The sequence below is a fragment of the Schistocerca serialis genome, chromosome 2, assembly GCF_023864345.2.
Source record: "Schistocerca serialis cubense isolate TAMUIC-IGC-003099 chromosome 2, iqSchSeri2.2, whole genome shotgun sequence".
NCBI lineage: Eukaryota > Metazoa > Arthropoda > Insecta > Orthoptera > Acrididae > Schistocerca > Schistocerca serialis.
The window spans coordinates 161,711,779-161,783,867 of record NC_064639.1 but is presented as its reverse complement, the minus strand read 5'-3'; positions in this window follow the sequence as shown (position 1 = coordinate 161,783,867).

The following is a 72,089-nucleotide window of genomic DNA, read 5'->3' as shown; positions in this document are numbered from 1 at the left end:
CACCCCTCTTTATGTCAATTTTCGCCTCCTCCTCTTTCTGTGCACGTACTCCTCCCGTCCTCTATGTGCGCATCTCCTCCATTTCCCTCTTATCTGTCCATCTACTTCCCCCTTCTCTTTCCACGTTATGGCTTCCAACCCAAAGTAATCCTGTGGTTCCTACCGCCACAGCATTTCTTCCCAAATTGTATAAGTAATATGTGTACCAAATTTGGTTGACATCATTCCATGGGTATAGGGTGAGCTTTTCACCATGGCTTTGCCCGCATAGGTACACGCCAACTACATTTCACGTGCATTTTTCACTCGTATTTCTACACTTATTTCACTTGTACCTCCCCCGATTTTGGCCCTGCAATTTCATTTTCGCACAACTCAATGTTAAAGACGTCGTATCTCCTGAACTACATGCTGTACAACGGTATATTTTTGTAGGTACATTCAGCTACATATGTGCATATTGTCTTTGAATTGTGCTGCCAGTAGAGTTGGGAATAAAGAAGTAATAAGTTTAAATGACTTGCATGATCCAGCACATTTTCACGCCTCTCAGTATTTATTACATCATATTTCCTAAAATACGTGCCGTACAATGATTTTGCTTCTACATTTCTTGGTATATGAGAACACTTTCAGCATAATACTTTGTAATAAATTGAAGGGTCATAATTATTTTAAGCCATAGTGGCTATGTTTGTGAACCGTGACTGTGTGGAATAATTATTTATTTCAAGTTTCTGCTACCAGTCACTTTTTATTTTATGACATTTGATTGACATTACACTATTACACATTATATTTTGTCACTGATTGCTCACGTAATTACGTGAACAATCAGTGACAAACAACAGCTCCGCCATTACACCAGTGATACAAGTGAAGCAGCAAGATGATGAAATTGTAAGTGATCAACTGTCATATAAAACCCTTTCACACTATTTTCGTAACATATAACTGATGCAAATCTATCAGCATCCTATACAGGCTGTGATATACATAGTCAACTACAAAGAAGAAAAGCAACAGAAGACGACACTGATTTCGATTTCTAGCCATACACTACCCCCTCCTCCTCCCCCCCCCCCCCCCCAAATGCCACACCAGCAGCTACAGTAAAAAACAGTGGACAAAGTGTTCTAGATTAATCCAGTTTAAGACCGTTTATTTTTAAGTAATATTTCTTTATGTATGTATGTATAAACGCCTGAAGATGAACAGAACATGTTCGAAACGCGTTGCATTGTGTTAGATTAAGCATAAACTAAAAAGTGACTGGTAGCAGAAACTTGAAATAAATAGTTAAAGCGTTATGCTTCATGTAGCAGTTTTACTGCCTGAACATCGAAAATTCAACAAACGATAAAAGCTTTTCATTTTTTTATTTTTTTATTTTTCATTTTGCGGGGGTTGTCAGCGAGAAAAGTTTCATAATGTTTTGGAATTCGGTGTAATATTACCTGCTAGTCACTAAGCGCTCACATTCTAAAATACTTGATGAATAAGGTATGGATTTTCACCCATTGTAACTTCACTACATTCTCACCCGCATCGTTTTGATAGGTAGGTGCTTTTTGTTCGCACAGCGATTCTTTGCAGACATTAATCAATATGTGTATCAAGTTTGGTTGAAATCGGTCCATTGGTTTAGGGGGAGATGTGGAACATTTATACAAACACACTGATGAGCCAAAGCATTATAACCAACTGGTTAATAGCTGGAACGAAATACACCACCGATTCAGCGTGACAGGTATACGACAGTATGTTGGTAGGTTTGTGGACGTATGCAGCGTTAGAAATCTACTTACATTCTTGTAAATAACGGGCGGTAATAGCGAACCAGATGGGTTCCATACGATTCACGTCAGCCGAATTTGGTCGCCGAAAAATCAACGTGAGTTCCCTACAATGCCCCTCAAATCGCTTTAGCACGGCTCTGGTTCAGAGACATAACTCTATACTGCTGAAAGACGACATCGCCGTCGGGGAAGACATAAAGCATCAAGCGATGCAGGTTGGTCGAAGTTGTCAGCGAGTCTTCGATTATTACCACACGTCCCACATAAGTGCAGGAGAATGTCTCCCGTTGCATAATACCGCTCCATCGAGCCTGCGTCCGAGGAATGCTGCACGTTTCGTACTGCCGTTCATCTCTCTGACGGTGTCTGTGGAGACAACCAGCGACCTAGTGCAGTAAAAATGTGATTCACCCGAAGTGCCGGCACGGTTCCACTAATCGACGGTCGAATCCCGATGGTTCCGTGTCCACTGCAGTCGTAACTGACGATGTCGTTGTGTCAACGTGTGAACACGTAGAGATGGTCTGCTGCGGAGCTCCACGTCCAACAACGTACGATGAACGGTGTGCTCCAAAACAACTGTGCATGCACCATCATTGTGCTCGATCGGCAGACATGCCAAAGATCACCATCTATCTTACTTTAGAGACGAGACTAGACAAGCCTCCGAAGTCCGAACCCCACGTTCTGTGAAGAGTCGAGGAAGTCTAACCCTTTTGGAACCTAGTGGTGGTATCACTGTCCTACATTTTTCCGTAGATGCTAAGAACAGTAGCGAGTGAACACTCGACCGGATTCGCCGTTTTCTAGACTCTCGTTCACAGGCTCTGCTTAATAATAATCTGCCCTTCATAAAAGTCTCTTTTCTCAATGGATTTCCCATCTGCAGCCCATATCTTCACTAGGGTGTTCCCCAGCACGTGTCTGCACCGCGTACGTGCTTTTTTTCCCGCGTCACGTGCCTGCCCTACCACCAGACAGCATCCAAAACGCGGACGGCGGTGGTCATAATTTTGGTCATTTTGGCTGATCTGTGTATACATACGTACGGACACCCTTTTTTTAGAATAATATTTGTATACGGAATTGTGTTACTTAAAGTCAGATTACTGAGGTATGCAAGCCGACATTCTCATGAAGTTTTTCTTATTCACTCTTACAGTCGGTTGAATTAGAATTGCGTTAGTTTGGCATACATTTCGACGGAACATCATCATCATTATCTGCATCAGCCAATTCAATCATTAAATGACGTGGCCTCTTCAGGTAGGCTTTCAGCAGTCCTCTACAAGTGGAAGCGCCTTGGGCAGTTCTCTACCAGGTGCTACCAACGATCTTCTTGATATCTGTGTCCCATCTGTCCTGTGGTCTTCCTCTAGGCCTCCGATGCTCTCTCTGACTCCACTCCAGTACAGGCTACGTGAATCTGCTGTCTTTTCTTCTCGCGACGTGGCCAGCCCTCTTCTATTTCTAGGGGCCTACTGTCTGTAAGATGTCCCTTATCTTCGTCACAGACCGGATGTCATCTGCCCTTTACCTATCCTTTCCATGTCTTTCTGTGCTGTCCTAAGTTTCTCTTTGTAAATGAGTTCAGTGTCCATGTCTCGCAACCATACGTCAGCACAGGAAGAATGCATTGATCAAATACTGCTTTCTTCAGATTTACTGGCATTTTTGATCTGAATACTGTTGAATTCCTCCCAAATGCTTGCCAGCCAAGCTTGATGCGCCGATAGATTTCTAGCCTTACATTTCCCTTCATATTTATCATCTGGCCAAGGCAGATATATTCGCTGACCTCTTCTGATGTACTACCCCTGACTTCCACATTCCCACCTGGGATCCATTTACTTCATTGCGATGAACGACTGTAGCAAAGAAAAATTCTATCTACAGCACGTCACTTGCAGTACTGTCAAGAAAGCCATAATGCGGATTAGATCAGCATCTGCTGGACATGATGGTATCACTATCCAGATGGTAAAACTTATTATTGACCAACTACTGCCCTCTATAATAGACATTTTCAACGATTCATTAATCACAAGTGTTTTCCCTGAGGCCTGGAAACTGCGACAAATTAAGCCACTGCCTAAAAAGGACATCGCCACAGCACCCTCTGACTACCGCCCCATCTGCCTTCTTCCTGCACTATCAAAGGCCTTAGAATATATAGTTCATGACCAGCTCACCAACTACCTAACTACTAACAACCTACTAGACGAATACCAATCAGGTTTCCGTAAACATCGAAGCACAACATCCGCTCTGATAAAGGTGACAGATGACCTGAAACCATCTCGTGGTCGTGCGGTAGCGTTCTCGCTTCCCACGCCCGGGTTCCCGGGTTCGATTCCCGGCGGGGTCAGGGATTTTCTCTGCCTCGTGATGGCTGGGTGTTGTGTGCTGTCCTTAGGTTAGTTAGGTTTAAGTAGTTCTAAGTTCTAGGGGACTTATGACCACAGCAGTTGAGTCCCATAGTGCTCAGAGCCATTTGAACCATTTGACCTGAAACTTGCCATGGACAGACAAGAAGCGACTATCGTTTGCTTCTTAGATTTCAGCAAAGCATTTGATACTGTCGACTTCGACATCTTACTAGCCAAACTTAGCGGTCTAAATTTCTCACCAAGCGCAGTGCAATGGTTTCGCTCATACATGACGACTCGTCAGCAACGCGTCCTGTCTGGGAATATAAAATCACAATGGCGGCAGGTAGTGTCAGTCGTTCCCCAAGGCTCATTATTAGATCCTATACTCTTCTCTCTTTATGTCAATGATGTGTCATCGGTCCTGACCTATTGCAAATACCATATGTATGCAAATGACCTTCAGTTGTATCTAAGTGCGAAACCAAGCAATCTCAAGAAAGCTGTGGAAAATTTCAATACTGACCTCGATGCACTGTCAAAATGGGCACAGGACGTAGGTCTAAAACTAAACCCATCTAAAACCCAAGCGGTACTTGTTGGTCACTATAAGCTCATTAGCCCAAAACATCGGGAATCCGTACCACCTCTTATCCTAAATGGAACAAATACTAACTTCTCTCCCTCAGCAAAGAGTTTGGGAGTAATAATAGATGAAAATCTAAATTGGACAGAGCACGTAACTGCAGTATGCAAAAAAGCATCAGCATCCCTTCAGGTCCTACAAAAATATAAAAAACTCTTCCCTTCCGATCTGAAAAAGAAATTAGTACAAACGCTTATACTCCCAATCATTGACTACAGCGATATTATCCTACAAGGCCTCTCTCAGGAAAATTCCCGACGTCTAGAACTGGTCACGAATGCCTGCGTCCGATATATCTGTGACGTTCGACTTTTTGATCACATTTCACTAGCATATGCAAAATTGTCCTGGCTGCGTGCAGAGAAACGCAGAGATTTCCATACACCCTGTCTCATCTACTGCCTTATAAATCTACACTGTCCCTCATATCTCTCCTCGTCTCTAACACTCATGTCGGAACAACATGACAGAAACACACGTTCCCATCATAATAAAATCCTCTCCGTTCCACTGCATCGCTCAGTCACCTTCTCCAAGTCCTTTACAGTAGCGGGAACCCGACTCTGGAATAACCTCCCTCGATATGTTAGAGAACTTAAAAACATGACCGGCTTCAAAAAACAGTTAATGACGTATCTACTTAAGCAACAGTAATGCCTTCCTCTGTACATGAGTGCACTTCACCTCATTAGTTCCCTCTTTCCCCCTCCTTAAACCTCCCTTACCCAAAACTCGCTATACTAGTAAACATCTACTTTACACACCAAGATATTAATGTACATCTGCACAAACCTTCATTACTATTGCCGATATTTCTCATTTTTGTCATTATTATTTGATTTTTTTTTACTGTTATTATTATTGCTTTCACCATAATCTGTATGTATAGCACCTGATGTAAAAATACTGCCAGCATTTACTTTATTAGGTCTTAGTCATGTTTATCATTATTATTTGATTTTTTGTTTTACTCTTATTATTATTATTGCTTTTATCATAATCTGTATGTATAGCAACTGTTGTAAAAATACTTCCGCATTTACTTTATTAGGTCTTAGTCACTACTCTTTATTCGTATTGTCACTAGAGTAAGCTAATTTTCTCATTTAAACTATGTTCATGATGTAACTCTGATGTGTGAAATGCTGCATGTGTGGAACACTGGTCCGATGTAAGAGAGGGCCTGATGGCTCTAATCTGATCAGGTTAAATAAATAAATAAATAAATAAATAAAGTAAATAAACTTGTTGGACATTACTTTTGTTTTGGAAACGTTCATGTTCAAGCCAACCCACTGACATTCCGATGTAAGATTTGTAACTACGTTTTGGAGCTTTGCGAAGTCATTGGCCAGTAAGGCAATATCATCAGTAAATCTCAAGTTGGTAGAACTTCTTCCATTAATTCTCTTTCTCTTCCCATCACAGCTTTGACATAGCTATTTTCAGTACAGCAGAGAACAGTTTTGAGGAGATGGGGTCGCCATGCTTGACACCCCTCATGATGCCGAGTTCTTGAGTTGATTCGCCGATATTAACATAAGTTGAAGAAGTCTGATACATATCGCTAAGCACTTAAGTGTACCCTGCCCCCACTCCTTGCTCACTCAAAGTTTGGAAGAAGCTGTATGGCTAACGGAGTCAAACGTCTTTTCAAAATCAACAAAGGCAATGCAGAGAGGCAGTTAGTATTCATTAGCTCTGCTTATCACTTCACTAACGGTCAGAATGGGATCAATAGTGCTTAAATTGCTTCGGCATCCTGCTTGTTCTATAGGTTGGGCTGTGTGTAGGGTGGAACAAATTCGATTTAACGGGGTCTTTGTTAAAATTTTGTGCCAAAAGAGAGCAAGCTGATAGGATGATAGTTTTTGAAATTGTGAATACTTCCTTTCTTGTGTATCAATATAATCTCTGCCTTATTCCACGATGGTGGGGTTCAAACATAGTGCAGGTAGGAAGCAAATACTTTTGCCAAGTGATTTATTGTTAGCTCTCCTGTTAGTTTCAGGATGTCAACACTGAGCTCATCATCACCCGGCACTGTTTCCTTCTTAATGCTATCCAGAGCACACTTGACTTCCGATGGGAGTATATCTGGAACACTAGGTACATCATTATATATAGATATACTCAAATTTTCCCTTGGTTTGCTATACAAATTGCTATTCATTTCTGCCCAGCACGAGAAAATACCAAAACATTATGTTGATGAAATAATGCATTCAGCATGTAATTCTAATAGAAGGTCATACATTACCACAGTCTGTCGATTTCCCTTCTGTTGCATGACCCATTCACCCCGCTCATCAGCTCCTATGCTCGAGCCAAAAGTTTGTCCCTATTTCACTCCCGAAAAGCTACATAGGTTATGAATAACGGGCGACCTCGATGCGCGTGCTGACCGCCTCTTGTCCACGTTCATCAGATACTGGCTAAGTGGACAGATGTTTCCGCTGAAGCGGTAATTTTAGGTATTTCCTGTTGGCTAGTCTTAACTTTATGTTCATATCTAGTATTTGACTAATAACACAAAACTTTACTAGAACACAAAACTGAGAAACATGAACGAAACACGTAACTTTAAATAATAAAAGACTTCATATCAGAAGCTTCCTCTACATTCAACTATAAAACATTTAACAAATCCCTCAATGGGAAAGATAATTTAAGTTTTTAATTGTTAAATAAATTTTTAAAGTCAGACACGATAGTTTTTTCAAATGTAGTAAACTATAAGAGAATCACCTTTAACAAAAATTTTTAACATAAAAAGATGCACTTTGAAGGGGAGGGGCCCCTGGGTCTTCTTTCTCTGCTAGGCAACCACCCCATCTACAAAACTTTTTTAATCCACCCCTGCTGGTACCAATATACCGACTTTATTTTCGTTTTTGGGTTTTGGCACTGTTTCACTATCTTTTTTTCTGACAAAAAGGTGTGCGTTGTATCCACGTCACCTTTTACGATTATTAGCTCTTCAACTGAAACAGGTAAACATACATCCACTGATCTTAAATGCTGTTTATCAATTTATTCACTATATACAATCGACTTTATTGGTATTAATACATGTGAAACAGATTGTCTGATAAGTATGAATACCATTTTTATGTTTCCAATGTGGCAGGTTTGGGAACAGCGAACAGATAAGTAAGGCATTAAATTTACCGATTGCCTTTGTAGCAATCGTCTTCAGAACCGGTTATGTGTTTAGCTAACATTTCTGCAATAAATCACCAAATACCGTAGGTACACTTTCCACAGTAATCTACTGTACAACACGAGGAACTGGACGAGAGCCCTCTCAGAGCAATTCCAGTTCCTATGCTCAACATCAGGCTAACACTGCGCACAGTAGGGTTCGCGCGTGATTAAATCAGTTCGGCATGCGGTGACGCTCTCTCTCTCGAGAGATACTGGCGAATTCATCGCTAGCATACTACGTGCACAGAGGCAGAGTGATCGGCAGAAATCGATTATAAAGCGCACACTTCTCAATGGCGTATCGCCGATAGTCTCCGCACAGGAATTGACAAAAGCAAAGACATGCATTTAATGGTGTACAAAAGATCTTTAAGGGCTATCTACCTATTGCGATGCACAGGTAAAGGCATGTATTACAATCACAGTGAATGTTACAGGGTAGAAATCGTTCGTAAACGTTAGCAGCGTCATACACGATTATGATATGCAATGCGCGTAGATCAAACTTTTGACAGTTCTTATACAAAAGCATTAAGACGGACTGTGTACAGTGATGGATGAACACAGCTATTACCAACCCGTGTTTGCTGAGACGTGCATGCAGCTGAACTAAATCTCCACAGCAAGCGCAACTATAAATCTGGGACTACCAGACCAACGTGCTACATCCAGTCAGAAGCAACACTGTTACACACTGTCGTGTCAGAAATTACCAGGTTAAAATTTTAACGTGTATGTATGTGGGCGCTATAGAAAGTATTCGAATGACTTTAAACATACCAAGCTGGTTGCCTTCATGTACCAAAATAACATCTAAGTGATAGTATGTAAAGCGACAAACATTCCATTGCGACTATGGTTAGTCGTGATATAACATTTTAAATGAAGTCTGGCAGAAGAAATGTTGTTCCTAAGAATTTGATAAGTCACATCCTCCCTACGTTCACATCATTAAATACCGGAACTGCATCACGAGTTGCATTTCTGAAAACCGTAGCAAATGAAAATGTGGTTTTAGAGCATAGTTTCCATTTGAGCGATTTAGACTCATTTGGACTCTGAGTTATGCACTGAACACACTTTTTTTAGGAACTCAGGATCGTCCAGAAACCTGTAAGTGGGACTGATAGATTCCAAGATACAGTTTAGAAGCCTCGCTTTGTGAATGTCAGGGTTGTTGCCCCTCTGAGCCTAAATGTATCTACATCAGCTAATGTGGACGTATGATGAATGCGATGCTCCTCTGTTTTTTCCGTGTGCTGTTTCTCACGTCTTGCATTCACTAACGCCTACAGCGCAGTTTATACAGTTTTCTATACAGTCTTCGTGGCATTACTGAATGAGAAAGAATCTAACGCTTTTGTACATCTTCGTCAGTGGCACAAGGCAAAACAAGTATTGTTTCTTCAGAAACAAAGCAGTTGGTTTGTTACTATTACGGGACCTCCCCATCGCAACCCCTTCAGATTTAGTTATAAGTTGGCACAGTGGATAGGCCTTGAAAAATTGAACACAGATCAACCGAGAAAGTAGGAAGAAGTTGTGTGGAACTATGAAAAAAATAAGCAAAATATACAAACTGAGTAGTCCATGCGCAAGATAGGCAACATCAAGGATAGTGCGAAGTCAGAAGCGCCGTGGTCCCGAGGTTAGCGTGAGCAGCTGCGGAACAAGAGGTCCTTGCTTCAAGTCTTCACTCGAGTGAAAAGTTCACTTTCTTTATTTTCGGAAAGCTATGATCTGTCCGTTCGTTCATTGACGTCTCTGTTCACTGTAAGAAGTTTAGTGTCTGAGTTTTGCGACCGCACCGCAAAACCGTGCGATTAGTAGACGAAAGGACGTGCCTCTCCAATCGGAACCAAAAACATTTGATCACAAGGTCATAGGTCAACCGATTCCTCCACAGGAAAACACGTCTGATATATTCTATACGACACTGGTGACGGCGTGTGCGTCACATGACAGGAATATGTTGTCGACCCACCTAACTTGTACACTTGGCGAATGGGTAAAAATATTCTTCTACCTTCCCCGATTTAGGTTTTCTTGTGGATGTGATAATCACTCCCAAAAAAGTGATGAAAACATAAGAGTTTGTCACATAAACTGCAACAGTTTCACAGTCGCACAGTTTTCTCTGTGCTCTGTCAAAACATATGTTTTTAACGTTTTCAAATTTTTGATTGTGTAGACCGTCAAATCCTGCTTATGTCCAAGCAAATCTGAACATGTCCTGGAACTTTGGAGAGCGAAGTTGATTATGTGTGAGTGCCTGAACTTTGATAATTGTCTGAGAATAAAAAAAATAAACTTTTCACTCGGGGGAAGACTTGAATCAAGGACCTCTCGTTACGCAGCTGCTCACTCTAACCACGGTACCACGGCGCTCCTGAGCTTATATTCTCCTTGATGTTGCCTATCTTGTGCATGAACTACTCAGTTTGTATATTTTGCTTATTTTTTTCATAGTTCCACACAACTTCTTCCTGTTTTCTCGATTGATCTGTGTTCAGTTCCTCAAGGCCTATCCACTGTGCCAACTTATAACTAAATCTGAGGGGGGTGCGATGGAGAGGTTCCCTTGTAAGACATGGTATAGTGTCACAGATGATGTATAAAACCAAATAGCAGAAGACATGGAGATATTTAGGGGCTTTCAAATATTGGGAATATACGTCTTACAGAGGAACTTAGGTGTATTAAGTGCACAGGGAATACTAACCAAAAATAAAGCCTCTCATAAAATATGATAGAGTGATTTCCCATTAGATTACTAAAGCCGACTCATAGTGATATTTCGGATCTCTGCTGTACTAAACACCAAAGGAGATACTGACAGTCTTAAGCAGATAACAACGCAGCAGTACTACAATGTACACGAAACAGAAGTATCTTTATAAATAATTCATTTAGCAAGTAGTTAAAAATGTTGTCGTAAACACACGACGCAAACCCCTTACCATTATAGGACACGATTTCTGAAGTTTCTAATCCGTTTACTCTCACTCGCTTCTATGATGTAACTGTAAAAAAAAAAAAAAAAATGTAACTGACAGGGGAGTTAGAAGAGTTCGCAGTGGAAAAGGGTGACAGTGCGAATTTGTAGCTCCGACAGAACAACGTAACAAAGCAGGCATTATAACAAGAGCAGTGCTTCTGACATTTCTAAAATTTTACTTACGAGTGTACTGTTAAACAATACACAGAGTTGCACAGATAAACGAAAGCTGTATGTAGACAGTTCGCATTCGGGAGGACGACGGTTCAATCCCGCGTCCGGCCATCCTGATTTAGGTTTTCCGTGATTTTCCTAGATCATTTCAGGCAAATGCCGGGATGGTTCCTGTCAAAGGGTACGGCCGATTTCCTTCCCCATCCTTCCCTAATCCGAGCTTGTGCTCCGTCTCTAATGACCTCGTTGTTTACGGGACCTTAAAACACTAATCTCCTCCTCCCTGTAGACAGTTTCATTCTGTCGCCCGTCTACACACTTCTCTCTTCCACTCCCCTACGGGTTAGCGCTTATTCCTCATGCTGCTCAAGAAATCGGCGATTCGCTTTCACGACACGGTCCCCTCTTCTCACAGCCGTATCGTCGGAGAATTCTTCGACGTGATGTTGTTAACATTATAATAAGACGGATAGCGTGTGCAGAGATCATAACTCCAGCCAGACTGCTGCGGTGAGGGTGGCAGAGCGCCGTGGCGTGAGCATACGCAGCTGCCGCTTGCGTGCATGCGTGCGTGCGTGTGCGTGTGTGGGTGCGCGCAAGGGGTGTGAGAGGGTGCCTCCCGTGCGTGATTCGCCAGAGGCGGCACACTCCAGCCGTTCTCCGAAATGGAATTTTCGTCGAGAGAGACAGATGAAAAGACACACACACACACACACACACACACACACACAGAGAGAGAGAGAGAGAGAGAGAGAGAGAGAGAGAGATGGAGCTACAGGGGAAAAACGTTAAGACAAGAAGCAAATATCGGCAGTTTATTATTATAAAAAGAAACCAGCCTGATATATTAGAACTGTCGTTACAGACCACCAAATCCCTTCCCTCCGTAAGTCTTCTGTTCAAATAAAATCTGTCGTCAAACCTGTTGTGTGTGTCATGTTTCTTCGTAGGGTTGTAACGATACCACGTACTCATACAGTTTTACTTTTCTTCTGTTTGGAAATAAGTTGTCTCAGGTTTTGGGACAGCAGTTTTACAATATAAGCATTGTCTTTATGCTTCTTGAGGCCAGACTTCATCACAGTTTCACAAATAATATGGGAGTTATTCTGTCTTTTCCGACTGTACTAAAATCTTATTTGGACCAGACATTTTTCGCTCTATTTAAACCGTACATCCCCGACCCGTGGGCCGTATGCGGCCTAAGGCAGCTGTCAGTGGGGCCCAAGAAGTGAGAATCTATAACATGATCTGAAAAAAATAAAAAAATAAATAAAGAATTTAAAAATTCATAAAATTTAGTTTATGTAAAGTTAAGATAAATAGAATATTTTCAATCTGTGACTCCCGCTACGCGTTGTTGTTCTCTCATTGGTTCATTACGTTCTTAACATTGCCACCTGCCCTATACTTGAGCCCCAAGATTCTCGTTCTTGTAACCTGCCAATCCTTCAAATGACCTGATCTGTTATCTTACAGCTACTTCAGTTTAAACTGAGAAACTAGGTATTTAAGAGGCTCATAATTAAATTAATTAATGGAAATACAAGGAAATTCTTTGTTATGTCTGAAAAATTGTGAGACTCTGTCATTGAATTCTAGGAATTCCTCAGAAATTTGGATGCTATCGTATATTTTGAAGACGTAAGGTGCCTCAGACGAGGCCAGAGATTAAAAAGGTTTTACACCAAATTAAAGGTATCAAATCGTTCATTATATCAAAAGCAAGGCTTGTGCCGGAACTTGAAACACCAACTGCGTGATAGATTTAGAATTTTTGATAGATTTTACTGCACATGCAGGTGACTTAAACAGGCGTGTTCGACGCAGAAAGCTACTTGTAAGTACAATGTTTCAAACAGTAAACGTTTTCCAAATGTAACTGAAATTATAGCACGCACAGACAAATACAAACAATTGTTTTCACTTCAGTACTTTGGCCAAAAATAGTACTAAATATAGAATGAAATAAGCAGCTAAACTTTTCCGAAAATCGATTTCAGGATTTTCGAAAATAATCAAACTCTTTATATTTATGTGACAACTCTTACAGTCAACATAGATACTTTCCCAGAAGGTTTTCAGATGGAATGCATACAGGTGCCGACTGACATCCAACTACTCGTAAAGAAAAATTTGATATATACCTTCGTTCGATCTGTAAAAATCACACCTGCCCAGAGACAAGTATGTCTTGCTGCACAGTCATGAATTATATATGTCATTTTTATTTGGAAGCACGTTCGTTTGTGGACAGATATTTTCAAGAATAAAACATACAAAGAATAAAATCGAAAGCAAAATTTCAGATGAACACAATGAGGATACCGAGCGAGGTGGCGCAGTGGTTAGCACACTGGACTCGCATTCGGGAGGACGACGGTTCAATCCCGTCTCCGGCCATCCAGATTTAGGTTTTCCGTGATTTCCCTAGATCGTTTCAGGCAAATGCCGGGATGGTTCCTTTGAAAGGGCACGGCCGATTTCCTTCCCAATCCTTCCCTAACCCGAGCTTGCGCTCCGTCTCTAATGACCTCGTTGTCGACGGGACGTTAAACACTAACCACCACCACAATGAGGATTGTAGCCACTTCGATCGAACTTGATATTGATATATTAGCTGTTCTAATTCAAACTCGAAAGTAACATTATTTCTCTGATTTTTAATTGCTTACATACAAAATTGTTAATGAAATCTCATAAATGAAATGTCAAATTAATTCCATCTTGCATTTTTTAGCAAGAGTCATAAATTAATAAAATCTTAGTTACATGTGTTGGCTATGTATTTCCGACCGTTCCTTTTCCTCTCAGCTGTTATTGTTAGTACTGAGTACATTAATGTACGGTCAAAAAATGGTCATCCTCTTCCAGTGCTAAAAGGTGGACACCCCTGATTTTAAACATCTTTAGCGGTCAGTTTTTTACTTCCTTTATTATTGTAGTGCGTTCTGCTACACACACGTTCGATTTTCAGTACATTGACACATTTTAATTTCTCGTTTTTTTGTGTGTGTCCACTTTTAACCTTTTTAATTTGTGTACTTTGATATAATCGCGAATGAAGAAAGCATGAATGATTATTTAATTAAAGCGAAACGCTTCGGGTAGAAACAGAGGCCTTATCACAGTCGCTAAAGAGGGAATAACTCCCATACTACTTGTTTTACAATTTAGGATTGTAGGTCTCCGCCTTGCTTCAAACTGTAATTCTCAAACCAGTGTCGGCGAGAGGAGATAATTTCTGCCATCATCAACAGTCATCATCATTCTCGAAATACACGAAATGTAGATCGGTTCACTGTAAAATCTGTACACTGTGTGTTTAACTAAGTGTTTAATTTTGGGTTCGTGTGCACGGACTGATGAAGATTATTTGTTTCGACTGGAAAACGGCAGAAGGTTACGGCATGTCAAAATTACTTCAGCCCACAGCTTCTGAAATCAAGTATTTTGGTCCCATAGTGCTATTCACTAATTAAAAAAGTAATTTATCTATATCACAAATGTATACAGTGATAATACCAATTTCGACTGCGCTAGCAATCAAATTAAAATGATAAAACTACCGTTACCGTGCGTAACTCTTCACCTATTATACAATCAAGTACTGACTCACTCAAACTAGTAGTGCTTTGATTAAATCTCATTGCTCGCTGATATTGTCTCGTATTTCACCCAACAAATTTTCTTAATCATTACCGACCAAAACAAATTCTGAGTCTAGTAAAATGTAATTTGTACAACTTTGCCCTTGGAGAACTTAATTGTTTTCTGTAGTACCGAAACTGGCACGGACGCACATTAAATTCCACAACAGCGTAATGTGACTATTTAAGGAAAACATATATTTCTGCCGGAGGTGCACTGTTTTGCACTACAATGTATTGAAAATGTGTGCCCCGACCGGGACTCGAACCCGGGATCCCCTCTTAGAATGAAATGATAATTAAATCAAGCTGTCGGCAGGTGTTGATATACATCAACGGGGACAGTTTACAGTGTAAGCAGGAGAGGCCGGGTTCGAGTCCCGGTCGGGGCGTACAACTGTCCCCGTTGTTGTATATCAACACCTGTCTGCAACTTAGGGACTTGATTTAATCATCTTTTTATTCTAAGAGATCTGCATTGTCACCGATGGTATCTGTTCTTCGGGCATGCCTGCTAAATTCCTCTTCCGTTCCCACCTCCTGAGTGTCCTCCAGTCTCTAGAGAGCCCTTGTATCCAGGGTACCGAGGAGGAGGTGTTTTCCCCTGGGTGCCAGGGCATGTGGGTATTGCTTGGAGTGAAAGGGCAGGTGTGCAGCCAAGGTGGTGTGTCGTGATCCTCAATTAGTTCACTGTGCCATATCCCTGCAAGTTACTATCTCACTGAATTACAGAGTCATGCGTCAATGGGAAGATGAGCCCACAGCTTCTATTTTTTTTCCAGCACGTGCTGTAGCTACAAGCAAAGTAAAACGTCTAGCTACTGTGAGGTGAGTGATCTCGCCAGGAAACAACATTCTCTGGGCAGAGATTCGTTCACGGAAAAAGAGTAAATAATGAGTGAGTGGTCATTTCGTCCACACCATAGAAACTGTCACATAAGTCCTTCCTCAAACACGAGAATGTCATAACATACTTTGCAGAATATTTTAAATCTCAAAGAATCACAAATAGTTATATGCGAGCAAACACTCTAACACATTTTCTGGGGAAAAGCAGTTGGAATTCAGATATTTCGTCATTTTCTTATACAGGGTGAGTCACCTAACGTTACCGCTGGATATATTTCGTAAACCTCATCAAATACTGACGAACCGATTCCACAGACAGAACGTGAGGAGAGGGGCTAGTGTAATTGTTTAATACTAACCATACAAAAATGCACGGAAGTATGTTTTTTTAACACAAACCTACGTTTTTTTAAATGGAACTACGTCAGTTTTGCTAGCACATCTGAACATATAAACAAATACGTAATCAGTGCCGTTTGTTGCATTGTAAAATGTTAATTACATCCGGAGATATTGTAACCTAAAGTTGACGCTTGAAACCTCCGACGTTCAGTTGCGTGTTGTAACAAACACGGGCCACGGTCGGCGAGCAGCATCTGCAGGGACATGTTTACGATGACGACCGTGTTTACGAGTGTGGCCATAGTGCACTGTTGTGGTTTGGTCTAGCTGTCGCAGTGTCCACATGTAGCGCTTGCTGCTATTGTTATTCTGCATTCGTCTCCGCACGCAGACCAACTGTAGTACACTGTGTTACCAGAAGTCTGTGATAGTGTAGTGTTGTAGGAACTGGGACCATGGTGTATTCGAACTCTGAAAAGGCGGAGATGATACTCAACTATGGCGAGTGTCGACGAAATGCAACTGAAGCCTGCAGGGTGTATGCAGAACGGTACCCGGACGTGCCGCACATTGCAAAACATCTACCGCCAACTGTATGCAACAGGTATGGTCGTAGAACGCAAACGGGTTCGTAACAGGCCCGTCATAGGAGAAGCGGGTGCAGTTGGTATGTTAGCTGCTGTTGCCATGAACCCACACATGAGTACACGGGTCATTGCGAGAAACGGTGGACTGAGTCAAAGTAGTGTCATGCGCATATTGCATCGTCACCGCTTTCACCCGTTTCATGTGTCGCTACATCAGCAATTACATGGTGATGCCTTTAATCATCGTGTGCAATTCTGTCAATGGGCATTAACAGAGAATGCGTTGCAGTTCTACCTGTTTACCGATGAAGCGGGTTTCACAAACCACGGGGCAGTGAATCTACGGAAAATTCGTTTCTGGTCCGTGGACAATCCTCGCTGGCTCAGACAGGTAGACCGACAGCGACCGTGCACTGTAAATGTATGGTGCGGAATCATTGGCGACCACCTCATTGGTCCTCACTTCATTGCAGGGGCCCAAACAGCTGTAACATACATCGCGTTTCTACAGAATGATCTGCCAACGTTGCTCGAAAATGTCCCACTGGAAACGCGTCGACGTATGTGGTATCAGCATGATGGTGCACCTGCACATTCCGCAATTAACACTGGGCTGACCCTTGACAGGATGTTCGACGGGCGTTTCATAGGACGTGGAGGAGGCATAAATTGGCCAGCCCGTTCTCCTGATCTTAAACCTCTGGACTTCTTTCTGTGGGGTACGTTAAAGGAGAATGTGTACCGTGATGTGCCTACAACCCCAGAGGATATGAAACAACGTATTGTGGCAGCCTGCGGCGACATTACACCAGATGTACTGTGGCGTGTACGACATTCATTACGTCAGAGATTGCAATTGTGTGCAGCAAATGATGGCCACCACATTGAACATCTATTGGCCTGACATGTCGGGACACACTCTATTCCACTCCGTAATTGAAAACGGAAACCACGTGTGTACGTGTACCTCACCCCTCATGGTAATGTACATGTGCGTCAGTGAAAAAGACCAATAAAAAGGTGTTAGCATGTGGACGTAATGTGCTGTTCCAGTCTCTTCTGTATCTATGGTCCATCACCGTTCCCGTTGGATCCCTACGTAATACGGTGCTCTCCGATACACACGATCGAACAGCGGAGGAGTGGTACTCAAGCGGCAACTTCAGGTTACAATATCTCCGTACGTAATTAACATTTTACAATGCAACAAACGGCACTGATTACGTATTTGTTTATATGTTCAGATGTGCTAACAAAACTAAGGGGGTTCCATTTAAAAAAAAACGTAGGTTTGTGTTAAAAAACATACTTCCGTGTATTTTTTTTTATGGTTTGTATTAACCAATTACACTAGCCCCTCTCCTCACGTTCGGTTTGTGGAATCGATTCGTCAGTATTTGATGTGGTTTACGAAATATGTCCAGCGGTAATGTTAGGTGACTCACCCTCTGTACTCCATTTGATACAGCTGCCATGTGTCGATTTCGGAAAAAATGGCCCCAATTTCCAAGAATTGTTTAGACCCAGTGTTATCGAATAGGATGCAGCTGTGAAAGCCTGCGTGACTCCGATCCCAGACAGCTTCACATAGAAAAACTGCTGTAGTATGTTCAAATCCAAAATGATCACTCACTGCTCCCTATCCTGTAGTTATCTCCAGTGCTCACCACACTCGTTACTGTAGGCGTGCCGTGGCCCAGAAACCGCGCAAAAGCAGCAAGCAGCCAGCCAGCTCGCTGTTTTTTGCATTTTGTTCGTTATTGATCGTTGTGTTTGGTCGTTGCGGACGTCGCAAGACATCCTGTTCAAGTTCGGTGGCTGCTCCTTCCACTCAGTTTTCTTATTGCAGAGGCCAACCGGCTCTCTGACCGAACACGCTGAGCTACCGTGCCGCCGCTTGACGGTTGAGTGGCGTGTCCAGTGACGTTGAGGCTGGCCAGTGACGTCACATTTTACAGGGTGGTCTGCCGTGATCGCTCCTCGGTCGGGACCGACAGCTGCGAGCCGCGACGCTGCTGGTTTACTGCGCCCTCAAACACTAAGTGGCCGATTGGGTGAAGCAGATTAGCACTAGAACCGAACTCGGGAATGTACGATGTACAAACGTTAATCGCAAACTTTGGCCGTCAACTAGTATCAAATTTACAGAATGAAGGTCCCGAGCTCGAGTCTCGGTCGGGCACACAGTTTTAATCTGCCAGGAAGTTTCAGTATCAGATTTGACTAGCAAAATTGGGAGTGAGTGAATACGTTTACCATGGAAGTAGAAAAGAACAAAAAACTACCATTCCTACACGTGCTAGTCACAAGGTATGGTAAAAGCGTTGTGGACACAGAGTGTTAAGAATACTGGCTCAAAGGGACCGATACCTGCACAAACGTTCAAATCACCACCCGAGCCAGAAAAGAGACATGATTAATACGCTCGTAACGCGAGCAAGACGAATATGTGAGTCGCAGCACCTCAGACGCTCGGAAAGTTATCTGAGGAGCAATGGATACTCCATATTAGACGTATAACAGAGCCAAACACCCGACGAAGCGACAAATCAGAAAAAGAAATGTCGGGTACGACCTTTCTGCCATACATTCCCAGAGCGACAGACAGAATCGTCCGTATATTGCACAAACACGGCGTAAAGGATATTTACAAACCGACAAAGATGATCAGTGAGTGTCTCAGATATGCAAAGGAGAAAAGGGTCGCGCTTGCAATATCGGGAATATATCGCATACCATGCCCACTGGGAAAGTTTACGTTGGAATGACTGGACGATCAATCAACACCAGGATCGCAGAACATAAGCGACATTGCTGGTTGGGGCAGGTGGAGAAATCTTCTGTGGCAGAGTACGCGCTGTGTGGGACGGACCGCGTAGTAAAATTCGCTGACACGGAAGTTCTGGCTGTAGAGAAGAACTATCACACCCGCTTGTTCAGAGAAGCTATAGAAATACATAAACGCTAGAATAGCTTCAATAAGAAAGAAGAAAGCCTACGTACAGTTTGAGGCCGCGAGCTCGGCTCCAGTCCACCACCAGCAATGAAGGGTGAAACTTTGACAATGCGAGCCATTCGCGCTGGCGAACTTTCAGAAAAATCTTTAGACAAACGTCGACCGAAGAACCCGAGACAGAAGCCAACAGACAGTTTGTCAACAAGCGGACACGGAAGCCATAACAGTTTGGAGTGAATAAAGTGCAGTCTTCGGTTTATCTGAAAAAAAAGGAAACGATTAGGTTTTGTGGAATATGAAGATGAGTAAATCATATAATGTTGTCACAAATTGTTTATAGTTGTGAAGGTGCTGCTTGTAAACTACTGAAGTCAGAAATTTCATTCTATCTGTACACCCACCCACGGCAGCTGCCATGCCACCGTTTGCGCAGCGGCCCCCGTCGGTGGTTCGAGTCCTCCTTCGAGCTTTAGTGTATATTTTGTCCTTAGTGTAAGTTAGTTTAAGTTAGATTAACTAGTGTGTGAGCCTAGGAACCAATAACCTCAGCAGTTTCGTCCCATAGGAGCTAACCACAAATTTCCACTTTCGATATGTACACTTAAAAGGAAACCAGAAATACTGCCTCTTTCCAAGTTCGGGTCAAGCATGTTATAATGTAAAATTACTGATCAAAATGGTCATCTGTTCGTTGTTTCTGACGTAGCTTCATCGGACTTAAAAATTATGAGACTTATTGTATTTGGGCTTGGCACAGCTACACTGCTTGTCTATCACAACCGAAAGCGAAACGCGATAATGCTTACGTTTCTATTGAAATCTCCCAATGCTGCGGTCTTTAAAGACAGCCACGGCTTTCAGTAAGCGTTGCGGGAGCGTTATGAACCTTGCGACTTAAAAGATGGGCCAGCTGACGCTGATAATTCTATCTTGAGATTTTTCTTCTTTTTGAACATAAGATTTTGGTTCTTTACGATACAGCCGGTTCCGAAAGAAACGACGTTGTGGGAGGAGCCAGCAAGATCTTGATGAGTAGCGCGTCACTTATATGCAACATTTCGATACCTTTTTATTAATATTTGGTGGTGAAACATATTAGCGTACACAAAGAGATTTGATTTGTATGAGTAATGGATACATAAACGGTGAACATCAAAATGAAATGAGAACGGGAAGGTATCAGGAAAAAGAAAAACATCGTTTCGGAATAACGCCGATAAAATGGTTCACAGGAAGTAAATGGGAAAAAGGAATTTGGGAACGCGGGAACCCCTACTACCGAGCGAGGTGGCCAACTGGTTACCACCCTAGACTCGCATTCGGGAAGACGACGGTTCATACATGTGTCCAGCCATCCAGATTTAGTTTTTCCGTGATTTCGCTAAATAGCTCTAGGAAAATACCGCGATGTTTCCTTTGAAAGGGCGCGACGGATTCATCCCCCATCCTGGACACAATCCGAGCTTGTGCTCCTTCTCTAATGACTTCGAGGTTGACCTTAAACCTAATTTTCCCTTCCTTCCCTCCCAGAACGTCTACTTCCTTTTAAATGAACGTTTCTTTATTATTAAAGAAAGACCTCTTTCTTTCAGTAATGTTAACGTAGTCCTCGGCAAATTTTTGAAAGTGTAGTTAGCTGTGTTTCTACATTAAAAATATTTTTTTTTATTTTGTAACATCAGCTGTTATGTTGCCACTATGCGCCCATAACAAATCTGCCATCTTCTTCCTTTCAGAAACGCAAGGTTATGTCGAGATATTAATTACTATCTAACAATGCGTACGACACGTTATCCCAGACTGCGTAGCTAATTTCAGTGTTTCCTTCTTTTCAGTTTCAACTCCATTACGCTATATTTGCGTCCAGTTAGAGAAGCTACTGTCAACGACTTTTCCACAGTGTTAACACCGGTTCCAGTCAGATCATCGGATTTAAGTGCTATTGGCTGGGACTAGTATTTAGATGAGTCGCCGTTCAATCTTCCGAGTGTTGTTGGCAAGCGGAGTGCCTTCAGACCTTGTGAGACAAACAGAAGACCTAAGTGATTTGGAAGTAGCGATTCCGGTCACGTAAACGAACAACGGCAAAGGGAGTGGTGTGCGGACCACATGTTCCTCCCTAGACGCCTAAATCCTGAGGATGACAAGGCGCTCAGGCAATACCGTTGAGCCTTCCGAGGCCTCATTGGACGGAGTTTAGTTTTAGAGAAAACAGTGCGTCGGCTTCACGTTCATCATGTTTCCCGGCTATCTGTTATCGATTCGCTAAGAACATGTAATTACATGGGGATTGAAAGATTAGTATTAAAACACGAAAAGCCGGAGGATAACATCTAAGTGAAAAACTTGGATACTTGAAAGAAGATTTGGGAAGTAAGCCGCTATTTGAGGGACCGCCAAAATCATTAAAGGTGCTTCTCGTGGGCGTATACTGGGTAGCAGGGAAGTATGGACTTTGTAGTACCGTGGATCGGAAACCCTCCATTGTGACTATGTAAAGGGCCACAAGAAGAGACAACTATTCATTTTAATCAACAAATGTAGTTCCAGTAGTGTAATTTCAAAATAAATATGTTTTACAAGGACCGTCTTCTCCATTCCGGAAAGGAAACGAAACTGAGTAAAAGAAATTACAATAACGAATGTGAGAGGTCACCCGCCATCGGACCAATATCGAGCTGCGGTGTGTGTGTGTGTGTGTGTGTGTGTGTGTGTGTGTGCATCCCTGCTGTATAACGTCGAAAGTTACCAGCACTTGCGACCGCGTTCTTGTACAACTTATAAAATCAGTAAAGCCACAATTATTGACAGAATGCCGCCCGTGGAGGCCGAGCGGTTGTAGGCACTTCAGTCGGGAACCGCGCGACCGCTACGGTCGCAGGTTCGAATCCTGCGTCGGGCATGTATCTGTGTGATGTCCTTAGGTTGGTTAGGTACAAGTAGTTCTAAGTTCTAGGGGACTGATGACCTCAGATGTTAAGTCCCATAGTGCTCAGAGCCATTTGAACCATTTACAGAATCTAACTCACGTATAAAACAGTTCTAAATGTCTGATTACCCTACAAATGACGTAATGTGTTAAATATCTTACATTAAGCATAAGATAGAGTAAAATTTTAGAGAAGGCTTGAAATTATACTAAAAGTTTTCTGGAAGTCGTTAAGTGTTTAAAATGCAGAAATACGCACGAATTTACGAAGCAAATGTCGCTGTTCCCTGTATGACGTATGTTGTTGTTGTGGTCTTCAGTTCGAAGACTGGTTTGATGCAACTCTCCGTGCTACTCTGTCCTATGCAAGCCTCTTCGTCTCAGAGTAACTACTGCAATCTACATCCTTTGTATTTGTTTGCTCTATTCTCTTGGTCTCGCTCTAAGGTTTTTACCCTCCACACTTCCCTCCAGTACTAAACTGGTGATCCCTTGATGTCTCAGAGTATGCCCTACCAACTGATCCCTTCTTCTAGTTGGATTGTTACACAAATTTCTTTGCTCCCGAACTCTTTTTCAGTATTCCCTGATTAGTTACGGGATATACCCAGCTAACCTTCAACATTGTAGCATCACATTTCAGCAGCTTCTCCTCTTGTCCAAACTGTTTATCGTCACGTTTCACTTACATGCTTGGCTAAACTCCATACAAATACTTTCAGAAACATTTAAATTTGTACTTGATGTTAACAAATTTCTCTTTTTAAGAAACACTTTTATTTCCATTTCCAGTCTACAGTTTATATACTCACTACTTCTGACATCATCAGTTATTTTTCTGTCCAAATAGCAAAACTCATATATTACTTTAAGTGCCTCATTTCCTAATCTAGCTCCCTCGCATGTCCTGATTTTATTTGACTATATTCAATCATCTCTCTTTTGCTTTTGTTAATGTTCATTTTATATCCTCCTTTCAAGGCCCCATCCGTTCCGCTCAACTGCTCTTCCAAGTCCATTGCCGTCTCTGAGAGAGTTACAATGCCATCGGCAAACTTCAATGTTCTTATTTCTTCTACCTAGACTTTAATTCCATCTCCAGTATTTTTCGTTTGAATCCTTTAATTCATTCCCATTGTACAGACTAAATAACATCTGGTATGACGTATACAAATGAGTAAAGTTATAGAGTAGAACTATAGCGTTATTCTTGTATTGTTTCGTGTTAAATGATATTATTCCGAAAACTTATGTTTCACTTATGTATTGCACCCGTTTTTCTCTGTGTGGGATTGTGAACCAATCTGTTTGAAGTTTTCGCAATAGAATTATGTATAGTATACTATGACGAATTTCCACTTTACACGTTGTACAAATGCACTATTTATCAAAGCATTAATTAATATCTATATTGTCATTTTGATAGCTATATTTACATTCACACTCATTTTTTGTTGATGCTGTCCTCCTGCAAGGACTACTTGTATATAGATGTGTATGTGTTGCTCATTCTGAATATTATCTTGGGTTTTGTGTATTCTGTGTATTATATGACGTGGGCAGATCCCTACATTTGGTCTTTTGAATGATGTTAGACATTCATTTTGTGCGCATCATATAAATATGCACATTACGGTTTTCATCCCAACATTTTACAAACCTGACACGACATAAAAATATATTAATAACGTTTTGATAGTTTTACCTATAATGACACTTAGAAATCGTTGCTGCTTTCCTTGCAAGAATTGCTTTCCCATAGATGCATATTGCTTTGTTTTACTTATTTCTGATGTTATTGTAGTTTCTTTCATATATAAATCTATCATTTTCTACATTTATTTTTGTAGTTTGGCCGAGCACTTCATGCAGTATTTAATTAATGATTTTATTAATAAACCGTTCAATTTTACAAAGTATAGAGTGGAAGTGCGTCATAGTATGCTATATATAGCTGATTCTATGTTAGGAGTGTGACATTGGATGTCTCTGTTGGTTTATGTCGAATGATTACTGTAAATTCATTTATGTAATGTTGCCCTTGATATTTATTCTGTTTTTAATCAGTTTTGGTGTTTGCATGGCTGGTAGGTTGATGGTGCTATCATTACTCTATATGCATATGGGTCTGTAAGAGGAGTACTGAGTCACCGATACTTGTTGCAGAATCATAAAATAACATTAAAACAACGGCTACACATGTTTCATTTATTTACATAAGTGAACGGCGGAAGTCCTGCAGACTATGGATCACAAGAATTGACATACAAAATGCTGTTGTTTTTATTTGTGGTGAATGGTCGAGGAACGTGTGTACAACACAAAAATTAACAACATCTATGACTTAACGAATACGAGAAGTGGTATTACCCACTGCCTGTGAAATGGTTTTATTGCTACTGTTGATCGTTGGCTTCTATGTGCTGCAAATGACGGCAGTTCAGTTGAGAGCACTAAGTAAATTCCAAATTAAGTCAAGTTTCATTTAAGAGGAGATTGTGCCCTATATCCTCATAATGTTAAATTTGTCAGTTTTAGATACATTTATCTCCAGTGACCTATTTTTGTAGAAAAGTCGGTTGCATCATTTATTTTTTACAGAATTTGTTGCAAGTTGTAAAATTTTTTCGACATAATTAAGCTTTATTAATTCATATTTTCTACAGTATTAAACTAAACTTCTATTAAATTCATCATTGGTGTTCAGCCCAGTTTCTGTAAATTGTGTAAGTTCTATGTTCTATGATGGTAAGTTCCTGAAAAAAATGAACCTAATCATTAAAAAAAATAAAATCTCAGGATTCCGGCTTTATAGATGAACTAGTTTGTTACTAACCATAGAACATCCCTGTACCATAGCCTGGGTCATCTGCATTTTCTTCATCGTGACTCGCTCTCTTAGCATTCCTTGAGTGCATTCTTGCCTTCCTAGCTTTCATAGTCACTTCATAATATGCTTTCTTCAAACATCCTACTCTCCCCACACTGCCATCATTAAATGAAAGAACTGCATCATAAACACCCAAATTCTATGTATCATTACCTACAAATACTGTTTTATGAATTCTATACCATATGACACGGTTAAATGATTCATTTGGGCTCTGGAAGGACAAGGAACAAGTGAATGTAGTGCGCGAACGGGGTAGTCAACTGTGAGCACAAGTATTTTTACAGATCAGCAAATTAGGTTTCTCAAATTCTAGAAGTTGGTAAAAGGCAAAAAGGGTGTGTGGCAACATATGCTGACCTTAAATTAAGGGGGGTAGGACGTCAAACGGGCCGACTTGGAGCAGGAGAGGCATCACAGAACATTTTAATTTCCAGTGTCCATATTTTTTCAAATAAATTCATAAAACTTTGTCAGCATCACCAGGAAGGATTTACGATTCACACCCATCGCAGTGGAAGTTCGAAAAAATAGAAATAAACTTTTTTATGTGCGAAATTTCATCATTTTTTCACTTACTAATGACTGCATTTGTTGCTGAAGGTACACGTTTCTTCATAAGTTAGAGAGATTCTTCGATGAATTTTGCACAGCATACATACCATACTCACAAGTGTATGAAACTCTAGAATTTATTTAATTTATGAAAAAACGAATGAACTGTTATGTTTTAAACTTCATGTTTAAAAAAACACAAATTTTATAGTTAATTACCTCATTTTTTACCACAGTTTTTCATAGATTTGGAAAATTCTAGAGTTTCATACACCTTTAAGTATGGTTTGTATGCTGTGCAAAATTCATCGAAGAATATTTCTTAATTGTGAAGAAAAGTGTACCTATAGCAACAAATGCTGCCATTAGTAAGTGAAAAAAATGATGATATTTCACACGTAAAAGAAATTACTTCGTTATGTTTTAGAACTTCCACTGCTATGAGTGTGAATTCTGAATCCTTCCTGGTCATGCTGACAAAGTTTTATGAATTTATTTGTAAAAGTACAGATACTAGAAATTGAAATGTCCTGTGGTGCCTCTCCAGCTCCAAGTCGGCCCATTTGACGTCCTACCCCACTTAAATGAATATTTAATGTATTTAATGGCTAAAATGCCTTATAAAACACATTTCTCTAGCAAAATACACTCCAAGGGATGTTCATGACCCTTTTATATATATATATATATATTGCCCCCTACGAAGGTACAACCTCCCCTTGCTGTCATTTAACAGATTTCAGGACGAGGCACATATCTGCAATTTGAGTGGTAACGTACTTTTGAGTCTTCCTTCGTGTAAGAAATTGAATTATGGGAATGGTTCATGCTAAGCTAACAAAAGCTCGTGATAAGTGAGTAGACTGCCCAGCAGCAGAGAAAATCAGTATAACGTCGCGACAATCCCTGGCGCTGCTTGTAATCTCATTTATTACTCTGTTAGTATCAGCTATCGACGTAGAAATGGCGATTACATTGAAACAGCCGATAATTGCGTGAAGCTACCGTCACAGGAGGGTTTCGAGCAGCGCTGTCGACTCTGGGGAAATCACTACGGCCTTCTCTCCGAGGCGGCAGCGAGTATCGATAGGGTGGCTCTTTGTGAGTGCTTTCTGCGAACAGGGTCGATAGGAATGACACGTGGAGTGGCGGCGCGGTGGCCCGGCTCACGCGAACCGGTCGGCGCCGCTGCTGTCGATCACGCCGGAAGCGCAGACCAGCTAGTGGCTCTCCGGCTGACTACCTGCTGTGTTTCCGGCGCGCGGGACTCGGCACTCACAACACGCCGCTGCGCTGCGTTGCTCGCAGCGCGCCAGAATGTAGACGCCTGTGCGTAAAGCGAGAGGCAGCGGGTGGAGGAACAAAAAGTCCACAACTGCAGCTGAGCTTTTTGTCAAAGCACGCAAAACTACTGCTCCGTGGCCGGCGCGGCGTGACTTTCGCGTCGAGGGGCGTTGTTTTGCGCCGTATTATTTATGACCCCGGCTGATACGCCAGGTAGAGACTTTTTGTGGCAGTGCGCGCAGTGTGTGTGTGTTTGTGTATGTGGGTGTGGGTGGGTGGATGTGGGGGAGGTGGGGGCAGTGTACCTTCCACAGCTTTCAGTAAACAGGGCCGCCTTTTCACGCACGCACCGGACCTCTGAATATTATACGTTCTCACCCAGACGATGTTAATGCTATATTTATTTCTTAGTTCCCAAGTCGTCCCACTGACATAAATTCGTGTTCAGGAAAAACAGTACACCTTGAACGACTAGAGATAGGACGTTCACAATAACAAGACGTTTGGACTATCTCGGCTGGCGGTTCAAGGTCAACATAAACATCACAGCGCAACACCACCTACCAGTAGAAATGTGCCTGACGCTCTGGTTGTCACTATAAACCGAAAACGAATCAATGTAATTTGAGCAGACGTGTAGGATGCCTCGCAGATATATGCCCGCACCGTACCGTCAAATCACTGAGTTTCAATGAGGGCGCATTACTGGCATGAGAGATTGTGACCCATCAATCCGGTAAACTGCTGCCTGTGTAGGACGAAATATTTCGGCAGTGCAACGGGTGTGTGCTGAATGCTTGACGGAAGGCCGTAGAACACTACGAGACGGGTCAGCCCCCCCTTCCACCCCAACCAGAAGATCGACACCTCATCCGAATGGCACTGCACGACAGATCTGCGTCCTCCTCTGCTCTGGCGCAACAATCTAACACATCGCACACAATCAGGGGTGACAATCCGTCGCCGTTTATTACAGCAGGGCTTACGTACGCCTGCATTTGACCAATGTAGGGAAACATGCTAGACGGTAATGGCGTGCGGAACGACGTCAGTGCGCACATGAATAACATCAGATGGTGCTTTCGGACGAATCCAGGTTCTGTTTATTTGAAAATGATGACTACGTTTTGATTCGCCACAGACAGGGGAAGCGGCATCACAGTGACTGCATTTGCACAAATACAGTGCCAACTCAAGGCCTCATGGTGTGGAGTGCTATTGGGTACAACCAAAAATATCACCTGTCCAGGGCACTTTGACTGGTGTTATCTGCATGAATAACATCCTGCGATCCGTAGCCATACCCTTTCTGTAAATCTCTCTTTTCAGCAAGACAATGCAGTAACACATGTCACTGCACGAACACGTGTCTTTGTGGTGTCACACGATATCAGCACTTTTTCCCTGGCCCGCCAGATCACCAGTCTCGTCGCCAATTGAAAATGTGTGTGATATGATGAAACAACAGGTGAAGCGCTGTGACCCAGTGCCAACCGCCACAGGTGAACTTTCGAAAAAAGTGAATGCAGCATAGATGGCTGTACCACAGGCCATCATTGGCGCCTTATTCGCGTCGATCCCATCACACATGAAACAAGTTATCACCGCCCATGGCGGATCTTGTGCCATCTAGGCAACAGGACACTTGCTGACTGAGGTGACTGAAATGCTAATCATTTCTGCAGAACATACTACTGTACACGACCTGTAAATGTGAACGTGATACCTGTAATCGTTCAAGGTGGTCTGCTTTTCCTGAACAAGAATAAATAACTTTATTTCGTTGCTTTGCAAGTAATCATGTCAAAATTATGTAACATGGAACAAGCTCTTTTTATTTGTAGACTGAAATATCCTGTATGCGTGTATTCATGTACTTCTAACAGCTCAGTTATATTTTTCTTAAGTGGCAAAATTACGCAGGTGTTTGTAATATACTATGGTCTGGCTTCCTTCAATTATACTGATCTTCTTGTTTTTTTCGGCTAGCATTTAGCGCCGCTAATGCAGAGAGAGCTTTTCATAGTTTTATTTCATTACTACCCTCATACCGGCGTCCCGTAGTACTTATTTATTTCTGTTCCATTAGTCCATCTCATGTTTTCCCGTCTCTCTGTTCAACTCTTCCAGCTGCCACCCCCCCCCCCCTCTCTCTCTCCGTGTCTATCTCCTCTTCCATCTCTCTCCGTCCATCACCTCCTTTTCCCTCTTCTGTCCATCTCCTGCCACTCTCTCTGTCCAACCCATCCTTTGCTCATATCTCGTAAACTATGTGTCGCACAAGATATAATTCTGTAAGTACTTTCAGTGGCATATGTTTGTACTGTCTGCTAAATGTGTTGCGAACAGAATTAGTGGCAAACAAGCAATACATTTAAACGTTATTATATAATGCCTGATGCTGTGTTCAGATCGGTTTTCTGATAGTGGAAGTTCATTTAAGTGAGGTGTTCAAATGAGCGCCCATTTTCGCAAATCCACAAATCAATGGACCTTCCAAACGATCTGCAGACGGATTAATGTCTGCAGATAGTCCATTTATAGGTGGAATGGAATCCTTGGAGATTAAATCATCGCTTCACAATACTTCACAGGTACTCTGATGGTGAGATGCAACGAACTTTAACCATTGACAATTTAGGTGCTCTGTTTGAAAACTTTCGTCCAGACACCAGAGGCCGTTTGACATTAGAGGCTGTATATGGATGAAGCACTTTAATCATCCAGGCTATTTTTCGCGTAATGATGTCCAAGAACTGAACAAGAGTTCTTGAGATATCCCTAGGACGCAGTGGTCCTCAGGAATGCCCCTCACGATCGACGGTTTAACGTAAGTAGACGTCTTTCTTATGACGATGTCTACAGACTGAGCACGTCTTTTTCAATGCTGTTTAAGTGCTTCTGTCTTACAATTTAATGATGATTCGTGCCCGGAACGCGTAAGTGAATAAAGTTTTAACAACAAGTGAACTGTTGTATTTAGGGCCCTGAAGTGGTGGAAAATGTGTTCTGTATTCACATAATGACCGCAGGTCTCAGTCCTCACTTTATGTCAGAACTTAGATAACTAAAGAATCATAATGATGTCACAGATTCCACAACACCAAATGACTTATACAGCGCGCTGAGAGTACTCGTCGCTCCATGAGAACTGCATGTTTACGTCTAGTCCGCAGGTCGTTCGGAAGGCGCATTGACTTGTGCTTTCAGAAAAATTTCCACTCGTTTGAAAGTCTCAGTTTGAGAGTTCCACCATGCTGGATATTGTATCCATTTCGAAAACTCATTTCGAAAAGCTTGAAACGGTATAGTAGTTTCCGCTCTATAAGCAGCGGGTTTCACTGCTCGCTTGCACCGAGAAGTACAAACAGAGGCGGCTCTGCCGCCAATTTTATTACACGACGCGGCCGGCCGCGGGTCCAACAGACGGGTGGAAAGAAATGTGTCAGGCTTCATAATACGTATTTATATGTGACGTGTATTATGCATTTCTTGTACGTGAATGGGAATCTGCACATGAACTTTCCTAATCCTCCTCACACCTCTCCGTAAAGGGTGGCCAAATCTTAGTTGGGAAGTAGTTCTGTAGTATAGTAGTGCCAACCTCACTCCTGGGTAGGGGATCAGAGAGACATCACAGGCAGGTGGAAGTCAAAGACGTTCCAGTGTCACAAGTTCTGGGGTGGAGAGGTTGGTCACGGCCAAGTGGTTCGACCATCCCCTGCACCGGGGCCCAGGAAGACCTCCGGGTGCCCGCCATATTCGAGGAGGGTTAATGAAGACGGGTAAGTGAGCAGACGTGCCCTCAGTGCGTCTGTCTCAATGTTCACGCATGGAAGAGAGGTATTTGAATATTTGTACTAATTCTTTTATTTCCAGCTTCGGATTGTGTAAGGAAATGAATGTTCTCGTTTAATTTCAGATATTTGACCCCCTGTGTTAATGTATCTGGTCCCCAGTTTGCCCGTTATCCTCCTCACATAGTGGGTGTCCCATGTAAAATATTGGGAGACTTTGGTGGTATACATTTGGCCAACGCAATGTCTTGCCCGTAGAAATCTGAGTGCAGATTAGTATATAATATACCCGAGCTATATGTTGCAAAATTGTAATATCTGAAAACTGGAACAATTGCTGCAATCGCTGTAAAGTCGAGTGATAATGTTTAAAATAAATAGGTAACCGATTGTCATCAATCTTTAACATACCTTAAAAATCACAAATAAGTCAAGTTAAAGGAATTCATTTAAAATAAAATATATAGAATGCAGGGACCCACACATCAGCGTGTGAGCCCTCCAGCCCCTTGCCTAGTATCGTACAGAAAGGGCACGCTCTCTAGGTAGCGCTCTCAAGCTCCTCTCCCCAGTTATCCGTTGCGCAATTTTCATTCAGATCTTGACGACATCAACTTTCATCTGGCGTCCCGAGGCAAGGAGGTTAGGCAGGAATCTGTCAAACATTCTAACCAAAGTTGTCACAAACCTGATTTAAATTAATTTGTACGCAGTCTGTTTAAATACAACAGCTACATCCTCAGCTCCGGGAACAGCTAAATAAACTATGTTCAGAGCTGTACACCACGATTAACATCTCTCACGTCTTCATATCTAAATAAACATCCGTATCACATACTATTTCGTAAGTTATTGGCCCAATTAAATGTACGTTTCATCGTTAAGCCAAAGTAATTTCGCCGGCCGAAGTGGCCGTGCGGTTAAAGGCGCTCCAGTCTGGAACCGCAAGACCGCTACGGTCGCAGGTTCGAATCCTGCCTCGGGCATGGACGTTTGTGATGTCCTTAGGTTAGTTAGGTTTAACTAGTTCTAAGTTCTAGGGGACTAATGACCTCAGCAGTTGAGTTCCATAGTGCTCAGAGCCATTTGAACCATTGCCAAAGTAATTTCAGTTACAGGTAGGTACAGTAACTCTCACTGTCCGAACAGACCGAACGGTACCTACCTACCGTCGTGTCATTCTCAACCGATAGGCGTCACTAGATGCAAATGTGGAGCGCATGTGGTCAGCACACCGCTCTCCGGACCGTTGTCAGTTTTTATGACCACAGCCGCTGCTTCTCAGTCAACTGGCTCCTCAATTGGCCTTACAAAGAGTGAATACACTTGGTTCGCCAACAGTGTTCCGGAGACACTGACGGCCACCCCGGAAAGTGCTAGCCAAGCCCAACAGTAAACTTCGGCGATATGATGGGAACAGGTGTTACTATTGCGGCAAGGCCGTTGGTAAGCATAGTAACTATTTAATATTAAATTGTATCGTGTTCTTACCTGGACGCAAGCTTCTTAGATTTAATTTGTGCTCGTTTCTGAAGCATTAACACGTACGTCCAGTCATGTGTAAAGTGGTGCATGTAGGGTACAAAATCGGAGCACATCCCTCAATTCCGGAAAAGGTGACAATAAATTTAGCTAGTTAAGAATATGATACATCTCGATGTTAGTTACTACGTTGTCGGAAAGTGAAATCCTAGTATATTAGGTTCGCCGAGCGGTCAGGGGCGCTGCAGTCATGGACTGTGCGGCTGGTCCCGGCGAAGGTTCGAGTCCTCCCTCGGGCATGGGTGTGTGTGTGTTTGTCCTTCGGTTAATTTAGGTTAAGTAGTGTGTAGGCTTAGGGACTGATGACTTTAGCAGTTAAGTCCCATAAGATTTCACACACATTTGAACATTTTATATATTAGGTTCGATGATTATAATTTAGGATAAACAATAGCCTGACAGATGGGAGTGGTGGTACCGGATTTAGAAGGGAACGCAACAACATTCCGAGGCATATAGATAGCCTTCCAATTTTACTACTACAGTGTATAAGAACAATCAGGCACAAACATTAAAAAACTGTTAGCACCATTTTTACCGGTTTTTAAAGAATTAAAATAATGTAAACTATCACAGTAATTAATTGATAAAACCAGAACTAGCTTTGAGGTCATTCCTTTATAACATCATCTACATGCCAATTAAAAATACATCAGTATTAAAACTCTCACACATGGTTTCCAGTTTAGGCTGGCAGCTAAATCAGTATCAAATCGTAACCACCAAAGTAGTGTTGGAGTACTTCAGTTCTAATGAGGGCCCACAGAATAAATAATAGCCAAAACAAGAACCATGAAAGAGTGACGAATAATTTCAATTATTCCTGGAAAAACTCAAAGCAACGTCCATTCAGTACTACACACACATTACCAAAGAATCCCACACTATAAATTACTAGTGGATAGGATGGGCTCCAACAAATACAGGCATCTTTTAACTCGGGAAAAGCGAAGAAACATCCATAACCCATTGCATCTTGGCACCCAACATGATTCTAGCGAGCCAGAAATTGAACACACTTGAAAGCCAAACAGATCAGAACGCGATTCAATAGCATACGTCAGCTAGAAAATTCGTTGATAAGTCTCGCTTGTCACCGGGTCGAGATAAATAGTAAACTGTGTCTGCACGGTGCAGACTGTCCATCAGATCCTTGTTGGCCGCTGGACAGGAATCGAGGCCAACCCGGAATGTGTCTGCACGGTGCAGACTGTCCATCAGATCCTTGTTGGCCGCTGGACAGGAATCGAGGCCAACCCGGAATGTGTCTGCACGGTGCAGACTGTCCATCAGATCCTTGTTGGCCGCTGGACAGGAATCGAGACCACCCCGGAAAGCATCACCATCGTAACAGGCCACAGAACATCCGCTCGCTTCATGCGTGTTGCGTCTGCGGCAGTGAAACCCGCAATGGCAAGTGGATGACGCTGGATTAGTCGTGCCATATCATCTCAAACCTGCTCGATGGAATAAAGGTCTGGCGATATCGCAGGCCAACGCAATTAGTCGATATTCTACAGGTCAGCGGTTTTAGAATGCGCGTTATCCTGTTGGAAAACACACTGAATGGTACTGAAACTTCCGTCACCAGTCTGACATACAAATTTACTGTCAAGCGCCTCAAGTCGAGATAACTATGACAGAGCCTCTGCTATCGCAGGACATCGTACCCTACAGAGTAAACCCTGGAGAGGTTACACCACAGAGCTTGTTGCTAGAGTTCATGTGGTCTGACTGTTATCAGCATACGACCATCAGCGGCACCAAGACAGAAACGGCTCACCTCTGAGAATAGAACAGATCTCCACTCAGTCTTCCAATGAGCTCTAACTTCATACCACTGAAGTGGCAAATGTCAGTGGCTCGGAGTCAGTGACATGGATGGTGCCAGTCTTCTGGCTTCTGGCACCAGTAGAAGCTCTGATGCTGTACTGTGCACAAACACTCCCCGTTTTCCCCTCAGCTGAGAAAGCGCCTTCCAGTGATCATTGAGGATATATACCCTGGCAAGTCTTCCTGCAGTATCCCGGAAAGATGACACGTTTTCCACTAGAACTATTATGTTCCTCGTTCGAATCTCCGTAAGCTGCTCTTACTTTTCTCGTCTCCTGTAATACATGTTTGACTCTTACTGACCTCACTTTGTCAAAACCGGGCGCTAATTAACGGTTGATTCTATTTCTGTAGATGATAGGCTAAACGGCTCCCCAACTATTGGTGAAGTTGAAATTCGAAAGACATGCCTCCAAATTCTGTTCGTGGCCCTCGTTTATTACTCCTACCATCATTTCGTAATCCTCAGACGTGTGTTATAAGTACATATCTGGAGGATTTTAGCTGCCACGTCCTTCTCTTCAGTGCGTGAGTGCGACTGTCTGAGGACCGCGTTGTGTGTAAAATAGTCGCGTCATCTCTCGGGTGATCTCGCGTATGGGAGGCACCAGACTGATACTAAGCAGGCTGGCGGACGCAAAGTCTCGCGGCAGATGCATCGCGGGACTGAGGTTCCTATTCTGTAAGCGATGCAATCGTCCTGTACATTATGTGATCAAAAATATGAGGACACTACGGCATACTGCGAAATTGACCGCTGAGGCAGCCCCAGCAGTAGGACGCGGGGAGTACGGCCAATAGAGAAGCGGGACAGCAGAGTGGGTCGATGAGGAGAGAAAGTGGACTTGTCATTGCACGTTATCTGAGTAGCACGTCTATCCAGGACATTTCATCCGTTCTAATGCTGCCCCCAAGGCGACTGTTGACACTTGGGTGTTCTTTGTCTTTGCCACCTCGCAGACGCAGCTGAACCAAGACCAGGCAGACCTTGCCTCGTGACGCATTGGGGCTGTCGAGAATGGCTGTAACATGTAGCATGAAATTAGCGGAAGGAATCACTCGTGTGTCCAAGGGGCTGCCAAGAGTCCAATAGCACAACGACTGTATTTTGGCAGTTAAATAGAACAGAGTAAAATGGTCGAACATCTCTTCACATGCCACCTTCACTGATCCGCCAGTACATTATGACCAACGACCTACCACCGATGTATATAGCAGCGTCATGTGGCAGAAATGAGTGCTGCTAAGACACGCGTGGTGCATGTAGTATCAGTGAGCGTGCTGTCCGTACGTCGAATCTGTCTGACTTTGACCGAGGGCAGATTTTGATGGCACGAGTGTTTCGGAGACTGCACAACTTGCGAATGTTTGAGAAGTGCTGTGGTGAGTGTCTTCAACACGTGAAGAAACTAAGGTGAAACCATGTCCAGACGTCGTGGGGTTGGGCGGCCACCCCTCACTACAGATGTCGAGCACCGTAGATGGACGGAATGGTAAAACAGGACAGGCGAAAGACTGCGGCGTAACTAGTATCAGACGTCAATGCTGGACAGAGTACAAGTGTGTCTATACACAGTCCACCGAACACTCCAACGAAGGGCCTTCGCAGCCTATGACCCACGCATGTGCCAATGTTAACACCACGACGTCGGCAACTACGACTGAAATGGTCGCTGGTGCAGTGGCACATTGCTGCGTGGTCTGATGAATCCCGACACCATCTTCATCATGTCGATGGGAGGGCGCGAATCCGTCCTCTTCGAAGAGAACAGTTCCTTGACACTGCTCTGCAGGACAGAGACAGGCTGGCGACGTCTCCATTATTCCCTGGGGAACATTCACGAGGGCATCCGTGGGTCTAGTGGAACTCGTTCAAGTTACGACGACTGATGAGTACCTTACACTGGTTACAGACCACGTACACCATGACGATCATGTTTCCCGAAGGCAGTGTCATTTTCCAACAATATCACAAGGTCAGAGTGTGATGGAGTGGTTCGGGGAACTAAGTGGAGATTTGCAATTGATGTGCTGGTCCCCAGCTTGCCAGGTCTGAACAAGATCGAACACATTGCCCCTCCCCGAATTCACGGAAATTAGGTGATTTTTGTGTGGCAGATGCGGTTCCAGGTGCCTCCAGCTATCTACCAAGGCCTCACTCCTTCCATGCCACGCCACGTCGCCGCTGTCATCCGTGCCAAATGTGGACATACCGGCTATTAGGTACGTGGTCATGATGTTCTGCCTGATCAGTGTACATTTGCAGGCAGTCCGAAGTGACGCTTGAGGTGGTATAAAGAACCCCGCCACTGGACAGTGGATGACTGCAAATAAATTATCTGGAGTTGTGAAACGCCGGCCACCGTGTCCGAGTGGTTCTAGGCGGAACCACGTGGCTGCTACGGTCGCAGGTTCGAATCCTGCCTCGGGCATGGATGTGTGTGATGTCCTTAGGTTTGTGAGGTTTCGTAGTTCTAAGTCTAGGGGACTGATGGCCTCAGATGTTGCCCCATAGTGCTTACAGCATTTGAAGCAAGTTATAAATCACGCTATACTCTATAGCAATCCGATGAAACGCTATGAGACTGGCAGATTCCTAGAAAACTTAACCTGCTGTCATCTGTAGTGGTAACAGTGAAGAATGGTGGTATGGTAGTGCTTGTCCTCGTCAGGGTGTGCGGTCCCCTTATTGTACTTAAATACCCAGTAAATGGGAAAGGATATAAACACACATGACAACACTGTGTACTTGATGCAGCAGAGGAACAACCAGGAGACGATGATTGTTTATATCAGCATGACAATTAACTCTCGTCACAAAGGGGCATCTGTAAGTCAATGATTTGTGGGCTACAACATTCCGCCGGCCCGTGTGGCCATGCGGTTCTAGGCGCTTCAGTCTGGAACCGCGTGACCGCTACTGTCGCAGGTTCGAATCCTGCCTCGGGCATGGATGTGTGTGATGTCCTTATGTTAGTTAGGTTTAAGTAGTTCTAAGATCTAGGTGACTGATGACCACAGATGTTAAGTCCCATAGTGCTCAGAGCCATTTGAACCATCTTTTTCCAACATGCCGTAAACCGACTGGTGTACCCACAGCCCCGACCTGGACGCAATGGAACACTACTGGGACGAGTTGGAGCGTCGATTTCGCTCCACGCCCCAGGTTGCAATATCACTACGCACTCTCATTTCGGCTTTAGAGGCAGATTGGGCTGTCATTACACCAGAGACTTTCGTACTCCTCATTGAAAGTGCCTCAGCAGGGCTCAAGCCCATATAAAGGCGACTGGTAGATACACCCCATATCAGTGTCCATTAACACGCGTTCGGATGTGATCAGAAAATGTATGTCTCTCGGCTGCGTTGCCCACCAACTCAGCGGTGTATTCGAAGTGACGGCGCAGCTGGAGGAGTTATTACGCTGCCGCGACGTGTGGTAGATTGTTCTCCGCAGGAACGGATAGAGTACACGAAGGGTGTTCCTCTAGTTTTCCTGTCGATGTCGTCCGCTAGGTGACGATCAGTTTGGCTTTAGGAAAAGTAAAGGGACGAGAGAGGCAATTCTGACGTTACGGCTAATAATGGAAGCAAGGCTAAAGAAAAATCAAGACACTTTCATAGGATTTGTCGACCTGGAAAAAGCGTTCGACAATATAAAATGGTGCAAGCTGTTCGAGATTCTGAAAAAAGTAGGGGTAAGCTATAGGGAGAGACGGGTCATAAACAATATGTACAACAACCAAGAGGGAATAATAAGAGTGGACGATCAAGAACGAAGTGCTCGTATTAAGAAGGGTGTAAGACAAGGCTGTAGCCTTTCGCCCCTACTCTTCAATCTGTACATCGAGGAAGCAATGATGGAAATAAAAGAAAGGTTCAGGAGTGGAATTAAAATACAAGGTGAAAGGATATCAATGATATGATTCGCTGATGACATTGCTATCCTGAGTGAAAGTGAAGAAGAATTAAATGATCTGCTGAACGGAATGAACAGTGTAATGAGTACACAGTATGGTTTGAGAGTAAATCGGAGAAAGACGAAGGTAATGAGAAGTAGTAGAAATGAGAACAGCGAGAAACTTAACGTCAGGATTGATGGTCACGAAGTCAATGAAGTTAAGGAATTCTGCTACCTAGGCAGTAAAATAACCAATGACGGACGGAGCAAGGAGGACATCAAAAGCAGACTCGCTATGGCAAAAAAGGCATTTCTGGCCAAGAGAAGTCTACTAATATCAAATACCGGCCTTAATTTGAGGAAGAAATTTCTGAGCATGTACATCTGGAGTACAGCATTGTATGGTAGTGAAACATGGACTGTGGGAAAACCGGAACAGAAGAGAATCGAAGCATTTTAGATGTGGTGCTATAGACGAATGTTGAAAATTAGGTGGACTGATAAGGTAAGGAATGAGGAGGTTCTACGCAGAATCGGAGAGGAAAGGAATATGTGGAAAACACTGATAAGGAGAAGGGACAGGATGATAGGACATCTGCTAAGACATAAGGGAATGACTTCCATGGTAGTAGATGGAGCTGTAGAGGGCAAAAACTGTAGAGGAAGACAGAGATTGGAATACGTCAAGCAAATAATTGAGGACGTAGGTTGCAAGTGCTACTCTGAGATGAAGAGGTTAGCACAGGAAAGGAATTCGTGGCGTGCCGCATCAAACCAGTCAGTAGACTGATGACCAAAGTAATTACCCCTAGTACCTGACAGTGGTGCCCCAAAGTGAAGCCGTTCCTTGCATGCTAACTAATGGTCTCACAAAGTACTTCGCTGTATTTATGAAAAAAGTAATCAGCTGCCAAAAGCAGTGGCAACTACTATAGTTGCTGTTAGTCGACAAGCGCCTTACAAATGGTTCAGATGGCTCTAAACACTATGGGGCTTAACTTGTGAGGTGCCCTAGACTTAGAACTACTTAAACCTAACCAACCTAAGGACATCACACACATCCATCCCCGAGGCAGGATTCGAACCTGCGCCCGTAGCAGCAGCGCGGTTCCGAACAGAAGCGGCTACAACCGCACGGCCACATCCACGACACGTGTCAGATGTGCAAATACGCTTCCCAAATTTCGTTTACGTAACAACACTCCTTCCGCCGTTGTACCCAATGTGCGCCTTGCACTGAATCCGCAGTGGTCGGCGCGGTATAACAAGTGTCATAGCGAGTGAAGGAGTTCCGCAGTCTGCGGACAGTCGGGGCGGAAGCGATCCGGCCGCGGTGCGGCGCGTCGGCCACAATCGCCTCGCCCCGCGCCCCCTGCCGATCGATGTGAGCCGGCGGCCGGTGTTTGTGCACGCGTCGCGCGTGTTGCTCAGCCCCGGCGGCACCGCCGCGCCGCGCCGCCGCCGCTGTCGCGATGGTTTCCGATCGGCCGAGCAAAGCGGCCGCCGTCGCCTGCGGCCGCGCGTCTCTGTGTGGGTGGCTGCGAGTCACAAGCGATCGCTGCCCGCTCCCGCCGCGCGGACTGACCTACTGCCGTACAGCTGGCAGCGGTCGCACCTCACTTGTGACATATGTCACGTGTGAGGTAGTATGAAAGGATTCAGAGGGTAAAATCATTAGTAATATATGATGTCTTTGTAGCCGAGCTGTTCTAGACGCTACAGTCTGGAACCGCGCGACCAGTACGGTCTTCTACAAAAGCCCGTACCGAGCTACTGAGCGTCTCTCTTGCAGAGTCTTCCACTGGAGTTTTTTCTATCATCTCTGTAACGCTTTGAGATTGCTAAATGATCCTGTAACGAAGCGCGCTGCTCTCCGTTGGATCTTCTCTCTCTCTTCTATCAACCCTATCTGGCACGGATCCCAGACTGGTGAGCAGTATTCAAGCAGTGGCCGAGCAAGTGTACTGTAACCTACTTCCTTTGTTTTCGGATTGCATTTCCTTAGGATTCTTCCAACGAATCTCAGTCTGGCATTTGATTTGTCGACGATTAATTTTATATGGTCAGTCCATTTTAAATAGTTCCTAATGCCTACTCCCAGATAATTTATGGAATTAACTGCTTCCAGTTGCTGACCTGCTATATTGTAGCTAAATGATACAGGATCTCTCTCTCTCTATGTATTCGCAGCACATTACACTTGTCTACATTGAGATTCAACTGACATTCCCTGCACCATGCGTCAATTCGTTTTAGATCCTCCTGCATTTCAGTACAATTTTCCATTGTCACAACTTCTCGATATACTACAGCATCATTCGCAAAACGCCTCGTGAACTTCCGATGCTATTTACAAGGTCATATATATATATATATATATATATATATATATATATATATATATATATATAGTGTCCTACGACACTCCCCTGTAGCACACCTGAAATCACTCTTACTTCAGAAGACTTCTCTCCATTGAGAATTACATGCTGCATTCTATTATCTAGGAACTCTTCAATCCAATCCACAATTCGTCTGTCATTAAATGACTGTGGGGAACTGTATTAAACGCCTTGCGGAAGTCAAGAAACGCGGCAACTACCAGGGAACCCGTGGACTCACCATGCTTGGCTTATACGACACACTATCATAGGACCGTTGCTATTCACAATATACGTAAATGACCTGGTGGATGACATCGGAAGTTCACTGAGGCTTTTTGCTGATGATGCTGTGGTGTATCGAGAGGTTGTAACAATGGAAAATTGTACTGAAATGCAGGACGATCTGCAGCGAATGGACGCATGGTGCAGGGAATGGCAATTGAATCTCAATGTAGACAAGTGTAATGTGCTGCGAATACAAAGAAAGATAGATCCCATATCATTTAGCTACAAAATAGCAGGTCATCAACTGGAAGCAGTTAATACCATAAATTATCTGGGAGTACGCATTAGGAGTGATTTAAAATGGAACGATCATATAAAGTTGATCGTCTGTAAAGCAGATGCCAGACTCAGATTCATTGGAAGAATCCTAAGGAAATGCAATCCGAAAACAAAGGAAGTAGGTTACAGTACGCTTGTTCGCCCACTGTTTGAATGCTGCTCAGCAGTGTGGGATCCATACCAGATAGTGTTGATAGAAGAGATAGAGAAGATCCAACGGAGAGCAGCGCGCTTCGTTGCAGGATCATTTAGTAATCGCGAGAGCGTTACGGAGATGATAGATAAACTCCAGTGGAATACACTGCAGGAGAGACGCGCAGTAGCTCGGTACGGGCTTTTGTTAAAGTTTCGAGAACATACCTTCACCGAAGAGTCAAGCAGTATATTGCTCCCTCCTACGTATATCTCGCGAAGAGACCATGAGGATAAAATCAGAGAGATTAGAGCCCACACAGAAGCATACCGACAATCATTCTTTCCACGAACAATACGAGACTGGAATAGAAGGGAGAACCGATAGAGGTACTCAAGGTACCCTCCGCCACACACCGTGAGGTGGCTTGCGGAGTATGGATGCAGATGTAGATGTAGGCATCTCACAAAGTTCTTATAGCATTCGAGCAGCTTCAACATGTGACCTTTGGTAGCATGCGCTACATGCAGTTTGTATTCAAGGTCTGACCACATGCGGCGCATCATGCCCGCGTCAACTGAGGCACTGACAGCTATGATTTTGCTCTTTAAATGATTGGTATTGTCTGACTAGCGTTTGGCAGTCTTGAGACGAGACGAAACTACTTTTAACATTGGCCATAGCTACGATGCTTTTCATGTATATAAACTGAAGAGACGAGTGAAAATTTGTGCTAATGCAGGGAAATTAACCCGGGTGTCCTAATTAGGCAGGTGCGTTAGTCACTAAACCATCTTCGCACAGTGGTTCACACAACTGCACAGGTTACACTGAAACGCCGCCATCCTTGACCTAAATTATCACTGCTACTCCCCTCCTCCACCCAAGTCTACATTCCCCTTTCACAGGAACAGAATTGGTGAGGATCTATATGTTCTGAAGTAGCACTGTAGCATAGAACGTAAATGGAGGATCCAGTCTGAAACCCAGGTGCAGGTACCTATACAAGTGAAATGACACAATTTCAAAGACATTACTGTTTGTATGCATGAAATCATATCTGTGTGAGACAAGTAATGTCTCTGACAGTGTGTCGTTTCAGCTGTGTAAATACTTGCACCTGGGTTTCAGGCTGGGCTCCCCATTTATTTTCGATGATAAGGTGCTATTAGACTTGCGGGTGAGGTTGGGAGGGGGGGGGGGGGAGGAGGGAATCAGCAGTGAGGATTTAGATCGAGGAGGGCTGCGCGCCAGAGTAATAAAAGTGCAGTTTTGTAAGCCGCAGTGCAATGACGATTTGGTGGCTATGGCACATGCCTAGTAAGCTCGACGCCTCTTAATTAATGGCTGGAATGGATAGCTTGACGAGAAATGGTCTCTTTATAAACTTTTGAATTTAACTTTTAATCAGAAGGCTTAAATTTAAGTTCACGACGAGAAGACGGGTTCGATTCCTTTCCTTGGTACAAATTTTCACTCACCGCTTCAGTCAATATGCCAGTACATGAAATCATGTTGTTATGGGAATAGTTAAGTCCCTGCCCACGGCCTTGCCGCAGTGGTAACACCGGTTCTCGTCAGATCACCGAAGTAAAGCGCTGTCGGGCTGGGCCACCCCTTGGATGGGTAACCATCCGGTCTGCCGAGCGCTGTTGGCAAGCGGGGCGCACTCAGCCCTTTTGAGGCAAACTGAGCAGCTACTTGATTGAGAAGTAGCGGCTCCAATCTCATAAACTGACATACCACCGGGAGAGCGGTGTGCTGACCACATGCCCCTCCATATCGGCATCGAGCGACGCCTGTGGTCTGAGTATGACACGGCGGCCGGACAGTACCATTGAGCCTTCCAAGGCCTGTTCCGACGGAATGCAGTTTAGTAAGGTCCCCGAAAATGTGTTACATTGTTTGTGGGTTCTTTGACTTTCCTTGGGAAGAGGCTCGTCAGATTAGAGCACATGAAATATTTATTTACCTTTTTACATAAATAAAGAGAACGACTTGTATGAATATCAAGAGCTCAGATGGAAACCCAGTTCTAAGCAAAGAAGGGAAAGCAGAAAGGTGGAAGGAGTATATAGAGGGTCTATACAAGGGCGATGTACTTGAGAACAATATTATTGAAATGGAACAGGACGTAGATGAAGATGAAATGGGAGATACGATACTGCGTGAAGAGTTTGACAGAGCTCTGAAAGACATGAGTCGAAACAAGGCCCCGGGAGTAGACAACATTCCATTGGAACTACTGACGGCCTTGGGAGAGCCAGTCCTGACAAAACTCTACCATCTGGTGAGCAAGATGTATGAAACAGGCGAAATACCCTCAGACTTCAAGAAGAATATAATAATTCCAATCCAAAGAAAGCAGGTGTTGACAGATGTGAAAATTACCGAACAGTCAGTTTAATAAGCCACAGCTGCAAAATACTAACACGAATTCTTTACAGACGAATGTAAAAACTAGTAGAAGCCGACCTCGGGGAAGATCAGTTTGGATTTCGTAGAAACACTGGAACACGTGAGGCAATACTGACCTTACGACTTATCTTAGAAGAAAGATTAAGGAAAGGCAAACCTACATTTCTAGCATTTGTAGACTTAGAGAAAACTTTTGACAATGTTGACTGGAATACTCTCTTTCAAATTCTAAAGGTGGCAGGGGTAAAATACAGGGAGCGGCAGGCTATTTACAATTTGTACAGAAACCAGATGGCAGTTATAGGAGTCGAGGGACATGAAAGGGAAGCTGTGGTTGGGAAGGGAGTAAGACAGGGTTGTAGTCTCTCCCCGATGTTATTCAATCTGTATTTGAGCAAGCAGCAAAGGAAACAAAAGGAAAATTCGGAGTGGGTATTAAAAACCAATGGAGAAGAAATAAAAACTTTGAGGTTCGCCGATGACATTGTAATTCTGTCAGAGACAGCAAAGGACTTGGAAGAGCAGTTGAATGGAATGGACAGTGTCTTGAAATGAGGATAGAAGATGAACATCAACAAAAGCAAAACGAGGATAATGGAATGAAGTCGAATTACGTTGGGTGATGCTGAGGGAATTAGATTAGGAAATGAGACACTTAAAGTAGTAAAGGAGTTTTACTATTTGGGGAGCAAAATAACTGATGATGATCGAAGTAGAGAGGATTTAAAATGTAGACTGGCAATGGCGCCGGCCGAAGTGGCCGTGCGGTTAAAGGCGCTGCAGTCTGGAACCGCAAGACCGCTACGGTCGCAGGTTCGAATCCTGCCTCGGGCATGGATGTTTGTGATGTCCTTAGGTTAGTTAGGTTTAACTAGTTCTAAGTTCTAGGGGACTAATGACCACAGCAGTTGAGTCCCATAGTGCTCAGAGCCATTTGAACCATTTGAACTGGCAATGGCAAGGAAAGCTTTTCTGAAGAAGAGAAATTTGTTAACATCGAGTATAGGTTTAAGTGTCAGCAAGTCATTTCTGAAAGTATTTGTATGGAGTGTAGCCATGTATGGAAGTGAAACAAGGACGATAAATAGTTTGGACAAGAAGAGAATAGAAGCTTTCGAAATGTGGTGCTACAGAAGAATGCTGAAGATTAGATGGGTAGATCACATAACTAATGAGGAAGTATTGAATAGGATTGGGGAGAAGAGAAGTTTGTGGCACAACTTGACCAGAAGAAGGGATCGGTTGGTAGGACATGTTCTGAGGCATCAAGGGATCACCAATTTAGTATTGGAGGGCAGCGCGGAGGGTAAAAATCGTAGAGGGAGACCAAGAGATGAATACACTAAGCAGATTCAGAAGGATGTAGGTTGCAGTAGGTACTGGGAGATGAAGAGGCTTGCACTGGATAGAGTATCATGGAGAGCTGCATCAAACCAGTCTCAGGACTGAAGACCACAACAACAACATAAATAAATGAAAGATTTACTTAACTTTGACACAGACCTTTGCTCAGAACTATATGATAATTTACAATTTACATCGACTGTGAAATCATAACTTGATACACGAATTAACAAACTGTTCTCTTGAAATGCAATGTTCCACATTTACGATAGTAAAAGTTCAAGTGAACTGTAAATGTTAGTTGGTCCCAGACTATGATTTTGAGCTGAGATCTCTGCCTGAGTAGAGCTCTTGCATTCTCAACACTGTACTGATCACAGTGTGATGGTGCTGATATAGTGAGAAGGGGGGCGTATCTTCTGGAGTGTCTCCCATTGTTGTTACGGATTTAGAGCTAATGTCTGTGGTATCGATTTGCATTGCCAACTACGGTGTGGCACCGCGATCTCTGGACCGTACCATACTTAGAATCAGCCATTGACATACCATCGTAGAAAGAAGTCCATCGGTGGAATGTCAGGCGACCTAGGAAGCCAGGGAATTCGACCAACCCTGCAAGTCCAGCCATCTGGAAACACCTGGTCTAGAATATCACGCACAGTCTGAGGCGAACACCAACTTGTTGGAAAACGATTGTCTCTTGGGTGGTCGGCTAGTTGTGGTATAACTGATACAATTAACTGGTCCTTTAAAAAAAAAAAAATTGTCCCACAATGCGACCAATCATCAAAAACACCTCACATTAACTTTTGGGCTGTCGTACACCTCTTCCGTCACAGGATGTGGATTTTTGTGACCCGGATGCGAACACTGTGTTTGTTTAGCTTAGTAAATGCGTAGTATGCAGCGTCGTTAGAAAATGTTAGGTTGTCTAGAAAATTTCCATCCTCCCCTAAGTGGCGAAGAACGTCCGCAGCGATTTGCATACACTGTGGCTTGTCGTCTGGTTTCAGTGCGTGCAACAGTTGCAGTCGGTGCGATTATATCTGTAAATATGTCGAATGACCCGGGGCACGGGCGCCCTAGGTATTTGAAAATTCTGCGATGCCCTCCGAATAGACTTCTGCGGTAGACGTTGAAAAGCCAACTGCATCCGTTCTGTGTCGGCGTTACTTGTTCCAGGTCGTTCAGTATCATACTTCACATCAACGATGCATAAAATTCCTCTACCACTAGCGTATCGACGTCCGCAGAGATGGTTGCTCTGGAACTTCCTCCGAAACCATGTGTTCGATTTGGTCTGAATCAACAATTCCACACACTGAGCCTTTTCTTGGACCATTGTCATTACGTTTCACTATGCTAAGCAAAGTTTGAACGACGAACCGGAGCTGACGCCCAGTCAAATTATGCAAACAGATTAATTCATTTTCCAAAGGATTTTTATTGGGCTGAAAGTAATCTCAGCTGATGATATCATTTGTATGTGCAGCGTTTTGATTTTACGTACAAAAACAGCCACCCTTAAATAATTCCGGACTGGAACGAGACTGATGGTTGAAATTTGGACCACTGATGTATCCGATCATGACCTAAGATAAGTTTTACTCTTTGAAAAAAATCTTGCTTCCTTTCGATGTTACGTACAAAAAAACAAGTTCTTTTTTTTCTCGGAGCTTCTTGTAGTGCACCACTTCTACACTTTAAACTTGTACAAATAGTTCCAAACTTCGGACGAAGGTAGATAAATTTTTTACGATGCTAAATGAATGGATAAAGTCAAATATTTTATCCAGTAATTTTTATACGTTGTCGAATTGGTTAAAATTTTATAAGAAGGTAAACGAGTACACGTAATTAATGGTCTCCTGTTGTTTTGCAAAAGCTTTATCCGTAGACACGATGGACGCAATATGATTCGAAAGACAATAAAAAAACCTATTCCAGATCAGTCGTCGTCCGAGCAAACTAAAATCTACATCGGTTGCCAAACTATGGTGGCCTAATGTCAAATTTATGGTGAAGTGAATGTTGGGAGCCACAATGAAAAATCGTCCTATCGTAACACGAAAAAGACGAAGATGCACTTATCAAAATAGAGACGTAAAGGAAGGAAACCAGCTTGTGGACATACGTGGCAGCTTCAAAGGCATTTAAATCAAAACATCTCGACATACTCTCGCTTTTTTACGAGGTAACCCTATTTCCCCAGCGCAGTGAGCTCTCTTACACCCACTCCCTGTTATACGTTTGGTGAGGGGTGTATGAACAAATAAACACAAATTTATGTGCTTCTAGAGAATGGGATGCTTCTGCAATAGGGAGTATCCGAGAGTAGGGTGAATCTATAATATCTCAGACAGAGGATGCACGAATCCTAAACTTAAATGAGCCGTTGTGTCATATTGCACGACATGACATGCCATGCTGGATGACATGTGGCATGTGTCGTGTTAATACTACATGACATCATGTATCATGTTACTTTCCTTGACACGATGCGTTGTATTACTTGGCATGAGTGCAATACTAAGAAGCAAAAAAGCCCGAATACGTCAAGATGTTGTGATTGTCTTTGAAGCAACCAGATAAGACGAGAAACTAATTCCTTTCTTTGGAGTCCCTAACTCTACTCAGGACATATTCGCCTTCTTTTGTGCTACGATAGGAGCATTTTTCATTCTTGTATACAATACGTATAAAAACAATGAAAGAACAAACACGAAGTGCTTAGATTAAGTAGAAGGAATGACGAAATTAAAGGAACATTGAGGATTGCGGAAAAAATTCAGGGCTAAGGAGTATCAAGTATAAGATTCACTGATGACATTGTTATCCTCGGTGAAAACGAGTAAGAATTACAGTACATACTGAATGGAATGAAAAGTCTACGGAATACACAGTAAGGCCTGACTGTAAACCGAGGAGAGACGAAAGTAAAAGGACTAGTAGAAGTGAGATTAGCGACAAACTTACCATCAAAATCGATAGGCATGAAGAAGACAAAGCAGTCCTCTAACTTGGATGGAAAATAACACATGATGGGAAATCAAGGACGTAAAGAGTATACTATCGCAGGGGGATAGTGTATTCTTGGCCCAAAGAAGTCTACTAATATCTTACATTGGCCTTAATTTGAGAATAAAATTCCTGAGAATGTTCCTTTGGAGCACAGCATAGTACGATAGTGAATCATGGACAGTGGGGAAGCAGGAACGGAAGAGAATCGAAGCATTTGAGACGTTGTGATATAGAAGAATATTGAACATCAGGTGGATCCATGTGTATTATAAAAATATATGTTTGAATATACACTATATATACATGTATGTTCTTTGTCTCCTCCAAAACCACTGGACAGATTTCAGCCACACTTGGTAGACATGTTACTTGCTGTCTCGGAAGAATCGCTGGGGTATCTGAACAACCCACCTATCAAAGGGGTGCACGTGGGGTTAAAGAGCAGTGCAGCCCACGACGTGTGAATACCCGTAATTTATTCATCCAGTATTCGAAAATGATAGCCCTTATTGACTTGCAACAAACACTGCAAATAATTTGAAATCATTAAAAAATTTTTATTGTTTGCTACGTTCTCCTGTTCGTGCAGTAAAAGTGTCGCAAGCATGATACTTTAATTTATTACTTTTTAAGTGCTAACTGTTTTCGTGACGCATTTTGCGGACATTACTCACATATCACTGAATGTAGCAGCGAAATTATATGATTGTACGACAAATAGTTCAGGAGACTTGACATCATAAACACAGAGATGTATGAAAAACCTCCGCATCATGCATGACTTTTAAATCTTTTATTTCTCTGCCACTAATTCTATTCGCAACACATTTCCCAGGCAGTATCCACATCTTTCGCTGATGTACCTACAAAAATATATAATTGTGCAACATAGTTCAGGAGATATGACGTGAAATCTAGAGATGCGAAAAAAAAGTGCCGCATCATGCAAGACGTTTCAGCTTATTACTTTCTTACGGTCATCCGTAACACATTTTGCAGACAGCATTCGTCTGTATCACTGAATATACCAGCAAAATTATATCATTGTACGATAGATAGTTCAGGAGATATGAATGTCACAAACACCGAGGAGCGTGAAAAACTGCTGCATCATGAATGTTTAAATTTGTTAGTTCTATGCTGCTAACTCTATTCACAACACATTTCGCAGACGGTAGACACATACATCAATGTAAGACCGAAATTATATAATCGTACGCTACACAGTTCAGGCGATATATAGTCATAAACATTAAGTTGCTTGGAAATGAAACTACAGGGGGAAATTCACTAGCGATCCAGAGGAAATATGTGCAGACATACGTGTGAATTACGTTAGAACACGTGAAATATATTCGACATGTGCGTACACGAAGAAATCAGTGGGTGAAAAGCTCGTCGTAAACCCCTGGAACGATGTCAACCAATTTGGTACACACGTTAGTTACGATCTGGAAAAAAATACTGTGGGGTAAAAACCACCAGAGTCTTATGGGGTGAGCATTATAACATGGAGAAAGGAGAGAGGAGGAGGAGACGGAGATGAACACAGATAGGGAGGAGGAGGAGGAGGAGGAGGAGAAGGAGGGGATGGACAGACAGAGAGGGGGAATGCGAAATAGACAGAAAGGGGGAAGGCGAAATGGACAGCGAGAGGGGAGCGGAGGAGATTGACAAGGGAATGAAAAGAGGAGGAGATGTACAGAGAGCAGGAGAAAGGAGGAGGAGATAAAAGGACGCAGGGGAAGGAGGAAATGGACAGACGAAGGAAATACGACAATATGGACAGAAATAGTAGAGAGGAGCAAATAGATAGAAAGGAGAGGCAGCAGGATATGATCAGTGCCGAGGAGATGTGAGAGGGGTAGGAGGAACTGAACAGAGGTGATGGTGCCATCATGGATCAATTTCTCCGTTGCATCGGTAATTGTTTTGCTGTAGTGCTTACAATCTGGACGCCTCCTGCTAGAAACTATATGACCTTTTCTCAAACTGCAGGCGACATTCGACCCATACCTATATTCAAATGGTTCAAATGGCTCTGAGCACTATGGGACTCAACAGCTGTGGCCATAAGTCCCCTAGAACTTAGAACTACTTAAACCTAACTAACCTAAGGACATCACACACATCCATGCCTGAGGCAGGATTCGAACCGGCGACCGCAGCGGTTGCGCGGTTCTAGACAGTAATTGATATGACGCAAAGTCAAATGTCGAAGTAAGAGCGGCGATTGTCCAGCGAATCGGCTAGAAAGTATAGCTAAATGTTTTAAATAGTAAAGTTTTTATTTTCACTGTGGTTTCTATCTCGCGACTGATCCGAGAGCGAAAAAAAAGTATCGTGTTCCGTAACTAACTTCAGCAGCAAATCAGCCCCACATTCACTACAAATGCAATAAGTGGACTAATATGAAACATTCCACACTGAGCAATGCCGGTGGCACATTCAGCCAATTGAATGTAAATTTGGGCAAAGCAGAGTACTGTTAATGAAACCTGTGATGAACCTTAAGTACAGGACAGGTAGCACCGAGCACATACATTGTCAGAACACTGCAACCCCAAACATCCTGCAAGCACCAAGCACAAAATCGCCTGGACCACTTCCTTCGACACTGCTCTATGCTCCTGTGTTGTGCACCCAACTGTACAGCCAAAGGGCTGTCCCGTCGCTATCTGGCTCCTCCTGCTAATCCGCCAGCCACCACCCGCTAAGCATCTTACTTGTGCCGTTGACTTGGTAACCCCAGCTCCCGGACTTCGATCAACGCGGTTCGCACCCGCCTCTACTTCCGTCGACACCCCTCGTCACAGGTGGCCTTAGCTGCGTTCGCTTTGATGTTCCCGGTGCCCTCTCGACCGCAGTGAGACTATACTGAGGAGCACGACCTCTACTCCGCCGCGATTATCACGGCACGAGCTAACTTCCTGAATGAATATAGCTAAACGATTTATTATACACAATTCGTAGACGTCTCCGAACGTTCCCCATGGGTCAGCATCATCACTGCGTAACTGCAGTGGCAACTTAGAATGCATGCTGCGTGATAGCTCCTACGACATGGAAAGATGAAATCGCGAGTGGTACTAATAGTTGGAAACTCCTATATTGTTTAAACATGGACGTCGTTGTGGGACATCCTCCTGTAGCATTACTTTTACTCAACAGTAGTTGTCGGTACCAGTATTATTTTTTTGAATTTTTAACAGGTCAATATTATCTCAGTTGCTTTACTGATATCTTTCATATAATTTTATACACAGTGAGACGCCCAGCTTAGCCGCGGGACAGGACAGGTAGTTTAAATTGTGAAAAAGGACAAAAATAAGGGTCTGTCAGTTTCACTCGAATATACAACTTTATTATTTGATCGAACATTACCAGAGTCCAAAACAATTTTTTTTAACACGCAGCCTTAATCTTTGGGACTTACTTACCGGCTGAAAGCCACTTTAATTTATAAACGGCTGAAGGTCTATAACTTAAAACGCAAGCATAAACAGAAATTTAAAAGTAAAGCCTTTCTTACAACAGTTCTTTATTTGGGCTGAAGGCCGAAAGAATCTGACATTATCAGAGCAAACGATTTGATTTCAGAATCGGCTGAAAGCCCAACACTTAAGGCTAAACAACATTAATTTTTTTAAAAAAATAAGAAAGGCTTTAAACAGTTCTTAATTAGGCAAACTCAACCAAAACAGATATTTAAAGAGCAAAGCCTTATGTTAAAACAGTTCTTTAGTGGTGCTGAAGGCTCAAAGAATCAGACACTTCAAGAGCAAACAAGATAAATTCAAATCGGCTGAAGGTCTAACAATTACAATTCATCAACATTAAAATTTTTAAAATGCCAAATGCGTTACGTGGAACAGTTCTTTAAACCAGGCTGAAGGCCTTAAGAGCAAAATAACTCAAACTCAAAATCGGCTGAAGGCCCAACACCTAAAATTCAACGACATTAAAACCTTTAAAATGCCGAAGGTCTTACGTGAAACAGTTCTTTAAATTAGGCTGAAGGCCTAAAGAATCTTACGCCTTAAGGGCAAAACAACCTTAATTTTAAAAAATCGGCTAGAAGCCATTCAAGTTCAAACAAGAAGAACAAATAAAAATGGGCACTACACCCAAGGGCACTCAGAAGTTCCGTGGGTCGGTCTGGAATTCAAACACTACAGCTCGCTTTGGTGCGACAGGCTGTAGGCCCAACTGTTGTCGAGCCGACGACAACCCAACTGACAGACAGTCAACAGACCAAGCGACAGGATGTCCTAACAGGCCACAACGAAATTCAAACGACACAATGTGAACAGTTGGGGCTAGCTTGTAGATTAAGTAAAGACTTAACTTTAGTGTCCGGGATCGGTGAGCCACGGGCTTCGTAGCAAAGGGAACAGCCCCTCACATTCCGACCGCGCGTGGACCCCGCCAGGGGCGCCGGCCAGACACGCACCACGGAGATTTCCTCGCTGCTCCACGCCAACCGATCAACTGCCGAGTCCCGGAAACTGTGAAAGGACCAAATATATGTCGGCCGAACGACCAACCAACGGTCGTCCCACTCGAATCTCACTCCGTCGGAGAGTTCATGTGTATCGTCAGCGGTCGGCGAGCACTGGCTTTCGGCGCCTCACAAGCGCTCCGTCCCCGACTTCACTACTGCTGCGTGCCGACTGCACTGCTGGTCCGTCCCGAACTGACTGCCAGACACACGACGTCCCGGAAATAATATCGGTCGCTCTAGAGACTGTACGACAGTGCCCTTAACGATATGCGCTGCTGCTGCTGCTGCTGCCGCTCACTGGCAAGTAAGGCATGAAGTCAGTGACGCCAGTAAATGGAATAAGAAAACGAGGCGGCAGTACCGTAATATAAGATGACAAACAATAAATGGGATAAACGCGAGCCGTGCACAGGCCACACAGCATGTTACATTTCAAGGTAAAACTTATGAAAAGGAATTAGTTTATAAAATATTTTAGTTTCGATGTTATAATCGATAAGTACTAGCTCAGAACGTACAGTTAAAATTATTTTAATAGAAACATCTGCTAATACGATAATCAAAATATCCACTGGTATGCTGCCGGTCAATAGTGTCCAACGGGCACAATATTTCGGCGATCAAACATGTCGCCATCATCAGGTGAACTGACGGACTGAGCTCCTGTGAACGTGCCGGCACGGAGATCCGTACGCTATGGCTGCTCAGCGGGAACTGGGTTCGGTCGCGGCGGCGGCCGATTTAAATACCCTCCGCCCGCGGCGCGCTCCCTCCGCCGTCCGCGCCCAGCGCCACGGTCGCGCGGTGGAACAGATTGCGACGGCGTCTGAGATGACGTCGGTGTGATGGCTCTGTCCGCCGTGGTCGTCACAACTATACGTCTGCTCGATTTACTCTTGATTAACCCGATCGCTGGTTCCCAAGCCTTGCTAAGATTATAGCCACAGTCACGGTTTATGAGGTCGTCATTGGTGCGAATTTCGATGGCCTCTCTAACAACGCTGTCCCAGTATCTCGACGTCTGTACCAGAATGCTCGTGCGGTCATACTCCATGGCGTGATTTTCCAACAAACAATGTTCAGCGACCGCCGACTTGCTCGGATACATCAGTCGAGTGTGCCTCTGGTGTTCACGGCATCGATCCTCGACGGTACGCATCGTCTGACCAATATACGACTTGCCGCACTGACACGGAATCTGGTACACGCCGGCCTTCCTCAAACCGAGGTCATCTTTGGCGCTCCCCACCAGTGCACGAGTTTTATTTGGAGGACAAAACACAGTTCCGACCCGGTGTTTCTTCAGAATGCGGGCGATTTTCCCCGAGAGTGCGCCTGTGTATGGAATAAATGCAGTGCCTACCTCCTCCCTCGTGACTTCATCCATCTCAACAGGTTGTGCTGCAGTGGTTGGGCGGAGAGCACGTTGAATCTGCCAATCTGAGTACCCATTTTTTCGGAAAAAAAGGAAGCTTATTTTTACCTGGACGGCTTCGTCAATAAACAGAACTGGCGCATATGGGGAACCGAAAAGCCCCATGTTGCAGTCCCATCGTCCCTGCATCCTCAAAAAGTACTGGTCTGGGCCGCCATTTCTTCCAAAGGAATCATTGGCCCATTTTTCAGATCCGAAACGATTACTGCATCACGCTATCTGGACATTCTTCGTGAATTTGTGGCGGTACAAACTGCCTTAGACGACACTGCGAACACCTCGTGGTTTATGCAAGATGGTGCCCGGCCCCATCGCACGGCCGACGTCTTTAATTTCCTGAATGAATATTTCGATGGTCGTGTGATTGCTTTGGGCCATCCGAAACATACAGGAGGCAGCGTGGATTGGCCTCCCTATTAGCCAGACATGAACCCCTGTGACTTCTTTCTGTGGGGACACTTGAAAGACCAGGTGTACCGCCAGAATCCAGAAACAATTGAACAGCTGAAGCAGTACATCTCACCTGGATGTGAAGCCATTCCGCCAGACACGTTGTCAAAGGTTTCGGGTAATTTCATTCAGAGACTACGCCATATTATTGCTACGCATGGTGGATATGTGGAAAATATCGTACTATAGAGTTTCCGAGACCGCAGCGCCATCTGTTGTTGAAAATTGTAACTACTGTAATTTCGAAAGTTTGTCTGCCTGAAAATGTACTGTTGTCCCAAGCATATTGCAACAAACGGTGTATTTCTATCGCTGCTCGTTTAGTTTTTATTGCCGTTTCAAATATACCGGTCATTTTTGAAACACCCTGTATATGTACGTACAAAATTCTGCAACAACAATCTTCCATTTTATTTAGTTCAAACCAACCGCGAAGACCTGGTGTTAGATTTTCAACTTCAAGAATCAGACCCCTAGACAAGAAGAACTGGAGCCATCTCAACATGACAAGCTAATTAATCTTGAAAGTATATTGTAATCTTCGCTCCTCTCAAATCTTCATAAAAGACTTTGCTTATTAATTATTTGGACTGGGCATTGTTTAATGTGGACAACAGATGGAGGAAGGAAGGCGGGGGAGATTACAAAGTGGAACATTGTAAGTTGACAAGGAATTAAAAGCACATGAAATGAGTATTATGCGTGGCGATTTGAACAAGGAGTGATATGTAATTGGCGGAATGAAAGAGCGGCTTGTCTATTTAGGAAACACCATACAAGGCTCTAGTGCGACCTCCTCTTCAGTAATGTTTGTCCGCATTCTTTGTCAAGCAAATTTATCTGCATCAGCACTCCGCAAGCCTCCTGACAGCGTGTGACGAAGGGTACGTCTCGTACCTCTGACTTATCCCTCCTTCCTTATTCCACTCTCGCGTGACACCTCTGTATTAGCTCTAATTTCTGGAAGTTTGTGCGAGGCGTATGTGGGAGGAAGTAATATGTTGCCCGACTCTTCCCGGGAACAACTCTCCCGAAATTTCAGCAGTAAACCCCCCCGTGATGTACAAGGCCTCTCTTGTAGCGTCTGCCAGTGGATTTTGTTGAGGGTCTATTAACGTTTTCGCGCTGACTACAAGGTCTTGTGACGAAACACGACTTTCTTTGTTGGATTGTCTCTGACTCTTCTATCTTCTTTAAGGGTCCCCGAATAATGAACAATAATGAAGAATCGCTCGAACAAGCACCTTGTAAGCCACTTATTTCGCGGATGAGTTGCGTTTGCTGACGGTTCTTCCTATAAATCCTATTGTGACATCTGCTCTTCGTACTATGTGTTTTATATGGTCATTCCACTTAAAGTCGCAGGTTCGAAGACTGCGTCGGGTATGGATGGGTGTGATGTCCTTAGGTTAGTTAGGTTTAAGTAGTTCTAAGTTCTAGGGGACTGATGACCTCAGATGTTAAGTCCCATAGTGCTCAGAGCCATCTAGCCAATGTTCCCAGAAATTTGTCATCAGCACTGTAGACGCAGAGTAGTTGATTTGTTTTTTCATACGTATGCTCAATACGTTACATTTATTTGCGTTAATGGTCATCTGACAGAGCCTGCACGATTCATGAATTCTCCCTAGGCCATTCTCCAGACAGAACTGAACAGAGAAAGACAGAGAGAGAGAGAGAGAGAGAGAGAGAGAGAGAGAGAGAGAGAGAGAGAGAGAGAGAGAGATCTAGCGAATAGCGACGCATTTTGTCACAGGAGAACGTTCTTCAAACAAGATCATACATAAACTCCAAAAGACGACGCTGCTACACAGAAGATGCGGATAGGCGAGATCTCGGCCTGAAAGCTTTGGAAGAGCCTCAGCCGCATCGGAACGGCCTTTCTGATGAGAGGTCTTTGATGAATATGACGAAAGATGTGATTGTGGCGAATCAGAATATGAAACATCTCTCTTTTCCTAACTGTCCCAGAAAATGTGTCCATGATGACAGCTTGGAAGAACGGAGGCATTGCCTGTAGCCCTATTTTGGGCTGAAAAACTTTAATCCTCGGGTACTAAGGAGTAAAGTAACTCGTCTGTGGCCTTTATAGTAGACATTACGCAGAATCCAGGGAAAAGTGAGAGAATTAAGGTCCTATACACTAAGGTAACAGTGATATCCATATGTGCAGATGACGGTAGTATCGCGCACACAAGGTGTAACAGGGCATTTCATTGGCGGGGCTTTCTTTTGTACACAGGTCATTCTTGTAAAGGTTTCCAACATGATTTTGGAAGCACGACGGGCGTTAACAGATTTCCTTGGGGAATCCTGTATTTCTGGATCCATGGTGTCAAGAGTGTCCAGATAATACCTAATTTCAGGCATTGCCTCTCACCAAGGTTAACGCAGTGGCCGACTACCTCCACGTAACGACCGAGATCAGCTGCGTTTGGATAGTTGTCAGTGTCGACAGACGAGCAACACTGCGTGAAATAACCGCAAAAGTCAATGTGCGACGTACGACGAACGTATACGGTAGAACAGTGGGAAGATATTTGGCTTTGGTGGGCTATGGCAGCAGATGACCGACGGGAACGCATTTGCTAACACCATGACGTCGCCACCAACGCCACTGCTGGTCTCGTGACCCCATCGGCTGGACAGCAGATGACTGGAAAGCGGTGCCTTGGTCTGATGAGTTTCGATATCAGTTGGTAAGAGCTGACGATGGGGTTCGAGTGGTGTGCAGACCCTACGAAGCCATAGACCCAAGCTGTCAATAAGGCACTGTGCAAGGTCCATTATCGTGTGAGCTGTGTGTACATGGAATGGACTCTGTTCCTCTGGTCAAACACAACCGATCATGGTTATGTTCGGCTGCTTGGAGACTATTAGCAACCATTCATGGAATTCATTTTCCTAAACAACAATGGAATGTTTATGGACGACAATGCGCAATGTTAACGGCCACAGTTGTTCTCGATGGGTTTTAAGGACACTCTGGACAAGTCAAGAGAATGATTTGGCCACCGATCGAACATTTATAGGACATAATCGAGATGTCAGTTCGTGCATAAAATCCTGCACCGACAACATTTTTGCAATTACAAAAAATGTTCAAATGCGTGTGAAATCTTATGGGACTTAACTGCTAAGGTCATCAGTCCCTAAGCTTACACACTACTTAACCTAAATTATCCCAAGGACAAACACACACACCCATGCCCGAGGGAGGACTCGAACCTCCGCCGGGACCAGCCGCACAGTCCATGACTGCAGCGCAATTACAGACATATAGAAAGGCAGCATGCGTCAGTGTTTCCTCAGTGGACATGCAACGGCTTGTTGAGTCCATTATAAGTCGAATTCCTGCACTACGCCGCGCAAAAGGATATCCGACACGATGTTATAAGGTATTCCATGTCTTTTGTCACATCAGTGTATAGAGAACGAGACATGCATTCGTGGGAATTTGACCGTGCACTGCGTCTGTTCTTTCTGTCTATACTACCATAAATCGTAAGAAGTGATGAAAGCGTGAAGAAAAATTGAGTACACTTGTGTGTAGGGCCCCAGGGAGCATGCAGAAGTGCCGCAACGCGACGTGGCATGGAGTCGACTAATGTCTGAAGTGTGCTGGAGGGAACTGACACCTGGAATCCATAAGGCTGCCCATAAATCCATAAGAGTACGAGGGGGTGGAGATCTTTACTGAACAGCATGTTGCAAGGCATCCCACATATGCTCAGTGATGTTCATGTTTGGGAGTTTGGTGACCAGCGGAAGTTTTTAAACTCGTACGAGTGTTCCTGGATCCGCTCTGTAGCAATTCTGGGCTTGTGGGGTGTCGCAATATCCTGCTGGAATTTCCCAAGTTCGTCGGAATGCACAATGGACATGACTGGATGCAGGTGACCAGACAGGAGGCTTACTTAAGTGTCACCTGCAGTGTCGTATCTACACTTATCAGGAGTCCCATTTTATTCAACCTACACACGCACACGCCATTACATAGCCTCCACCAGCGTGAACAGTTTCCCTGCTGACATTCAGGTTACATGGATTCATGAGGTTGTCTCGATACTCGACACGGCCATCCGCTCAATACAATTTGAAACGAGACTCATCTGACCAAGCAACGTGTTTCCAATCGACAACAGCCCAATGTCATTACTGACGGGCCCAGGCGAGGATTAAAGCTTTGTGTCGTGCAGTCATCAACGGTACACGGAAGCCCATATCGATGACGTTTCGTTGACACTTGTTGATGGCCCAGCATTGAAATCTGCAGCAGTTTGTGGAAGGGTTGCACTTCCGTCACAATGAACGATTCTCTCGAGTCGTCGTTGGTCCCGTTCTTGCAGGATCATTTTCTGGCCGCAGCGATGTCGGAGATTTGCGGTTTAACCGGATTCCTGATATTCACGGTACGCTGGTGAAGTGGTCATACGGGAAAATCCCCGCTTCATCAACTACCTCGGAGATGCGCCGATTATAACACCACATTAAAACCCGCTTACATCTTGATAACATGCCATTGTAGCAGCAGTATCCGACCTATCAGCTGCGCCAGACACTTGTTATCTTATATATTCGTTGCCGAGCGCAGCGCCGTATTCTGCCTGTTTACACATTTCTGTATTCGAATAAGCATGCCTATACCAGTTTCTTCGGCGCTCCGGTGTATTTCTGACAATGATAAAATGCGTTCACTTCAGAATGCCTGATATACTGCCGCACATAATGAAACATACACAATTGGATTCCTGGATAAGACGAACCGTTGGTGAGTGACGAATATCTACAGAAACCTCACTTCAATGTACAGCGACCAGACGCCAGATGCCTCCTGTATCATATTACGTTCACTCGGCCTGACGTTGCGCGGTCGTGTTCCGTAACTCGCGACGGCAGGATGCGGGCCAGGGAGGCGCCGTGATATTGCGTGCCGCCGGCGCGTTATTAGACCGGTAAAAACAACCGCCGCTGACGGCTTACGCTCACAGATGGAGACCAGATAAAGCCGCATTCGTGGAAACGCAAACGCACAGAGACCGCCGAGACGGCGCGGTAATCCCACACAAAGATAATTCCCCCTCTGGAATTTAGCTGCGTGGCATGTACTGCGCTCGCCCGTAATCGCAAAGTGATCGCAGTTCTGGAAGGTGGTAGTTTAAACTTTGTAAATAACATATAGATACGAGGCGGCGAAAAGGAACCAGGATCAGTAATATTTAAGTTTCGACGTTTTTACTAGCAATATACGACACTGCCGGTGGAAATTTCAAAGCCGAGGAGGAGACATGCGATTACAATGAAATTTAATCAACAGATTACGAACATGCCAGAACAGTAATGATTAGAATTACAAAACTGTACATGTACTTTGGTATGAAGCAGCCACATGCTTGAAACGTGACACTTAGGGAAGGCAGGAAAAGGTGTGGTCGGGCCTAATCAGTTATCATTGGCTGCACAGTAAACACGTACACTTTATTTAAGGAAATAATTAAAAACAATCATTCAAAAAAATTGACTGTAACACAAGCTACACTGTCGGCTGAAGGCCTTATTACGAAAGAATTCAAAATTTTTTCTTGGCTGAAGACCACAAGCAATACCTCCGAACAATTAGCGGCTGAAGGCCTGATTTATAAGTCAGGAAGACAACTACAAGTTGAAAATAACAAAATAATGTTTAAAACAGCCATTAAAAAATTGACTGTAACTCAAGCTACATTGACTGCTGACGGTCTTATTAAGAAAGAATTTAAATTATTTGTCGGCTGAAGGCCACGAGCAATACTTCAGAACAATTAACGGCTGAAGGCCTGAATTACAAATGAAGAAGAGAATTACACGTTGAAAATACCAAAATCATTTTTTAAAAACAATCATTTAAAAAAAATTTGACTGTAAAACAAGCTAGACTGACGGCTGAAGGCCTTACTAAGAAGAATTCAAATAATTTGTCATCTGAAGGCCACAAGCAACAGAAATAATTTAGACAAATATTATTTTTAAACAATTGACACAATCAAACCAAATAAGGAAGGGAGTGATCCACAGACAGTACACTCAGAATCGACCTGGGAAGGTCTCTCAAACGCAAGTAATGTGAGACAGGCAGCTCAGTGCTATACTCACTTAACAGGATGGCTACTCAAACCAGTCACAGTTAAACGCAAGACCAACACTCTCGCAAAATCTACCTAACGTCTGATGATCAGTACACGATAGAATAACCCATGCCATGCTGACGGGTGGACTACACTCTTGACATCGTAAAATGACAGACATTATACAAGAGAACATGTTCAAACGGAAGAATAATCCGAGGTAACCACAACAAGTTGCCTCCAAGAATCCAGTACGCAGACAGTGTTAAAATGACTGCTCATTCAAAACCACACTAGATACAGATGGATCCGCGGAAACAATTCCACAAACAATACTAAAACCAGTCACTGTAGAGCAACATGGACGAATTACGAGTCGACACAAACACAGAGAACACGGAAGCCGTCGGAACACCAAATATACTGCCCGCCACCCATGTGGAGCACGTATTGGACTCACAGCGGACGTCTAGTACTCAGCCACTCACAACTGATTTCGTCAACGTGTGCGGACCTGAAGATGGCGTTGACGCAACGTCGAAACTAGTAGCCAAATAAACATAAAGTACAGCTGGAGGAGTTTCATTTTTAATAAAAATTATACCAGGTGTGTCCCATTATCATCCACCGTAAATATGGATGTACGAAGATTAAATATACGTCGTCCGTTGAGACGACCCACCGGAATACCCACCAACGGTCGCTGTCAGTCAGTTCAGGCAAGGGAAACTTCCCTGTATGAATCACCAACTAACAACTTATTACCATGAGGTCACTTCGGCGGAGGACACACACACACAATGGTGGCGGTTTAACTACTCGGATTTAACGGTCCGTTCAACTAAAAGTAGCTGAATCCGGTCCTAGGCGTGGTCGTGCACTCTGGCGACCACATCCTTCCATCGGGTAGTGCGTGTATTGCCAGCTGTCCCGGAGAGTCCTGGGGCTGCGCGAACCTCACTGGTCCTTCGGAACTCACTGGTCCTCGGTCCCAGCCGAACTCCCGACACACGACGACCCGGAAATACTAGAGGTCGCTCTAAAGATAGTACCACAGTACTCGCTATCGATAAACACCGCTGCTGCCACTCACGGACAGACAAAGCGAGCAAACGTAGGGGTGACAGTGAACGCACTAAGAAAACGAGAGGTCACAATCAGAATACACGACACCAACCTGTCAACGGCACGGACGCGAGCCGGAGCTCGGCTGAATGCTCCAATCAGAGCCTCTAGACCCTATGAAATGGAATCAAATGGTTTGCAGGTGCATCGAGAAGGCATGGACGATGGTTGGGGGAGAACCAGAACGAACAGTTTGTTGGGCAACCATACCACAAACATGCTCGATGGGCTACATGTCAGGCGATGTTCAGGACAGGGAAGCAGTGGTATCCAGCACTCTTCGGAGAAGGCTTACAAGTTGACCGCCACGCGTGCTGCTCCTTGTCCTGCAGAAATATGGCATGTTGAGCTGCCTGATGGAGGGGCAGTGCCTTGGGGTCTAAGACCTCCCCGATACAGCGGTTGCTTTTCAGAATGCTCTCAGTACACAGGAGACTAAGTCGCACGTTATAGACAATGGCACCCCAAACCAGTACACTTGGCGTTGGTCCGTTATGCCATTCAAGAAATGGATCTACCTGATTGCATACACCACTGTAGCGTCCAACGTGTAGACGATCACCAATGTACGAAAACATCAAGTGGAACTCGTTCGGAAACATTACATTTTGCCACTTACAAGTCCCATTTCGGCCTGAGGCGTTGATAGTTCCTGGCCAATGACAGTCGACGCAATGGCATACGTGTCACTAGTCCGCCCCCAGCAAATGGCGTCGAACCATCAATGGAGGCATGTCCACACTCTTCGTAGCGCTCCACCGTGGAACCGTCCGTATGAGCGGAGCTGTTGGTTACCGCCGTTCAGATAATACGGCGGTCGTCTTTCGCTGTGGTCACACTGTGTGATCCAGTACCCGTTCGTCACTGTATACGGCCCTCTTTTATTCACTGGTTTCACACGGACTTCACTGTATCAGTAGTAGCGTTCCCTGTACAAACCTTAGAGTCACGAGTCACGAATCGACAAGCCCGTTTCCAGGAGGGCAATCAACCCCCCCCCCCCCCCCCTGTTCGAACTTACTCACATACTGATACTGCGACCTTTGACGTCGACGAGTCATACCGGCATTTGCTCATTCGTTTACACTTCATTTGGCGGCTCTGCGTCGAGTGATCACGAAGTGGCCCTGGCCTCTCTGGTCACACAAAAGAGGCCGCTGTTGAGGCTGCGTACACACCATCTCTCGGCAACTTTATTCACTTATTACGGTTCCGCTGTTCAACACGTCCTTCGATTTTATAGTCAGTCAGACTGTTCCTTGTTATTGTTTCAGTATTGACAAACAACAGCGTATTTTAGTTACTTTTATGACATTGTTCAAGAGAATGAAGTGGCTCTCCCATTAAGTGAAAGAAAACCGGAGAATATATTCACTCAATATTTACAAAAGTTTCGTATTGGCTTAACCATACAACCGCCGTGAGTCACTGAAAGGTGGGACTTAGGAAAAGCAGGAAAAGGTGTTCAAATGGTTCAAATGGCTCTGAGCACTATGGGACTTAACATCTATGGTCATCAGTCCCCTAGAACTTAGAACTACTTAAACCTAACTAACCTAAGGACAGCACACAACACCCAGTCATCACGAGGCAGAGAAAATGCCTGACCCCGCCGGGAATCGAACCCGGGAACCCGGGCGTGGGAAGCGAGAACGCTACCGGAAAAGGTGTGAACGGGGCCTAAACAGTTACCGTTGGTTGCATAGTAAACGCATACACATTTAAGGAAACAATTTTTTAGAGAAAATCATTTAATAAAAATCACTGTGACTGAAGCTACACTGACGGCTAAGGCCTTACGAAGAAAGAATTCAAAATTATTTGTTTGCTGAAGGCCACAAGCAATACCACAAAACAATTAGCAGCTGAAGGCGTGAATTACAAGTGAGAAACACAATTACACGTTAATAATACCAAAATAATTTTTTAAAACCATCATTTTAAAAAGACTGACTGTAACACAAGCTACACTGACGGCTAAAGGCCTTATTAAAAATAATTCAAATTACTTGTCGGCTGAAGGCCACAAGCAACAGGAATAATTTAAACAAAATATTATTTTAAGCAATTGACAGAAACAGACCAAATAAAGAAGGGAATGAATGATCCACAGACAGTGCTCCGAGGATCGACCTGAGAGAAGCCCCTACAGCTAAGTCAGCGGTGAGACAGGCAGCCAAGAGCTATGCTCCCTTAACAGGGTGGAAACTCAAACTAGGGACGGCTTAAACGCCAACCAGCACACTCGCAAACTCCACCTAAGATGCGATAACCAATAACACGATTGAATAACGCCGGTCGGAGTGGCCGTGCGGTTCTAGGCGCTACAGTCTGGAACCGAGTGACCGGTACGGTCAGCCGGCCGCGGTGGCCGTGCGGTTCTAGGCGCTCCAGTCCGGAGCCGCGCTGCTCCTACGGTCGCAGGTTCGAATCCAGCCTCGGGCATGGGTGTGTGTGTTGTCCTTAGGTTACTTAGGTTTAATTGGTTCTAAGTTCTAGGCGACTGATGACCTTAGAAGTCAATTCGCACAGTGCTCAGAGCCATTTGATAGAATAACAGTTAACATCGTCAGATGACAAGCATTTAATTACACAAGTTGGCTCCACCAAATCCTAGTACGCAGACAGGGTTAAGACCAACCTGCCTATTCAAAATCTAACTAGATGCACATGGAATCGCAAAAGACAATTCCACAAACAACTCAAACAATGCAGCACGGAGCGAGGTGGCGCAGTGGTTAGACACTGGACTCGCATTCGGGAGGACGACGGTTCAATCCCACGTCCTGCCATCCTGATTTAGGTTTTCCGTGATTTCCCTAAATCACTCCAGGTAAATGCCGGGATGGTTCCTTTCAATGGGCACAGCCGACTTCCTTCCCCATCCTTCCCTAATCCGATGAGACCGATGACCTCGCTGTCTGGTCTCCTTCCCCACAACAACCAAACAACCAATGCAGCAACAAGACGAATTGCAAGTAGTCATGAACGTTAAGAACACAGAAACGGTCGAAAGGCCAGATACACGTCGTCCACTGAGACGACCCACCGAACGACCAACCAGGTCAGGCAAGGGAAACGTCGGAGTATAAAACCGCCAACTGACAGCTTGATACCATGAGGTCACTTGACGGACGGACACACACGCAAGTGAAAGTTGCACTACTCGAATATAACGATGCATTCAATTTAAACTCGCTGAATCCGGATCTCGACGTGGCCGTGCACTCTCGCGACCATATCCTTCCATCGGGCAGTGCGTATATCACCAGCTCCCTCGGCGAGTCCTGGCGCTGTCGGACCTCACTGCTGCTCAGTCACAACTGAACTCGGACAAACGACGACCCGGAAATACTAGAGGTCGCTGCAAAGATAGAACCACAGTACTCGCTATCGATACACGGCGCTGCGGCCACTCACGGACAGACAAAGCGAACAAACGCAGTGGCGCCAGTAAACGTACTAAGAAAACGAGAAGTCACAATCCGAATACACGACGCCAACTCGTCAACAGCACAAACGCGAGCCGGAGCACGGCTCAGTCACATACCGTTTTCTTTCCTTAAACTCTTTGACAAAAAAGAGTGAAACACCCACACTCGGAGACAGAAAAGAAATAAATCTTCGTAGATTAAGATAGTATATGGCGTTACTGCAGTAACTGAAGAAAAAAAAATGGTTCAAATGGCTCTGAGCACTATGGGACTTAACATCTGAGGTCATCAGTCCCCTAGAACGTAGAACTACTTAAACCTAACTAACTTAAGGACATCACACAACACCCAGTTATCACGAGGCGGAGAAAATCCCTGATCCCGCCGGGAATCGAACCGGGTAACCTGGGCGTGGGAAGCGAGAAAACTACCGCACGACCACGAGCTGCGGACAGTAACTGAAGAATCCAAACAAAAAAGTTGCCAGTATAAGCCTACTTATCAGTTCCACGTTGGACCCCTTCTGACCTCGATGCATGCACTCTTCGGTCGGAAAAGTCACATAAGGCCGTCGAATCCTCTCATGAGGCAAGCTAACCCACAGCTGTCGTAACCGATCGTTGATATCTGCGGCGTTGACACGGGTTGGCATCCAAGCTGGTCTCTCACATATTCCGTCGGTGAGACGCCTGGCGATTCAGCTGGCTGAGGGAGTGCCTCAACATCGCGCAAAAAATTCATCCATGTTCCATGTGTAGACCATAACTTGCGTGTTGAAAAATATTACCGCGATACTTTCGTGCGAGGAGTAACACATGAGGACCCAGTACGTCCTAGAAGTCCCATTGTGGCGTCAAGGTTCCTCAGTCTTCGCCAGCCGTACCCTGTATTCTTACCCGATGTTTCACCTCACCAGGATGTCAGGAGTAACGCCGCACTACTTCCCCAACACACAGCTCGCCGCCATACTTGTCGACGATTATCATCGAGGTTAGTCAAGAAGGGGGATTCGTAGCTGAATACAGTGCGGTCACAGCAATCAGAAATTCATGCTTCTCAGTTACGCCACCACTTCAAATGCAAATGGTTCAAATGGCTCTGAGCACTATGGGACTTAACATCTGAGGTCATCAGTCCCCTAGAACTTAGAACTACTTAAACCTAACTAACCTAAGGACATCACACGCATCCATGCCCGACGCAGGATTCAAACCTGCGATCGTAGAGGTCGCCCGGTACCAGACTGAAGCGCCTATAACCGCTCGGTCACACCGGCCGGTTTCAAATGCAGCCATTTGCGTTGTGGTGGTAACAGTAGCTTACACATGGGACAGGTAATTCCCCTCTTTGTATGTCAATCTTTTAGCAGTTGGTTGCGGGACATCGGCTGTTCAATACAGAATGTCAAAACAAAAAGCTTTCAGTCGTCCAAATAACCAAATTTTTTATTGTGCTCCCTGTTTCGCCGATATGTTACACCATTCTCAGCCGCCCTGGCCGACATGTAGGAAGATTTCCACCTCTGGTCCAATCAAACAGGGGCCAGCATTCAATGACTGCGGGCAGGAGATGTTTGCAGTGAGCGCTGCCTTAAAAATTTAGAGATGCCAGTTATTGAATACCGGTGCCTGTTTTAACTGGATCAGAGGTGGGATCTTCCTACACGTCGTTCAGGGGGCTGAAGATGGTGTACTATATCATCGGAATCGGTATCACAGTAAAATAACAATCTGGAAATTTAGACGACACTCGGCAACTCACTTGTCCAGTTGCTGCTGGTCTCCGACGAATGGTCCAAGATGAATGTTGTAGGAAGTCCATTACTTCTTCTCGGATGGTAAGGTTCGTTTCTGAATAGGTTACGATCTGACTGATGCTCAATCAGCGATCCTTCCTTGCGGTGGTTAGAAGTAAATGACCGCAAACACGACAACAGGTACGACTGTCATCACATTCTCATGCAGTCCACTATCGGGAAAATGTCACAACCGAATGCCTCATAAATCGGGATATTCCATAATTCGGCCAGTTAGTCAAATGGAAACCCACAAAGAGGCCTCTTTGTCAAGTGCTGATAATGCATTATCTTACGAATACGTAACATCTTCTTGTCCTGCAAATGATCACTCAACATCTCACGCGATTGTATGCTCAAACAAGCCTGGTAATAATACTAAACCCTAACAACGTTAATGCACTCTGATGGCAGTTCTACCTGTCATAGAGAACTACAACTAATCACCTACAAACCCGAGTTTGTTTGTACTTGCACGAAGTTACACTGACATCCGACCATATATCCTGGGCACTTCACTTCTTCTGTCAGGCAGTGTATATAGCCGATTTAGAGGATGCCTTACCTCCTGGGAACGTTTAAGAGGCGACGTCATCCACGAACGTATTTTATAAAACGACTAACTTAATGAAGTATAACAGTGCCCGCTGCTTCGCTCGCATACGCTTTATCACATTCCTTACATTTGTCCTCTAGCCATCCCTCCTTAGCCATTTTTCACGTCCTTTCGATCTCATTTTTGAGACGTTTGTATTCCTTTTTGCCTGCTTCATTTACTGCATTTTTATATTTTCTCCTTTCATCAATTATATTCAATATTTCTTCTGTCACCCAAGGATTTCTACCATCCCTCGCCTTTTTACCTACTTGATCCTCTGCTGCCTTCACTATTTCATCCCTCAAAGCTACCCATTCTTCTTCTACTGTATTTCTCTCCCACATTCCTGTCAATCGTTCACTTATGCTGTTCGTGAAACTCTGTACAACCTCTGGTTTAATCAGTTTATCCAGGTCTCATCTCCTTAAATTCCCACCTTTCTACAGTTTCTTCAGTTTTAATCTACAATTCATAACCAATAGATTGTGGTCAGAGTCCACATCTGCCACTGGAAATGTCTTACAATTTAAAACCTTGTTTCTAAATCTCTGTCTTACCATTATATAATCTATCTGATACCTTCTAGTATCTCCATGCTTCTTCCATGTGTACAACCTTCTTTCATAATTCTTGAACCAAGTGTTAGGTATGATTAAGTTATGCTCTGTGTAAAATTCTATCAGGCGGCTTCCTCTTTCATTTCTTACCCCAATCCATATTCGCCTACTACTTTTCCTTCTCTTCCTTTTCCTACTAGGCGCTACAGTCTTGAACCGCGCGACCGCTACGGTCACAGGTTCGTGTCTTGCCTCGGGCATGGGTGTGTGTGATGTCCTTAGGTTAGTTAGGTTCAAGTAGTTCTAAGTTCTAGTGCTCAGAGCCATTTGCACCATTTTTTCCTACTATCGAGTTCCAGTCACCCATGACCATTAAATTTTCGCCTCCCTTAACTGTCTGAATAATTTCTATTATCTCATCATACATTTCATCAATTTCTTCGTCATATGCAGAGCTAGTTGGCATATAAACTTGTACTACTGTAGTAGGCGTGGGCTTCGTGTCTGTTCATCATAATAAATTGTATAGACTACGAAAAATATGGTTTAAATTAAACAAGAGAACTGAATATACTGTTAAGTGGGGCTGCTTGAAATTTGAGCCCCTCTAAATGGGGAACTTAATCGAAAAGCTTACTTTCCAAATAAATTTATTCTAATTACTACAATATTTCGTGCCGAAGTCAGTCGCAATCTAAACAGTTCCTTTAGTTACCATGCGAACGGTCGCTACTAGTTATGTTTCACCCGGTGTATTCCTATAATAGATTTTCCATAACCCTTTGTCTACTTCCTACTTCTCCCAGACAAAATGGTACCCGAACTTGTGGAGCCTTCTGTTCGGAATTGCTTTCTACTTTCGGGCCTAATATATAAGGAAACAGAGAGCAAAGGCAGGCAGTGTTCTGCTGAGGAAGAGAGAAGGGTAGTGGGTGGGAAACGGGGACGGGGGGAGGGGGATGGAGGGTTCGGTCGTCTTATTCTGGCACTCACAACTTTGTGCGTGCTCCGGAAGGACCAAGTCTGGCGGAACACTTCACATGCTTCCAAAACTTTCGGCTGGCGGCGAAGCGATACCCAAGGTGGGAGAGGCCCATAGCGTGCCTGCTGGCACGCAACGCAGCCGGCGCAGAGGAGGCCGGAGAGGGGGCTTTGGAAAGGGTAAGGGTACAGCACGTTAGGAGGTATTTGCGTTCAAGCCCACCAACAGCTGGATTATCCGGCCGGCGAAACCCGACGTATTCCCCTACCCGGCGCCTCGTGCTGTACGCGCCGCCGTAGCGCGGCGGCATTCAGACGTGCGTGCGACGCGCCAGGTGCGTGCATACTGCGTGCAGAAATGAAGTCAGCAGGGTCGCGAGCGCTAAGGTGTTAGCTGCAACAGGATTTCTGCGCTAGGGGGGTACCAGTCCAAGGCGGCATTGTGGCAGGAAACTTCGGCACTTCGGAAAAGTTTCAATACCATATACATGACTTAGCGATGTGGTTTTGTAGCAAAAACGTGACAGAAGCGTATTTCCCCTTCGGAACGAGTGCAGCAGACTGCTCGTCGTATCTAAATATTTCTAGCATCAAATACGAGTTGTTACTTCTTCAGTCAAGATCTCTACTATATAACCTCGATTCGTTTCGTTACGAAATAACGATTCAGCTTAATAGATTATTACTGATATTGAAAAACATTTTAAAGACACTGCAGGGAAGGAGTGTACAAAGAGTACAGTAAAGAGCAAATTTCGACTAGCATCAGTAGGATTCTTAGTCACCGTATTTCTTTGTTCGGAACAAAAGATAAGCTTGAAATATGAGAGTGAAAAGCAGCAGTTGTGATGCAGCCTTGTTCTTGTGTTTACGACAGATATTCAGACAAGCACCAAACGAATTTTCACACATATTCCAGCAATATACGTCGTTTGATCGTTGCATGTCGTAGCTTAAATTTGTGACTAAGAAGATGCAGTACTTTCTTGAATCCGTATAAACTCGGAAAGAATTTACAGTTCCCTCGGCTACAAACTACGCTATCGAACAACATACGGAATATACATTTGCTATCAAGTATATATACTAACTCAGGATGGAGTTGAGCCGGCCGAAGTGGCCGTGCGGTTAAAGGCGCTGCAGTCTGGAACCGCAAGACCGCTACGGTCGCAGGTTCGAATCCTGCCTCGGGCATGGATGTTTGTGATGTCCTTAGGTTAGTTAGGTTTAACTAGTTCTCAGTTCTAGGGGACTAATGACCTCAGCAGTTGAGTCCCATAGTGCTCAGAGCCCCCCTTTGATGGAGTTGATCTGTTTTGAATAAAAAATATCCGTATTCTCTGCCTTCTTTGGATTTTCATGTTTGTCAGTCTCTTTTTGAAGAACACTTTTGAGCTGTGACTGATAGATCACTGCAGAATTTAATGGATTATGTGACAATTTGGAGATTGATTCGAACGAAATTTTGTTATTTACTACATTGTACGTTATGAAAGGCCAGGGAGTTCCAGTCAGGTACAGTGTAAATGTGCCGTATGACCCAAAATTCCGTTAACATTTGAAAATGCACAAATTTACGGAATAATGCAGGTAGAGAGGTAAAACTTGAGACACATGCCTAAATGGTATGGTGTTTTGTTGAAAGCAAAAAAAGAGTGCAAAACACACGCCAGCAGATGGTGCTGGACAGCAGCACGCTAGTGATCCTGCAATGCTTACCGCACAGTAACCAGCGTCACCATGAAATCTTTTGTAACGCGGAGAGGGAATAAGGTGGTGTCACTTCAAAAAATGAAGAAGACGTAATGTGGACTGACGAAGCCCACGTCATATTCCGTGGGTCTGTCAACACCCGCAACTGCAGAATTTGGGTTACCAAAAATCCTAGAACGGTCGTGGAATCACCGTTGCATGACGAGCAAGGCATCGTGTAGTGTGGGTTTATCACATCATTCGTGATCGGACTCTTTTTTCTTTTATTCTTTGAGGAAATGAGGGTTCCTGCTTTTAAAACTGTCACCGTGAGGGCTGCGAGGTACGTCGATGTGTTACGGAATCGCATCGTCCGTAGCCTGGCTGATAAACACCTGCTGGAAGGTTTGACTTTTATGCAAGATGGCGCTAAGGCATGTACTGCTACAAGTGTGAGAGATCTCTTGCGCATATCATTTTGCAAGGAACACGTGCTGTGCCGGCAGTTCCGTCAAGTTTGCCCACTCACGTCCAGACTTAGCATGATTTTCGGTTGTGGGATGCCTGAAGTCACAAGTCTACCGCGATCGTCTGATCGTCTGATCCGAAGGCAATTTCTTACAACGCTGTACAGTGCCGTTCACAACATTGTCCATCGACTACAGGTATTGTTGATGAATGACGACCGACATGCTAAGCGTTTGTTATAAAAAACATCGTCTTTGATAAAATCAATTGTTATGGTAATTATTGCTTTTGCATCACATGAAGCTCCATTAGTTGGTCATTCTGTATTCCTTTTCTTACTTTTTTATTTCAACAAAAACCCGATGTCAATTCAAGAATTTGTGTCAATTTTTACCCCTCTCCTACATTACTCAGTGAAATAATGAATTTTCAAACTGACCCTGCAAACGTGGGAAAATGCTGAAGGCACTCAACGGGTAAATACGTGTTACTGAAAGTACAAACCTCATGACCTTATCCATTAATTCCAAAAGGCACTGAGTAAACTTAAGGAGAAAATTCAAATGGCTCTGAGCACTATAGGACTTAACATCTGGGTCATAAGTCCCCTAGAACTTAGAACTACTTAAACCTAACTAACCTAAGGACATCACACACATCCATGCCCGAGGCAGGATTCCAACCTGCGAACGTAGCGGTCGCGCGGTTCCAGACTAAAGTGCCTAGAACTGTTCGGCCACAACGGCCGGCCATTTAAGGAGAGAGAGCATAACA